Consider the following 72,089-nt stretch of genomic DNA (forward strand, 5'->3'; position numbering starts at 1 on the left):
CACAAGGACATTTGCTCATCTGTGTTTGTAGCAGCATTATTCATAATAGCCAGAACCCAGAAATATCCTAAATGCCCCTCAACTGAAGAATGGATAAGAGAAATGTGGCACATTTACACAATGGAGTACTACTCATTGGTAAAAATCAATGACATCTTGAAATGTGCATGCAAATGAATATAATTAGAAAAAACCATCCTGAGTGTGGTAACCCAGATCCAGAAAGACAAACATAGTATGTACTCACTTATATGTGGATATTAGATGTAAAGCAAAGGATAACCAGCTTATAGTTCATGACCCCAGAGAAGCTAGATAACAAGAGGAATCCTAAGAGACATACATGGATCTCTATTTGAAGGGAAAATATACAAGATCTCCTGAGAATATTGGGAGCATGGGGGTGGGAGATGGGAGGACAGAAGGGGAGTAGAATGGGAGAATGATGTGGGATTCCCCTCTGTACGTGTGAATATGTTTTATTACCATTGGTTAATAAGCTGCTTTTGGCCAGTGGCTTAACAGAGTAATGCTAGGTGGGAAAACTAAATTGAATACTGGGAGAAAGAAGGCAGAACCAGGAAAAGCCATGTAGCTACTGCCAGAGACAGATGTGCTGGAACCTTGCTGGTAGGCCACGAGCCTCGTGGCAAAATATAAAATAATAAAAATGGGTTAATTTAAGATATAAGAGTAAGCCAGAAATACACTTAAGCTATTGGCCAAACAGTATTGCAAATAATATAGTTTCTGTGTGATTATTTCATGGTCTGGGCAGCCGAGAACGAACAAGCAGCCTTCCCCAACAGGAGAAGGGGAGGGGAGAGGAAAACACGAGAGAATGGGATGGCTGAGATGGAGGAAGGACAGAGAGGGAGAACAAGGAAAGAGATATCTTGATTGAAGGAGCCATTATGTGGCTAGTGAGAAACCTGGCATTAGGAAATTCCTAGGAATTCACAAGGATGACCCCAGCTAAGACCCTAAGCAAAAGAGGAGAGGATGTCTGTAAACTGGCCTTCCCTCTGTAAACAGATTGATGACTATCTTAAATGTCATCATAGAACCTTCATCCAGCTACTGATGGCAGCACATGCAGAGATCCATAGCTTGTACTATGCTGAGCTCCCAGAGTCCAGTCGAAGAGAGGGAGGAGTGATATAAGAGTAAGCCAAAAATGAGCAAAGGGGTCAAGACCATGATGGGGATACCCACAGAAACAGCTGACCTGAGCTAACGGAAGCTCAATGCTCTGGACTGACAATGGGGGAAAGTATAGGAGCAAAGTAGGCCTTCTGTGACAGTCGTGTGGCTGGGGTAGTCTGTGGAGCCCCTGGCAGTGGGACCAGGATTGATTCCTAGTGCGATGAACTGGCTTTTTGGAGCCCATTCTCTTTGGAGGGAGATCTCGCTCAGCCTATGTATGTCGGTAAAGGCCTTGGTCCTGCCTCAAAGTGATGTGCCAGGCTTTGTTGACTCCCCATGGGAAGGCTTACCCTCTCTGAGAAGTAGATGGGGAGTCAGGTGGGGGAAGTTGGGGAGAGTAGAAGGAGGAAAGGGAGTGGGAACTAGGATTGATATGTAAAATGGGACAAGATTGTTTTAAAAAAATAAATAAAAAAGTAAAAAAATAAATCACCCAATTAAATAGGGATATTAGACAGTTTTTCAATAGATGAGACACAAATGACTGAGAAACCCTGAAAGAAATGTTCAACATCCTAAGTCATAGGGAAGTGGAAATCAAAACTACTTTGAGATTTTACCTTACACCAGTCAGAATATCTAAGATCAATAAAACAAATAATAGCTCATGCTGGTGAGGATGTGGGGTAAGAGGAACACTCATCCATTGCTGGTGGTAGTGCAAACTTGTACAGCCATTATGGAAATCAGTGTAGAAATTTCTCAGGAAGCTGGGAATAGATCTAGCTCAAGATTCAGCTCTTCCACTCTTGGAGTCTATGCAAAAGATTCTACATCCTACCACAGAGACACTTGTTCCTCCATGTTCATTGCTGCTCTATTCACAATACTCAGAAATTAGAAGCAGCCTAGATATCCATCAACAGAGGATAAAAATATGAGACATTTACATAATGGAATATTATTCAGCTATTAGAACAAAATAATCAATATTGTGAAATTCACAGGTAAATGGAGTAGGGAAAAAAATCATCCTGAGATAAACAGACTAAAAAAGACAAATATGCTTTCTTTTATATGTAGATGTTAGCTTTTAAGCCTTTCATGGGCATGCTATAATCCATATAATCACAGAGGTTAGGTATAGAGTAAGGGACTAGGAGGGAGGAGAGGATTTCCCAATGAAGGGAAATAGAATTTATAGTTCTGGGGAGATGGGGGAATTGGAATGAGAGGATTAAATGGGGAGGGAGACGGGTGAAGGGAGGTTAGGGAGGAAATATGGGGAGGGACAACTAATACCAAGGACTTTGGGGGGTCATATGGAAACATACTACAGTAAAAGCTTCTTAAAATATATGCACATATGAAAGAAATCTAAATGGAGTCTGATATAATGGAAAGATGCCCCAACTAGACATCTTTTGCCAACAAGTAAAACCTCATGCCAAGAAATCTCGTACATCTAATTGAGTTATTGGCCAAGGGGGCCCATGGAAACCCCTAAACAACTTGGGCTACTGCCAAGGCTATTGGTTGCTCTCCACAAACTGATGGAAAGGCCCCGTTGCTGAAGACAACACTTATATCTCAAGCTGGTGCCTTCACTTCTACTGACTAGTGTTCATGGTACTGGAAAGTGCTCTGCACCCTACCAGAGGAGAAAGGGAAACACCAACCAGCTACAAAGTCCTCATTCTACAATGGTGACCTGCCTGGTGCAATAGTGGTAGACGATGTGGGAGTAACCAACCACTATCTGGCTGGATCTAAGACCCACTCATGAGGTGGAACCCATGCTTGACACTGTCCAGGTGGCCAAGACACTGAGACCAGATAGACCATGGTCCTAGGGGAAAACCAAATACTATATTGCTCTGCTAAAGGATCATAGCAATAAAATGACTAACAATATCCTGCTATATCCATAGATCAGTATCTCATTCATCCATCATCAGAGAAGCTTCCTCCTGCAGTATGTGGGAGTTAATAGAGACCCAAACTGGACAATGTGCAGAGAGAGAGAGAGAGAGAGAGAGAGAGAGAGAGGGAGGGAGGGAGGGAGGGAGGGAGGGAGGGAGGGAGGGAGGGAGGAAGGGAGGGAGAAGAGACTTTGGAACACTCAGTCCTACACAGGATGTCTCCATCCAACTCCTTCCCTCAGGGCCCAGGAAGCTATGAGGAAAAGGAGGCAGAGATTTTAAGCGTCAGATGAGACAAATGACACCAAGGAATGATGTCTTAGACACAACAGCACTGATGCACATATGAGCTCGCAGAGACTGGCAGCATGCAGAGGACCTGCACAGGTCTAAGACACATGGAGTCCTAGTGTTGAGAGGGGGAGGTGGGCATAAGCTCCCATCTCTAACAACAACAGCAAAACTATTTCAATTTGACAGCCACAAAGGAAATTAGTTTTCTCCAATGGAGTCTCACTGCATTGATAAACCACACGTAAAGGTAGGCCCTATGCCCAGTAGACGGCCAACACAAATTGAACTCCTTGTTATTTTTATACATTTTCTTTTGTCTCATATTTCTTTGTTTGGACTTTTTTTTTTTTATCTTATTGATGCTTTGCTTATATACTGTGGTTTCTGAATTTGTGTTTTTATGGGCTTTGTGTATGTGTCTTCATTTCTTGTGCTTTTTCTGTTTTTATTTGCCTGTTTGTTTTCTGTAGAAAGAAAGATGTGGAGCTGGATGGGTGGGAAGGTGGGGAATATCTGGGAGACGGAGGGGAAACTTATAATCAGAATATATTGCATGAAAAATATTTTCAATCAAAAGAAAAAAAATCTATAAAACTTTCAGTGTTAAAGGGTTTACTAAGGTTACATTTTTTTAGTGTATGGCTATCAAAGAAATAATCTTTGGTGCATTGTGTAATGCATATGTTAGGTCTCTGTATATGTTAAGTTTATTTGGCATTTCTTCACAGCAGAGGTTGCACTACATGCTTTCATGCACTGGGTCTGATACACTTCCCCGCTATTCTAGGCAGCAGTGAAACAGGTTTTCAAGTAACCCACACCCGCTTTAAACTCATTATGTAGTTGGGTGACCTTAAACTTCTGATTCTCCTGCCTTCTCTTCCTAAGTGCTGAGATTACTGGGGTGCACTATGCCTGGTTTTATGGCACACCGGTAATCCAACCTAGGCCTTCGAGCATGACAGTCACCGTAGCAACTGAGACACATCCATAGTCAAAGCAGTGCCTTTTAGTTTCCAATTTATAGATGGACCAAACAGAAGTCAATTATATTTGTTCAAGTGGCAAAGCACAGTGGGTCTTAAACCCAGGAAGTCTGAGTTCCAGAAGTAGCAGGGCTCAGTGCACATGGGCTTTTTCTTCATTTGAGTAGATACAGATTGTTGGCTTAATGAAGATTACTCAAAGCTGAGGACTGCAACTGAAATGCATATAAAAATAACATTTATTGGGCTGGAGAGATGGTTCAGTGGTTAAGAGCACCGGAGTTTGAGTCCCAGCACCAACATGGCAGCTCACTGTCTGTAACTCTAGTCTTAGCAGACCCAGCATCCTTTTCTGGACTCTACTGGCACCAGGCACACATGTGGTACACAAACATATATGCAGGCAAAATGCTTATAAACATAAAATAAAGTAAATATATGTTAAAAAAATAAACATTTATTAACTTAGGCTGTATAACACTGATTTAGTGAAATAAAGTAAAAAAAAAATCACAAAAACAGGTAAAATATCTGTGCTGCCTTTCGGCTTGAAATGTACATTCTAGGTGAAGTCAGAGACTTTCTTAAGCTTAACAGAGAAGCAAATGGTCCCAATCCACCCCACAGGAGGAGACAGACCTGAGTCTATGGAGGTGGCATGGTGATCTAGTTCCACATGAGGTGCCTAGTGCTAGCGTCCTCCATATTGAGACAATCCTCAGCATTCCTGGTATACAAGTTTAGACAAGACTGCCTTCATCTTCCACACTGCACAGGACGGCAGTGGAATGGAAATCACTCTGCTGTTGTTGTTTGAGCTTTGGCAGCATTTTCCAATATCTTCCTTTTCCATTCTTCATAATCCTGTGTCAGACTTTCATCTTTCGGCAGTTTATGTGGGGTTTCTATTACTTCTTCTAGTTCTGTAAGACAAAGTTATCAAAAGTAATTTCAAACTTATATTTACAAATGGCATAAAAGTAAAAATTATAAGTATTACTTCAATTAGGGTAAAAGAATGGGACCCTAAGGTGAAATCTAACATGGCAGCGTTCACTTTTCTTTCTTTTACATGCTAAGTGTTCTAAGACACTGAACAACAGTTTGTATACAAGTAATCCCATCATGAACAGTATGAAGTAGGTGCTAACATTAATCAGGTTTTACAGATTAGGAAACTGAAGTTTGTTGGAATTGTGTTACCTTTTCAAATGCACACAGCCAGGGGGTATTGTTAAGCAATTAAAAAGGAGGCCATTAACATCAGATTGTCTTTGTAGCTAGAGTTCCTGTGTAAGTAACTAGAACTTAACTTGAAAATACATTTTTAGGGAAAAAAAAAAGTAGCCAATCACCAAAGTTACTTTTCTTATTATCCAAATCGGGAACACACTTAAATAAAGGAAATGTGTAGTCTGACTCAATCGGATCTGTTCTGTTCTCCTTTTAGGTCCAGTCTATTAAGACTTACTGTTCAACTATGAGGTGGAGTTCTCTGAACCAGTTTTGGGTTTGGTGCTGCCCAATTTACAGTCTCTGTTTAAACTTTATTTTATTTGCCAAAAGATTCTTTCGGACACAAAGCAGGGTATAAACTCAGGCAGCTTAGCTACCCACACTCATACATGTGTTGTCTTAAACTCACGGTGTAGCCCTGAGTGGTCTAGAACTAGCTCTGTAGACCAGGCTGGCCTTGAACTCAGAGATCTGCCTGCCTCTGCCTGTGAGTGCTGGGATTAAAGGAGTAAGGAGTGTTGGGATTAAAGGTGTGTATCATCATGCTTGTACGACAGGTACTTTAAACATTAGGCAAATATTTATTTTTTGGCCACGTTAGATATATTTTTACCTACACTTCTTTTACTTCCATTTTATTTTTGCTTAAAAGGCTGTAAATGGTATTAATGTATCACCCATGCTGGCATGGAATTCACTATATAGATCAACTGGCCTTGAATTTATAGCAATCCTCTTGTGTCTATCTTCAGAGTGCTAGGATTATAGGTGTGTACTACCACACCTGGCTTGAAAAACAGATCTTATCAAGAGATAGTGTTTTCTCTAGTGCTGCCTCTTATCACGTAAACTAGGAATGTCACAGGATTGCTCACTGCAGAAATCACACAGCACCAATTTCAGTACCAGGACAACTAGTGTGCCCTACCTTTTGCTGGTGGTTCAATCAATATCTTCTTTTTTTTCAGTGCTGGACTTGCTAAATCTCCAGAGTCTCCTTTCAGAAAAGGAAAAAGTAGTTTCAAGGTTAATTTTTTTATTCAACTTTATTACTTGGCTATATAGGTCCTTAGTTAAACCAGAGAAATTCAAAACCAATAGGAGCGAGAAAAATGAAGGAAAGGCAGATAACCTTGCTCCTCTTTTTTTCTGGGTGTTTCTCTTGTTAGACGTGAGAATCACTTCCATCCTATTATGGAACTCAGAGGCTGGTGTTTAACACTGAAGTTTCTTTGTTTTGTGACAGGGTTTCACTATGCAGTGCTGGCTGACCTGGAACTCACTATGTAGACCAGGCTGGCCTCAAACACAGACATCTGCCTGAGCCTGCACCCTGAGTGCTGGGACGGTTGCTTGGACACTGATGTCTCTATTTTCCAGGCATGGATTTTTAGAATCATAATTTTTAAGATACTAAACCATTGTATTTGAAGAACTGACATGTCAATTTCCTCACTAAAGAATTCATAAACCAGCATTTTCAACTTCAGAATACTCACTGTTAATCTGCTGCCCTGTCTTCTCTAACTGCTTACACAGACGATCAAATATTGCTTTTTTCACATCAACTTCAGAATACTCACTGTTAATCTGCTGCCCAATCTTCTCTAACTGCTTACACAGACGATCAAATATTGCTTTTTTCACACCGGATGTACTTATCATTTTCGTTTTATCCACTTTTAGCTTCAGGATTCTAAAAAATAATTTTATAAATTTGTTTTTTTCAATATCACCAATTTCCTTGTTAAGTCAGATTACAAATTTATTACCCATTGTCTACATTTTACTAAGATTCTCCAGCTGTCTAGATTTTCCTCTATCCCAAATATCATTAGCTAGAAGCTTATACCTTTGCTCTCTTATTGAACCAAGAACTAAAATGCATCTGTTCTGCAATAAATGGGGCAAATAAAGACATCTCTTGTAGAGCTTCATGCCTCTTAGATGTTACCAATTTGCAGAATGGACTTATAATGTCTTTAAGTGTTCAACTTGCTTTGAGAATGTTTCTATTTATTTATACAGGAATGTCATATCACTTTGTCCCACTGCCAAAACCCAAAACCCTACTCATATTCCTCTAGAGCAAGCAATTAAAAACAGAACAAAACAACTGAGGCTGGAGAGATGACTCAGTAGCTAAGAGCACTAGAAGGCCTGGGTTCAATTCCAGCACCCACATGGTAGCTCACAGTCACCTGTAACTCCAGGGGATCCAATGCCCTCTTTTGGGTTCCACAAGCAGCACATATACACACACCTCAAGACAACTGACCATTTCTTGCTCAATTTAATGTAATTCTAAAAGTGAAGTTCTTTCAGTTTTTTTTTTGGTAACATCAACTACATTCCTTTCTTGTACAATCAAATATCCTCATTGAATTGAAAGGATATTGGCTGTGAATGATCACTCCTAGGTATACTGCTAATCAAGCCAAACACATCAAAAGTAATTACTAGATAGTGAGAAATACATTCTTTAATAGACTTCTACATGATTTTTATGTAGAAAGTTCTCTCAAAAGGTGAAATAACATAAAAGTTATAAAAAACTATTAGTATTTCATGGTAATAATTCAGTATGTATACTGATAACTAAATATTTTGATGATTCAAACATAAGAATTTATTTCAGAAATGTTTTATATGCAGATGAACAGTTATAGGCAATACTTTTTAAACAATATGCCTGGGAAATCAAACACGACCACTGTACTGACAAATTTTATCACTTATGAAAAGTAGGGTTTGAAATGAGAATACCCTGTTTATTTATATACATGGTTGCCACTTGGAAAGTAAACTTCGTGAAACACTAGTTCTAAGTTGGCAACTACATTACCAAGTAACCAAAAATCTGTACACCGGGCCACAAACCACAGCATCACAGGTTTATAGCAGACAATGTGCTGAGCTGAGGTCAGTGGAATTATAAACAATCTTCCGGAATGAAAAACTCACATCCTGGCAACATCTCCCAATGGTAAAAGAACACTCAGACTGGAGCGAGGTGCTGAGGCACACACACTTGAGATCTCAGCATTTTGGGAGTCGGAGGCAGGAGGATTACCATAAGCTTAAGGCCAGCCTAGGATTCACAGTGACTTTCAGGCCAGCATGGACTACACAGCAAAACTCTGTCTCAAACGCCCACAGCAGCCCCTCCCCGCCCACAGCCCACTTACTTGCATGCTGAAAGTAGCGCAGCAGTGGTGAAGAGCGGCCTGGACAAGTCGAGATCTGCTCGCTGTGTTTCCGCAAGACTGGACTCATAGCTGGGAGAAGCAATGTTTGTGAATTATTTGTCAGGGAGTATTATTTCAAAGGGGCTCGAAATGCAATGAGGCAATTTAGAAACAAAACTCAGGCGTAGTTCCACCTGGCTTCCGACTTGAATTGTGCTGGCCTATTGCTGCCGTTTGCTGTTGGCTGTGCTGTAACGACTGACTCAGACACTTTTTAAAAAATATTTATTTAGGGGCCGGAGAGATGGTTCAGTGGTTAAGAGCACTTGCTGCTCTTGCTGAGCACCTGGGTTCAATTCTCAGCATTCACATGGTGGCTCCCACTCATCCACAACTCCAGTCTACGGGACCCAATGCCCTCTGCTGACTTGAGGGCACCAGGCACACATGTAGTACACAGACATACATGCAGGTGAACACTTACTCACACAAAATAAATAAATTTTAAAAATTACACACACCTTTGCAGTATCTTTGAAGCCATGTTCACTGCTTCTGTACAGCCAAACTGTACAGCTAGGTCTCTTATTCCAATATTTGAATTTAATCCCAGCAAACACTCAAAAGATTTAAGATAGCTCTGATACATCTTCTTGTTCAAGCCAGACAGCTTAATTAAATAAGCCTTTGAGAGGAAAAACATACAAATTTTAAGTTCAATATATTATTATCCTTAGATATTTGTTAAGTGGTATTATGTACTAATGTTATTTAACTCAAAAATCCACAAGCATGTCAAGGAGACTATTTCAAAGAACTCATACTACAGAAGGGTATAATCATGCATGCGTACAAATGATTTAAAAATGATTAAATACTGTCTAAGCTGTGCAAAATATCAGAGGGAGACACATATGTGTGACTTTGGTGGAAATGTGCAATTACTGGGGAAATAAGGGAGTATGGGAGTAGAGTGAGGAAGGTGTGTGTCTGGAAGAAAGGGGGGAAGAGCAGGAGACCCCACCACAGTAGGGCACCAACTCCATTTGGGAGAGTCAGGGGAGCAAGCAGAATCACATTAAGACAAAAAAGGAACTTGTCAGAAAAGAATCCGGGGGTGGGGGCGGGAGGAGTGTGCGTTTACAAAACTACAAGTCACTATTACAGCTTGGAGTCAGGGTAAAAGAGATCGAAGCGTTGGATAGCGACAGAAAGTGAACAGAGCTTTAACGAACACATCAATTACGACACAAGTACTGTTAGACACATTACACAAAGAGATTTTTTTTTTTTAATCAAGCCACAACAATTATCCAGCGAAAGACTTTTTTTTTTCAATCCTCACTTTATGGACAAAACCGGCAGCTCAGAGCTAGTAAATAGTACTAACATTGGTTCCAACACATGACTCTTCCTGACTCTAAAACCCTAAAACATTAAGGAGTTTGAGAAGGCCTGGTTCAACTTTCAACAGCTGAGATGCAGAATAGCAGGGAAGAAGAAACTGTGGGCATGTCTAGGGGGATTATGTAACTCGATTAATTGAGGTGGGAAGATGTGCTCACTGTGGGTGGTATAATTTCCTGCCACAGGATCCTGAACTGTGTAAAAAGGAGAAAGTGAACCAGGTACAACGATTCACTGATTTCTGCTTCCTGGCTGTAGCTGTCATGTAGATTTGTCAAGTCCTTCGATTTCTGTGCCAGGATAGACTGTACCCTTAGTTAAGAGCTAGAAACCCTCTCCCGTGAGCTGCTTTTATTGGGGTAATTTATCACAGCACCATAAAAAGCCACCCCCAAGAAGATGAAAATGGAACAAAGAAGCCTGAGAGCACATCAGATGGTTCGTTCACGTGTCATATGGAGGCACGTACTCTATCCAAGGGGCACTCCATGCACGCAGCGGCAAGGTCGAGGCATATGACAGCACTGCTGGTTTCCGAGCTGTGTGCAGACAGACCGGTGCACTTCACCTTGGACAGCCGCAAGTACTCTTCTGCTTTCCTGGGTAGAAATGCAATACGTTCACGAAGATTGTTTCAGAACTCGGTCCAACACTAAGGCAAAGAACTAAATTCAGCACGGAGGACTCATACCCCATCTAACTTCTGCGCATGTTCATTTGGGGCCTAGAATACACATCCTTTGGAGAGGGGAAGTTCTATAGATAGAACCAAAATGACTCCAGACTTAGCTGTGTCCGAGCGCTTTTAAAGAGTGAATTCAAGTCTCCCCAAACAACCCCTCTCCTTCTAACATGACTTGAAGAAGTACACAGAGGAGAACGCAGGCAGGTTAGAGCAAATCAAATTCTTTCTCTTCCTTGAAGTGGTTCTCAGTTTTGGAGGGTTGTGGAAACAGTTCTGAGTCCCATTCCATTTCTGACCAGTAGCCCCGGGATGAGGCGTACAACGTTTTATTTCTAAGATGACATTGCTGCTGCGGCGGGTTTGGGGCCACATTTCACAGTCCTCTATTTAAATGATTACAGAGTCCCATCTTCACATCTATCTCAGTGTTCCTTTCTTCCCCTTCCCTCACCTCACTGGGTGCTGAGATTCGTGGTCTGGTTCTGCTCTATCCGTCTGCCTGCAATAGCTTCACTTTCAACGACAAATCATACACCGGTCTTCCCAGTCACAGGGCTTCTGAAGACCGAGGCGATCTGGGCCACTCGTGACACATTTTTCCACGCGTGGCACTATCTAACAAACCAGCCTCAAAGCCACTGGAACCTTTCCTGAATTCGCACGCCCTACTTGTTATTCCAGCTTTTCACTCAGCACTGTATTCTACCTGACTCTTGCCATTTACAGTCATATCCCCAGGGTCTGCGAGTGACTGGCTCACGGCCGTAAACAGGTTCTCGAGCGCGAGAAATGACCAGAGGTTCACCCTGACTGGTTCCTTTTCCGACCGCAGCGCATCCCACAGAGTAGACGGCTACGAACGCGCTCTCAAGTCACCCCACAAGCCTGAAAGTTTTTCTCGCGGTGGGGCCGCCCGAGTCTCGCTCAGACCCGTGTGCGGTCATTCCCGCACCGCCAGTGCCTCCAGCGTCGCCATGGGGGGAGGATCCAGGGCCGCGGGGCAGGGACGTATCCCAGCACGCACGGCCGCACTCACCTCAGGACACCCGGCTCGGCAAGACCGAGGCGAGGGGCAAGGCGCCGCACCAGCTCCGACTCCATCGCTGGAAGAAATGCGCGCCGAAAAGCAGACTGTCAGAGCGCTAAGACCCGCCCCCGGCGCGTCCGGATTGGTCGCGACAAGAAAACGAGAGCGTCCCACAAACCAATCCTGGTCTTCCTTCTGCGCAAGTGCACACGAAGGTGCGCTGGTCTCGGCGAGGTGAACGAGCCCAGCGCTCTATGGCTGCTCCTTCTGCCGCGATCCCCCAAACACAGCTTCGCTTCCCGCTGACCGGAGCCCTTGGCGTCGCAGGGCCGGTCTCGCCCCGCCCCGTCCACTACACACTACCGTCTGCCTCCCCCCGCAAACCCACGCGAGACTTGAAGTAGACCAATCGAAAAGCCGCTACCGGCCGAGGGCGGGGCTAGAGAGGGCGGGGCTCGGGAGGCCGCGTCACCTGACGGCGGGCGGCTCCGGCGGAGTAGGGTGCGCTGCTTGCGGGTCCACGGAGTCGCCATGGTGAGTGCGGGGAAGCCGTGGGCCCGTGGGTTGCCCCGGTCGCCGTCTTCGCTTGCTCCCTGCGGACGGGGAGCCTCGCGGGCAGTGTCGGGGCCGGACGTTCCGATCGAGGCCGTCCTCGCTGGACCGGGCCTGCGGGATGGGGCGCGGGCTGCGGAAGGCCGCGAGTAGGCTGCGGTGGGTTGCAGTGGGCGGTGGCGCTGGGTTTGGTCTTTGCCCCGAGACCGGGAGGCCTCTCTAAGGGGTGACTGGGGCTGGAGGTTCTGGGTGTCGCCGGAGGCCTGCAGCTTGTATGGAATGGCCGCCTTCCGCGAGTCGGAATCCCAGGTCTGCGGTCCCGAAGGTGGAATTGAGGCTGAGAGGAGCCTCGGAGCTTTGGGCTGGCGCGGTAGCTGGGACGCGCCCTGATGGTGCCTCTCCACCTTTGTGCTCAGCTGTGGTCGCGGGCCCCATGGCTTTTTCTCTGCTGGAAAGATCTTCCAGTGGGGCCGCAGTGGTCCCCTGGCCTTCGCTGGCCGCATAGCCCCCTGATCTTGCAGTGCTGTCAGCGAATTCTAGGGACGTGCTCACGTGAGTTTCCCGGAGGGCTGGCCCATGCTTGCTTTCCCCGAACCCAGCCTTCAGAAAGGAGACCACTTTTCCTTTCTCCTTCGTTCACCGAGGACTCTAGCGCGCTTGCTGGAAGAAGTGGTTCTCCTTTGCGTTTCTCTGTGATGGTAGCCCGTCGTGGCTCGGCACTTCTAGCTTCATGAACATGAACTTCCTCAAAATTCGAACCCTGTCTGTATTCCACAGGGCAAGTTGTCACTTGCGTCCTACTAGCGTTTGATGTGCGCTGCACTGAACAGATGATGTTTTGGGATGATGGTGTGCTTATGTACATTTTAATTCTTTCAATATCTGCTTCTTTGTATTCAGAATTCTATATTTCACTTTAAGTGTATTAATAGGAAAAACCCGTAGTAAATATTTTTGTTGTTGATTTTGTTGAAGTGGGGCTTGGAGATTTTCTTGCTATGCTCCGACCAGCCTGGTGTTCATGGTCCTCTGTTCCAGCTTGCTGAGTTCTGAACATTTGCTCCCACAATTTGCTAAATCTTTGATGTGTACTACTTTAATATAATATTTTGTCTTACAAGATGGTGTTTTTTTTTTCTTCAGAACTTTTGCGGTCTGGATTTTGTACGTGACCGATGTGAAGTTTAACTTTAGAATTTGTTTTTTTTCAACACTTTCTAGTTGGCGTAGAGTGTTACACAAAGCATTTGCGGATACCCTTCAGACTCCATTCATGTGCTGGGTGAGCCAGGCTGGAGCAGTTTTTCCTGTAAATTTTATTGAGAAACAAAACCTAGGTGTCAGTTCTGTCATAGGCAGTCTTTAGGGTCTGAGCAGGAACCCAGGCTTTGGGTCTCACTTTTGCATCTGGAAACAAGTGTTGGTCTCATTGGCGCTTTCCACCTAGAGATCCTGAGTCCTGTTCAGCTCACAGATCATCTGGTGGAGGAGGCACGCTTTTGAAACACACTGTAGTACAGTGCTTTGGGGTTTTGTTGGGATAGAGTTGTGTCAGGAGCTTGGGGAAGACTTTGGGAGGTAATGTGAACAGATTCTGAGGAGAATGGGCAGGGATTCTCAGCATGGAGAGAAAAGAATATTGCTGTTTAGTGTTCCTGATGTGCTCCCTCCTAAGACTTTTGGGGTGTTGCTAAGTTTGTGTATGTATGGAATTTAAAAGTGTAGGGCTTTTGTTGTTTGCTTTTTTCTTTTTGCAGTTCTAGGAATTGAACCCAAGGCCTTCAGCCTACTAGACATAAACTCCAACACAAACTCCCTAGCCCAAATTGTTTTAAAGTTTCTGTTCACTCATCATCCTTTGAGGTATTTGTGCCTTAACCAAACCAGTTTCAACTACCATTCTCATCAACATGATCAAATTTGGTGTCTGTAAGGGATTAGTTTTCATCTAACCGTTGCTTTATGTTGTGTTGTCGTATTACATCTGCAGCCTATCGGGGAAAACTGACCAACAAATAGTCCCTACAGCCTGTAGAGGTAATTGCTTTCATTTAAAAGGAACATGCTAATAACTAACGCTTACGAAGTCTTTATTACTAAGTTACACATTCGGAACTTTGTGCGCTGTTTTATTTCCCAAGTCTATACCAAAAAATGTGTGACCTCTTATAGTCCATTTTATAGCTGCATAATAAAGGTTATTTACACACAAAGCTGGAAACAGTCCATATTTCTATAGGTGAGTGAACCAGTACATGTATATATGTAAACATAAACATATGCACATACATGCACACACACATACAGTCTTTAAAAGGAGGGAAATTCTGACAAATACTTTTATACAGATGAACCTTGAACATAACTCTAAATGAAATAAGCCAGACACAAAGGAAAAATGCTGCATAATTCCATGTATATAAATATAGTAGTAAAATTGCTTGTCTGAGGGACATTGCGGTGTTTGGAAGTATTGCTAGCTTCAGTAGGTGCAGTCTCCATTTGGAAAGGTGAGGATGTTTGGAGATGGAAAACGATGCTCACTGTACAGTGCACTCTGTGTGGAAGGCGATGCTCACTGCACTCTGTGTGGTAGATCTTGCTGCTATAAAACTGTTCTAGCACTGGAGGGTAGCTTAGCAGTTACAAGCATTTACTCCTGCAGGAGACCCAAGTTCAGTATCTTTGTTGGGTGTCTCACAGCTACCCAACACTCTAGCGCTCTGTGATCCTCCACACTGTTGGTTTCTGTGGGCATTCACTTCCACATGCTCCCACACAGATATATATCTATAGCTATATTCATCTATATATACAATTAAAAATGTTAAATCTTAAAAGTCCTGTATCACTGCTTCTAAGTTGACTTTGAGCTTTTGTAAACTCTTTTGCGTTTAGATACAAAGCACACACACTTCTGTGTGTATACATACATAATACACACACACCCACACACCCATATGAAGATTGATTTCCAAAGTACTTAGAGTACTAGCCAATGTGTAGTGAATTTCTTTCTCGTTTTTTGGTTTTTCGAGTTCTCTGTGGCTTTGGAGCCCGTTGTGTAGTAAATTTCATTGCGTTTGAGTGTGAGTGTCTGCCTAGCATATGTGAAGCCCTCAGGTTCTAGCCACAGCATTATGCAAATCAGGACAGAGTAGACAGGAAGATGAGACGTTCAGGGCCATCCTCAGCTACAAAGTGAATTCAAGGCTACATCACACTCTGACAGAAGAAAAATCATTTTTCATTCATTTGGAAACTTTTTAAGCTTTGTTTTGTTTTTGGTCTTTCTTTGTATTTAGCAGGCTTTACTCTGCAGCTGGGACTGGCTTTGAACTTGTAATCTTCAAACCTCCAGGATGCTGAGATTATAGGCATGAGCTACCATGTCTAGTTTAAGTTCGATTCCTTAAATTCTACTGTCCTTTTTACTTCTGAAAAAACATTTTTTGCTAATATTTCTCCTATATAGATTAATGTTTCTTTAAAGTTAAGACACTTGCTTTCTTTGAAATTCATTTATAATTAAAATAAATATTTGAATTAAAAAAATTAATGATGTGTATGTATGTTCGCATGTGCATGTGTATGCAGGTGCCTGTGGAAGCCAGAGTTATTGGATTCCGTGTAGTCGAAGTTACAGCTGGTTGTGACTCTCCTACTGTGTAGGAACTAAGAATTGAACTCAGATTTTCTGCAGGAGCACTGGTCACTCTTAACCACTGGGCGATCCCTTCAGCCCCTTAGTTATTATTTTGGAAAAGAAATAGCTGTGAGAAAACTCATTTTACTAGTTTTATTGGCAAAAACAGTACAGGGAGGTGCATGACATTGCTTATTACTCAGTTTTTTTTTTATTATCCAAAATTAAACCAAGACACAGTATTCAATCCAAAATTAAACTTTTAGGTTTTATAAACAAAGCTTTTAAGTTTTATAAACCGTTGTATTTCAGAAGTGGATTTTTTTGCTGTTTAATCTTAATAAAGTATTTTGATTGTCTTAGATTTGAAACATGAAATTGTACTTTCATGTTCCTGTGTAAATCTTTCTACTTTTTCTAATTCATTATGTAGAGAGGTACTTTTCCTATAGTCAGTCTTTAAAATTTTTAAACGAAATTTATATAAAATAAAAAAGTCTGATTTTTCTGATACTTTCCCTTTTGTTCTAAAATATTTTTACTACCTCAATAGAAAGTTCTGTAGGTGATTTGCTCACTTTTCCTTCTCTAAATTAGTAGATCTGTTTAAGATATTTCACTTAAATGAAGTCTCATAGCGTGCATTTGTGTCGGACTTCTTTCATTTGCTGTAATGTTTCCTATGTTTATTTATATGATATAATATGCATGTTTCAATACTAGAGACTTTTTATGGCTTAATGATAGCCTATTGTGTATTTTTACTGCCTATCTATTAATCTGGTTTAAATCAGATATATGATCTGAAAGGTCTAGAATCAGTTAATCTGTGCAGTCAGTGAACATTTATGAAGCATACATTGTGTACATTGGATCTCAAACATATGATTATATATAATTACATTGTTAGGTATTCTGTGGTGATAATGTAAACATGGCGTTATTTAATATGAAATATTAGTTAATTCTGCTTGACAGGGAGAATGAGTTCATTTTTTAAGCAGTTTTGCTGATGGCATGGAAGAGTAGATTTGTTTTTTTGCTGTTTATCTGTGATTTTGAAATAGGTATTTGAGGAGACTGTCTTTACTATTTTCTATTGTAAGTCATTAGCAATTCCAGCTATTTTATTTCCAAGTTGTTTGTTTTTTGTTATAGGGAAGAGGCTGCTGTGTTCTTATAAACTTTTTTTCTTTGTGTAAAAGTAGATTAAAATATAGATGAAAGTAGTGGAGAGGGAAAGAGAAGGTCTTAAAAATTTGAAGTATGCTAGGCTTCATAAAAGAAATAGCTTGTCTGTACAGCTATGCTTCAATTGGGTTTAGAGCATATTAACAGAACATAGCCATAAACTACCGCCACAATTTTTTTGATGCCAGATACTTTTTGTCTGTCTGTCTGTCTGTCTGTCTGTCTGTCTGTCTGTCTGTCTGTCTGTCTGTCATTTTGAGACAAGGTCTCACTGTGTAGGTCTTGCTGTCCTGGTACTCACTATATAGATTAGGTTGGCCTCAAGCTCACAGAGATGTGCCTGCTTCTGCCTTCCAAGTGCTGGGATTAAAGTCATGCATCATCACACCAGGCTGAGGCCAGAATTTTTGAGTCAGTTCAGTTGAAAATTAGTTTGAGCTGTGGAGTTGAAACGAACCTTATGTAAAAGTTTTGGAAAAGGACTATGACTAGAATTACAGAAATAACTTTTTTTTTTTTTTTTTTTTGGCTAGGACAAAGTGCTTATGAGCCACTAATGAAAGTGTTTTTAAAATCTTCATTTCAGCCTACAACACAGCAGTCACCCCAGGATGAGCAGGAAAAACTCTTGGATGAAGCCATCCAGGCTGTGAAGGTTCAGTCATTCCAGATGAAAAGATGCCTGGTAAGAATGAAGATGTGAGAGAGACAGCAGTACACCTTAGACCCGAGGAAGACGTGATATGTAATGAGTCTTCTGTAGATACTTCATGAATAACTATATTTAAATGCCTCAGCTTGAATTATTCAATTATATGTTTTCACCTGAGTATCCTGAGAACTTTTGAATATGTACTTTTATTATAGGATCTAGCTTAAAACCCATACTTAAAGATACATGTGGGGTTGATCTCTGGAGGCAGAAGAGGATCAAGAACTTGAAGCCACTTCTGTTTATATTTGAGACCCTTAAAACATGAAAACAGAAATTACACATATCCCTGTTTATATGTTTTTATAGTCTAAAGATAGGAACACTCTGCTTAGGTCCTTTATATTCTGTGTTAATGTTTTAAAGAATTGAACCATATGGACAGGTACTTTAAGTTATACAAGACAGCTCACAGATGTCAATTGTAACTGTGAGTGAAGTGGGGTGGCATATGATGGTTTTAAAGCTTCAAAGATGACAAAGAAAGACTTACAGAAACTGCCAAGAGCCTAATGTTCTGTGACAAAGCCATTGTTAGGGAACTTACCTTGGGAGGAAACTTAGCATGCCCACTCTGTTGACTATAGGTCAGGTGTGAACTATTAGAACTAGTTCCCTAGTCTCTGGAGGGTGAGAAGTTTGAAGTTACTCTATACAGTCTTAGTTATGGAAGCCTTGCAAGCTTTGGGGCCCTGGTGAGGAATTAACCCCTGCCCCCAAGAAAGGAGAGACTTGTGAAGTTGATTTTTATGTGTCTAAAATAAGTGCTGTAGACTCTTAAAACTCAGTAACAGATCTTTAATTAAATAGATCCAAGATAAATGTTTAGTTAAACTAAGCATTCTCGTTATTTCTCTTGCTATTTTGTAGGACAAAAACAAGCTGATGGATGCTCTGAAACATGCCTCTAATATGCTTGGAGAACTCCGGACTTCTATGTTATCACCAAAGAGTTACTATGAACTTTGTATCTTTTGAATGTTTTGAAGTATAAATATTTGAGCCATATTTATTTCTTGATAAGGCCAATCTTGTTGTTGTTGCTGGATTTTTTTTTTTTTTTTTAAAGCAGAACCAATACAGACTTATTAAGGAAAAGTGAAAGAAGAACCCTTGAGAGTGTGAAGGCCTCCAAGGAGGAATCCCCTATAGTTTAATTTTTTTTTAAGATTTGATTTCCTTTATATGTGTGAATGTTTTGTCTGTCTGTCTGTAATGTATGTATGAGCGTGTGCCACAGTCATAGTAGTGCCTGCAAAGGCCAGAAGAGGGCATCAGATTCCCTGGAACTGGAGTCACAGATGTTTGTAAACCACTGTGTGGGTACTGGAACTCAAACCCAGGTCCTCTGGAAGAGCAACCAGTGCTGCTGCTCCCGCGTCTTCTCCTTCTCTTCTTTTTAAAAATGGTTTCTTTATTTCCTAGCCCAGGCTAATCTTAAACTCAGTCCTCCTACCTCAATCTCCTAAGTTATAGGTATGAACTATCATATCTAGCTTTTATTTTTTTCTTGTTAAAAATTTCTAGAGTTAATTGTTCTTTTATTTTTCAGACAAAATAGTCCTTCTGCAGGCAGATAATATAAGTGAGAAAGGAAAAGCTGCTTTCAGAGTAACCTTTTTTTGTAAACATTAATCTCTTCCCACCCCACCTTTTTTTTCTTTCTTTCTTTCTTTGTTTTTTTTCTATTGTTGGCTATTGACCCTAATTTTAGGCAAGCAGTTTTCCAATTAAATTAAATCTGTACTCATATGCTTAACTTTCTTTAACTAGATTGCTCTTATATCTCAATTTTTGAAAAAAATATTGAGGCTAATAAGTGGCAATTGTTTTTTTTTTTTGATTTTGTTGTTATTTTAGAGGCGGGATCTTGCTGTGTAGCTTTGCTTGGCCTCTTAGCTCACAGTGATTCTCTTGCATCTGCCTGCTGTGTGCTGGGATTACAGGTGCATGCCACAATGCCTGGCAGCCTCTCCTCCTGCCCCCTTTTTAAGATGAAGAGACTGGTCTTGGATTCTTGGGTTTAGCTGATCCTTTCTCTTAAGCCTCCCAAGTAGCTGAGAGTTTTTTTGAGACAGTGTATTATGGTGTAGGCCAGACTGGCTTTGAACTCACTGTCCTCCTGACTAAGTGCTGGATTCAGATGTGTGCTACTACACCAGCTTGAAATTTTTTTCAAATTTATTTTTATGTGTATGACTATGCCAGTATGTATGTATGTGCATCACATGCATGCTGGTCCTCAGGGTTGTCAGAAGAGGGCATTAGATTCCCTGGAAATGGAGTTAGAGATGGTTGTGAGCCATCATGTATGTACTGGGAGTTGAACCCAGATCCTCGGCAAGAGTAGCCGGTTAGCTGAACCATCTCTACAGACCAGCAGATCTTTATTTTTAAAGTAATAAAAGCCAAATGAAATTTTATCTTCCCTTTAAACATTCATTATTATTGGAAGCCTAAGTGTAAAATACCTTCCCAGTGGGTTTTCTTTTGAATGCATGATCCTGCAGCTGCAGTCTCATGAGTGGCTGGGATCATAGGCATGTACCTCTATGCCAGGAGTCTGAAAGTGTGTGCATTTATTTGATTTTGTTTTGATGGTGATGGAGACTGAACACAAGGCCTTTCTCATGAGAGGTAAGTGCTGGCACTGCTGAGCTACATCATTAGCCCTGCCCAGTAGTTTTAATTATTCCAACAAGTGGTTGTAGAGTTGTTTTCTTTATTGATTTACCTTTATTCTTAATCCTTAATCACAATTAAAAGATATGGCTATTTCTGATGAACTGCACTACTTGGAGGTTTATCTGACTGATGAGTTTGCTAAAGGAAGAAAAGTGGCAGACCTCTATGAACTTGTACAGTATGCTGGAAACATTATTCCAAGGCTGTAAGTAATGAAGGTCTTTTATATCTATACTTTTGAGGCTTTGTGTTGGGTGGTGTAGTAGCCAGTGAAGTCTCATCTGATGAATAGTTATTGTTGAAAACTCACCTTTGCATTTCTTGCCTTAAGTAGTATCTTTTTTTCTTTTTAGAAATCTCTCTCTTATTTTCTGACAGCATCTCATTGCCCTGAATTCATGAACCTTCTGGCTCTGTTTATCAAATGCTGGGAATACAGGTTTGAGACACCATGACTAGCTTATACTGGCTTTATTAAAAAGACAGACACAGAGGCATATACCTGTAAATCCAGCACTTGGAGGCAGAGGCATTGCTATAAGTTGAAGGGCAGCCTGGTTTACATAACAAGTCAACTAGGGCCTACATAGTGAAAGAGAGCAGATGTGTGTATGGGAGAATCAGAAAAGAAAAAAAAATCAGTAGTGGTTCCCACAAACAACCATGGTTACCATAGTCTAAGAATATTAAATAGGAAAATCCTAGAAGTAATTAGGTTTAAAATTGTGCACCATTCTAAGCAGCTTGCTATAACTTTTTATTGTTTCCCTGGGACTGTGAACTAGCACTATAGCCAGTGCTACCTCGGTTTCACTCACCTTACTTTATTCTCATTGAGTAGTCTTGTATCATCTCACATCATTGTAAGATAGAGGAGAAACATTCACTTGTTATCTTTTATTACAGTGTACTGCTATAGCTGTCGTGTTAGTTACTGTGGTTTTTCACCTCGACTAATAAAGTAAATGTGTGTGAATGGGGAAATGATGATACATACTAGCTTCAGTTTCTGTTATCCTCTAGGCATCTCTGATCACACTCTTCATGGGCAGGGGTCTGACACGGGGATCAGTCAGTGATACTATTTTTTTTTTTAATATTTTTTAGTGTTGTATTTAAAGTCAGATGATTTTCTCTCTGTAAACAATATTTATTTAATATGTGTGTAGTGTGTTTGGACACAATCAGGTTTTCACATATTCTGCCTCTAATCAAATGTATTTTCTTACTTATTTCCTAGTTATCTTCTGATCACAGTTGGAGTTGTATATGTCAAGTCATTTCCTCAGTCCAGGAAAGATATTTTGAAAGACTTGGTAGAAATGTGTCGTGGTGTGCAGCATCCACTGAGGGGTTTGTTTCTCCGAAATTATCTTCTTCAGTGTACTAGGAACATTTTACCTGATGAAGGGGAGCCAACAGAGTAAGTAATCTTGCTTTAGTTGTACTGTTGTTTTTTTTTCCCATAATAAAATGTCCAAAAATTATAGAAAAGTAACAGAAATAAGAATGTAAATTGTCAGTAATTTTCCCATTCAAATTCATGTAGCATTTTGTGTCTAGATTTTCATTGAGATATAGAACTAATTCAGTATGCATGGTTTGAGGCAAAATGTATTCATATTCAAATATGTATTTGGAAAAATTCTTTGGATTGGAATTTGCTTTTTAAAATTTAATATTTAGTTTGTTTTGAGACAGGATTTTGCTATGTAGCCTTGAGTGGCTGGTACTCACTGTGTTGGCCAGGCTGGCCTCTCAAGTGGTGTGGTTACAGGCCTCTAACTTAGTTTATAACATTTTTCCATTACATTATATTTCTCATAATTATGACTTTTAATGGTGTTAATTAGTGAAAAATCATAATAATGTGTGGAAACCTCTGTTTCTTTTGTGGCCTGTATTCTATTATTAAAATCCATTACACTTTGGTTTTTTTTTTTTTTTTTTTTTTTTTTTTGGTTTTTCGAGACAGGGTTTCTCTATGGTTTTGGAGCCTGTCCTGGAACTAGCTCTGTAGACCAGGCTGGTCTCGAACTCACAGAGATCCGCCTGCCTCTGCCTCCCGAGTGCTGGGATTAAAGGCGTGCTCCACCATCGCCCGGCCCATGACACACTTTTTTGTCACAGCAATGGCAGATAGTAAGCTAGGTGTAGTGAACTTTTTATGTGATGGGTCCCTAGATTAAAGGACCGATAATTTCCTTTTATTTAAACTTTATCTATTTTTTAAATTTCTAAGACAAATAAATCAGTAGATTTTAGTATGTGCATCAGTCCCTTTAAAACATCGTGTATGTGATGATGTATGGGAATGTGTCCATGGTCTGTGTATGGAAGTCAGAGGGTAACTTTATGGAGTTGGTTCTTTCCTTCTACCTTTAATGTGGGTTCTGGGAACCAAATTCAGACTAGCAGGCTTGTGTGACAGATGCCTCTGTCCTCTGAGCCACCTCACACCCTCTTCATTCTTTTTTATTTTGAAACAGATTCTCACTGTATAATTCATGCTTGCCTTGAATATGTAATCCTCTGTCTTTGCCTCCCAAAAACCCATATTACAGACTTACGCCATTATGTCAAGGATCATTTACTTTAAATAATAATGACAATTATACAGCAATGTGTGACAGCGAAGTAAAACCATACAGAAAGGGTTTAGTGGTACATAGAGAGGATGCTGCTATTTTTTCTTTATTATAATTTGACTCTAAATTTTAAATATTAGGCACTCAGTAAAATATTTGAAAATGAAGTTCCCTGTCTTGGAAGATGTAGAAAAATAAGATTATGGTATCTTTCTTCACAAAGCTTATATTTCATTTGAATCCAAAATATTCAATAATAAAAATGGCAGTTATTAATATACCTGAAATGTCAAATTTTGGGGTCTCTATGTTTTATTTATTTATTTTTTATGTTTTTAACCAATTTGTTGAACATTAGTTCTCTCTGCATATGAAAAGATTCAGCTTTAGTTGAATCCCCTCCCTCCCTCCCTCCCTCCCTCCCTCCCTCCCTCCCTCCCTCCCTCCCTCCCTCCCTCCCTCCTTCCTTCCTTCCTTCCCTCCCCCCAACAGTTTTTCTTTGTGGCCTTGGTTGTCCTAGAACTCTGTAGACCAGGCTGGCCTCAAACTCTCAGAGATCCACATGCCTCTGCTTCTGCCTCCCAAGTGCTGGGATTAAAGGCGTGCGCCACCACCTCCTGGCTGTAATTGAATTCTTAATGGTGGGAGCTGGGAAGCAGTCGTGTTTAGGAGTGTAGTGCCCTGCGTTCTGACCCCTCTTCAGTGTCACAACTCATGTTTGAGTTCTTTCTAAGAAGTGCAGTAGCTAATGAGTGATATAAGCTGCCAGCACCAAGTTAAGCCTTGTTTGTGCTACGTCACAGGTTTGCGTGTCACTGCGGGGGCCATGCTAACCTCTACTCTTCCACTTTTAGCACATGTGCTGCCAGACTGAGCACGCCGTTTTGTATTTTAGTGAGTGAGTTGCTGAAGACCAAGTCCAACAAGCTCAGAATACGTGGCTGTGGAAAGTTGCCCTCTTAAAATGTGTTGCGTGTTCCCCCTAGTATTATTTACTTTTTATGCTAGAATCTGTTCTTGAAACTTAACACTAAGCCAGTGTTATTTAAGTTGAAAGTGGCTTTTTGAAGCATAAGTAGAAAAGAATGGAAGAATAGTAAATTGATACGGTTACATATAAAGATTTTTTAAATTTTTTCCTTGGCAGTGAAGAGACAACTGGTGATATCAGTGACTCCATGGATTTTGTACTGCTCAACTTTGCAGAAATGAACAAACTCTGGGTGCGGATGCAGCATCAAGGACATAGCCGAGATAGAGAAAAAAGAGAACGAGAGCGACAAGAACTGAGAATTTTAGTGGGAACAAATTTGGTGCGGCTTAGTCAGCTGGAAGGTGTAAATGTGGAACGCTACAAACAGGTTCTTACTTCTTTTGTTGCCACCTTTTTTACATTGTGCAATATAAACAGAAATCTTACCTTAAATATATATTTAAATGTTAAATTGAAAAAATATTTTTTAACTGTTTTTCACTTAAAAAGACCTAGTTAAAAGTACTGGCATATTTATGGGCTAGAAACTCAGTATTGTGAAGGTAGCAGTTTTTTTTTAAATCCAACTATAGATTTAGTGCAATCTCAGTCATATCTACCTCTCTGATCACTTATTTTAAAAGTCAGCAAACTGGTCGTAAAATACACGAGAAAGAGCAGAGAACTTGTAGAAAGAGTGGGACATTTAGGTCCTACGAAGAGTGTAGGACCTGAATGCGCTTTCACTGAAGCGTGGAGGTGGTTTGTGGTATTGACACACACCAGTGGAGAGGTGCATGAAGGGAAGGCGACAGAAAGGACAGGCACAAGGCATTGAAGAGGAATTAAAGTGGGGATCAGCAAACTTTTTAAACAATTGTGTATAGTTCCCCCCCGCATACGTGTCTATGTGCCTGCCATATGTGTTCCTGTGCCCAAGGAGGCCAAAAGAGGATGTCATATTCCCTAGGACTGGAGTTACAGATGGTAGTGAGCCACCATGTGGGTGCTGGGAATTGAACCCAGGTTCTCTAGAAGAGCAGCCAATGGCTTTAACAGTTCCCAGAGAACTTTTCCTATAAAAGACTAGATGGTAAGTATTTTTGAGCTTTGAAAGTTATTAAGTTATAACTAGTAAACTAGATGGCAATAGGCCAAAAGCAGCCAAAACATTAAGAAGATGAGTAGGGCAGAGCTTGTTCCCATTGAAATTTTAGAGATAGCTCAGTGGTATGGCTATTACCACATACTTAAGGGTCTGGGTTTGGACCCATACTCTCCCAAATACAATAAAAATTCCCCTAAATGTAGGCAGGGAGTTAGATTTGCCAATCTGTGGATTAGATAGTTCATTATAGATCTCACATATTTACCTCTTTTCCCTCTCCCTGTCTCCTGACAATCTTAAATAGTTCACGCTATCTTCTAGCTCACTATGTAGTCAAGGATGGTTTTGAACTTCTGTTCTTCCTAATTGTACTTGAGTTTTGGGATTACCATCCCATCTGGTCTCTATGGTACTATTATCAAATCCAGGGATCTATGCATGCTAGAGATTCACTCTGCCAGCTGAGTAACATATTTAGCCCTGCACTCCAGTTAATTTTTATGAAGGTTAAGCAGCAACCTATTTATTCGTTCGTTCATTCGTTCGTTCATTCATTCAGGCAGGGTTGGTCTCTCTGTGTCCTGGCTATCCTGGAGCTTACTGTGTAGACCAGGATGACTTCAAACTAACAGAGATCTGCCTCCCGAGAGTTGGGATTAAAGTCATACGCTGCGATGCCTGCCCAAGCAAACTGCCTTAGTAAATGACTCTGGAACAATTGGATATCCACTTTATGTATAAACAAAGGAACTTTTAAGACTTGGGCCATTGCTCACACTGTGTAGAAACTCTAGAAAAGTTGATCAGAGACTTATTTACATACAATCTTGAAGACTTGTTAGGACACACACAAAAAACACAGACTATTAAAAAACTTACTTTTTTATATAACCAACTTCTTATATTTAAAAGTAAGCTAATTTTTAAAGTTGAGCATGAAGTGTGGATGAGAGCAATATAAAATATAATTTTTAACTTCAGCATGTTACTAGAAGAGTAGTTTGGGCCGGGCGGTGGTGGCGCACGCCTTTAATCCCAGCACTCGGGAGGCAGAGGCAGGCGGATCTCTGTGAGTTCGAGACCAGCCTGGTCTACAAGAGCTAGTTCCAGGACAGGCTCCACAACCACAGAGAAACCCTGTCTCGAAAAACCAAAAAAAAAAAAAAAAAAAAAAGAGTAGTTTGGGATTTTCAAATTGTTTTTTAGTTTACGGTGTTTTTTTGGTATTTTTTTGGTTTTTTTTTTTTTTAGTTTGGGATTTTCAAAATGATTTTTAACTTACATGGATTTTTTAGTTTGTTTTTTCTTTGCTATTTTCAGATTGTTTTAACAGGCATTTTGGAGCAAGTTGTGAATTGTAGAGATGCTTTGGCTCAAGAATATCTCATGGAATGTATTATTCAGGTAAGTAAGAACATTTCTTAAAAGGATTTTTATTAATTTTTCATTGGGGGAGAAAAAAAATCCTAGGCCCACGTAGAGGCCACATGTAGTGCTAGCTGCTTACAGAGATAGAGCCTTGCATTCAAGGTCAGCTTGACGATGTGCCCAGACCGTGTCTCAGAAAACTAGAAGAAGAACTTTTCCTGAATAAAAAATTTCCTTCAGAAATTTCCATTTTTAAACTTGATCTTTGTACTAACAATTTGTTTTGTTTCTCAGAAATGTAGGAAAATAATCTTGAGTTTTCTAGGTCTCATTGGATTTAATTTTAGTTGTATACTGATAGTAGAATATTTGTGGTTTTGATTTTAATTATCTAAAATTTTTCCATAAATAATGACTTTATATTCCATTCATAAGATCAGAATATTTTGTGAAGTATTTTTTTCCTGTTTTGATTGGTCATTATCTGATTTTTAGGTTTTTCCGGATGAGTTTCATCTCCAAACTTTGAATCCTTTTCTTAGAGCGTGTGCTGAGTTACATCAAAATGTCAATGTGAAGAACATAATCATTGCTTTGATAGACAGGTAAGACTGTTAGCACTGAAGGTAAAAGAGTTTACAACATTTTCATGAATTATTTGTTTTTGCTATGCCTTTTATTATTGATTTTAATGTGATTTTGCTACAAATTATTTAGCTTTTAATATCTAAGGTGGCTTAGGTATGAAGATTTGAAGGTGTATGGAGATGCTAATTTTTTAAGTTTTTGTTGTAGTCCAGTCTGCCTCAAACTTACTATGTACTTGAGGATGACCTTGAATTTCTGATTCTGTTGTCTTAATTCAAGTGCTGGGATTAGACATGAGCCATCACACCTAGTTTACACTGAGTATCGTTAATCCTTTTAACTGATAGGGAGACATTATTGTACAGACCTTTCCTTGAATCTTATGACTCCAAAGTCTATTGAAGAACAAAATTTCTCACAATTATATAAATTATCTTTCAGTGGTATCTTACTTGATTTAGTTTTTAAAGTAGCAACATGTAAATGATTAAGAATGCTTAAGTAATCAGTCTGCTATCACAGTTTTAGTAAATCCCCTTTAAATATTTTAGCTATTGGTCTTAATTGATTTTATTATATATATAAATCTAAGACCAATATATATAAATTGGTATACACACACACACACATATATAAATATAAATTGGTGACAGATCAGCAGTTAAGAACACATATTACTCTCAAAGATGACCTGAGTTTAGTTCCCAGCACCCACACTGGGTGGCTCAGAATTGCCTGTGACTCCAGTTCTAGGGCACCTGATTTCCTTTTGGATTCCATAGACACTGGTATTTATAAGTACACGTTCACCCACAGATACACCTGTACCCAGATTTTAAAATAAAATCTGTTTTTAAAGTGTGTGTGTATATAACTTGGCTTTTGATAATGTCGGCAATGAATGCTTGTTGGCCCTGCCACATGATAAATTACACATAATTGACTCTGCTTGTGGACATATGAAACCAGAAATAGCACCAAAGATTTATTTCAGCAAATATTTTCATTTTTTGTTGTTTTAAAACTGTCTAATTGCAGTAGAAGACTTAATATAGCAGAGGTCACCAGATTATGCTGAACAGCATATGTTGCATGCTTGCTGGGGCCACCCTTTTTTGGGGGGGAGAGGGGGGTGTTCAAGACAGGGTTTCTCTGTAGCATTGGAGCTTTCCTGGAACTCGCTCTGTAGACCAAGCTGGCCTTGAACTCACAGAGATCCGCCTGTCTTTGCCTCTCAAGTGCTAGTATTAAAGACGTGTACCGCCACTACCACCCAACACTAGGCCCACTCTTAAAGCTGGTTAACCATATTTACCTGTGTAGGAGTAATGTCATTTAGCAATCCTAATCAGTTTCTTTCTGCATAACAAAACGTAGATGCAATTCTAACCTGACAGATAATGTAATAGATAAAATTTTGAATAGCTTATGATGTAAGTAATGAAAGTTAACTTTATTATATCTAGTAGTTCCATGTAGGTGCTGGGAACTGAACTTTTATTCTCTACAAGAATAGTTAAGCTGGGCAGTGGTGCACACCTTTACTCCCAGCACCCAGGAGGCAGAAGCAGGCAGATCTCACTGAGTTCAAGGCCAACCTGGTCTACAAAGCTTGTTCCAGGACTGTTACACAGAGAAACCCTGTCTTGAAAAACCAAAACCAAACCAAACCAAACCCAAAAAACAAAACAAAACAAAAAACCAGAAACCCAAGAATAGTTAACACTGAGCCATCTCTATACCTCCTAAAGATCCTTTATTTAATCTGTGTTGTGGTAGCACATGCTTGTAACCCTAGCACTCAGGAAGCAGAGGCAGGAGTACCCATGAATTGTAGGCCAGGCTGTACTACATAAAGTAGATAAGTAAATAAACATAAGACTGCGAATAGAATAAGGCATCATTAACAAAACTTCAGTTAAGAAGGAATTGAAAAAGATGATTCATACATTGTAGCTCTTATTTTATTTATTTATTTTTTTTTGGTTTTTCGAGACAGGGTTTCTCTGTGGCTTTGGAGCCTGTCCTAGAACTAGCTCTTGTAGACCAGGCTGGTCTTGAACTCACAGAGATTCACCTGCCTCTGCCTCCCAAGTGCTGGGATTAAAGGTGTGCGCCACCACTGCCCGGCTGTAGCTCTTGTTTTAAAAACCATTCTTATAAATGTTTTAAGAGAAATAGACTCAGAAAATAAAAGCAATAAAGAAAAAAATAATCCTACTGCTCTGATCCCTGTATCTTTTAAAATAAATGTTGGGTTTTTTGTTTGTTTTCTTTTTGTTCTTTTAGATTAGCTTTATTTGCTCATCGTGAAGATGGTCCTGGAATTCCAGCTGAGATTAAACTTTTTGACATATTTTCACAACAGGTGGCTACAGTAATACAGGTTTGTGTAACATTTAAATTCTCAATTTTGAAACTTCTCTATTGGTATATCCATTTGTAATCATTTAAAATAAATTGTATGATTTCTAAACATTGCAGTCCAGACAAGACATGCCATCAGAGGATGTTGTATCTTTACAAGTCTCTCTCATTAACCTTGCTATGAAATGTTACCCTGATCGTGTGGATTATGTTGATAAAGTTCTAGAAACAACAGTGGAGATATTCAATAAGCTTAACCTTGAACAGTAAGTCAAAGTTAAACTACATTTAATTTGTTGCGGGGGACGGGTATAAAGTACACACCGTGGATGGAGGTCAGAGAAGAACTTGCTGCAGTTGTTTCTCTCTTCTTCCAGGTGGGATCTACAGGTAGAACTTGGGTTGCTAGGCTTGGGGCAAGTGCCTTTACCTGCTGAGCCATTTTGTCTACTCCAACATTACAACTCTGAAAAAATTCTTGGCATTATTTTTGATTTGGATTTGTTTTTCTTTCTCAGTTGTTCTTTGAAATATTAGCATTTGTCTTGTTTGATGTTTGTGCAGAGATTGTCTTGTGTGGTGCTAAACAGGGTAGGAAGTTTTGCTAGCTGCTTACGTGGTTGTGTACTGTAGTGAAGTAGTGGCCCGTGGCCCCTATGGTCTGTAGGCAGTCTTCCGAGTTCAGTGTCTCCAATTCAGATCCTCCTATATATGAATGAACTAGTTTTTATCTTGTTTTGTCTTTACTGTTTTATTCTATGTGTATAAATGTTTTGCCTAAGAGAGTGTATATACCATGTGTGTATCTGGTACCTGCAGAGGCCAGAAGGAGGGGATTGGATACCCGTGAAACTGAAGTTCAGACAGTTGTGAGCTGTCATGTGGATATTGGGAACTGAACCAGGGTCTTCTTTAAGAACAATCAGTGTTCTTACCTATTGAGCTATCTCTTCAGCCTCAGGAATGAGCTAGTTTTTAAACTAGTAGGGAAAAGAGCATCAAACAGTATTTTTCCCCATCCCAAAAGAAAAAAGTGAAAAACAAGGGCATGTGTAAATTTAGGCTAAAAAATTAGTGACGTAAGAATTTATTTGGAGTGTAACAAATTGATTTAAATATTTCTCTCTCTTTTTTTTTTTTTTCCGAGACAGGGTTTCTCCGTAGCTTTTTTGGTTCCCGTCCTGGAACTAGCTCTTGTAGACCAGGCTGGCCTCGAACTCACAGAGATCCATCTGCCTCCGCCTCCCGAGTGCTGGGTCTCTTATTTGAGCTTTGGTTTTGAGATTATTAGAGAAAGAATAATGTTTACTACTGTATACTTCCTCAGTCATACTGACCTAGACCTGTGGTGCCCTACAGGGGCCACTTTGGGCAATTTTGATGCTGTTACCTTTTCCCCAGCAGTTGTCTCCTGAGACCCTTGTTAGAGTTCCTTCTTTCCTCTGAGTTAGTTGTAACTTTGAGGTACTGTTTGTCCCACTCATTGGTTCAACATTAGGAAAATTTCTTTTCACTTTACCCCCCTTTATTATATTTTGTCTTTTAGTTATTCCCATATTCTTGTGAACAGAGAAACAGTACAGATCTTTAACAATAAGTATGAGAGAAAGTGAAATTATGTGTTTATTCCTACTACCCACAGAAAATGAGCTTTAAAGTCAAAATTAATAAAATAACTGGAAATAAAATAACTAAAGGTCTTATAAATGTTAAAACGTGTTCCGGCCTCCAGTGCTCCTCTGTAAGATCCTACCTTAAATTCAACTTGTTCTCCCATAGTCACCACATATACATCTTTCTTCCGGATGGTTTTTGTGTGCATTTTTCTCTCTCTTTGCTCATGAATTTATAATACTTGTTGGTTATCTGAAGAATCCACAGTATCACTTAAAACAATTTTCTGAGCCAGGTGGTGGTGGCACATGCCTTTAATTCCAGTACTTGGGAGGCAGAGGCAGGTGGATCTCACTGAGTTCGAGGCCAGCCTGGTCTACAAAGTGAGTTCTAGGACAGCCAGGATTGTTACACAGAGGGACCCTGTCTTGGGGAAAAAAAAGAAAATTTTTTGAGAAACACCAAATTGTAGACAGTTAACCTTAACTGTCCTTATACCTACTCTTGTTCATGAATTGGAAACTGTTATCAATAGAACTCTAGTAGATAAAGAAGTATAAATGTTTAAATAGGCATCTTTATCCTCTTTTTGATTTGTTTGGTGTTTTTTGTTTTGTTTTGTTTTAAGATGGAATCTTACTGTATAGTCCAGGCTAGCTTAGAACTTCCATTATTCTTCTGAATACTAGAGTTCACAGGAGTGGGCCACAAATCCTGCCTGTATTTATCTTGAGAAGAGGTCATTTTGAAATAGAAGAGATTGAATGTATTGCTCATCTTCTCAATTCACTTGGCCTATTTTCTTTTAATGTGTAAATGAAGTTTTTGTTTCTTTCGTTTTTTTGAGGCAGGATTTCTCTGTGTAACAGACCTGACTGTCCTGAAACTCACATTGTATTACAGACTGACCTCAAACTCAAATCTGCTTGCCTCTGTCTCTGGAGTGCTGGGATTAAAGGTGTGCACCTCCACCGCCTGACTAAATGAAGACATTTTTCAAAAAATATTTGAAACAAGTGCTATGTGTCTGTATACAAAATCAGTATTACTCATGGAAGGGTTGCTGTTTTCTCTTTGTAGTATTGCTACCAGTAGTGCAGTTTCAAAGGAGCTTACCAGACTTTTGAAGATACCTGTTGATACTTACAACAATATCTTAACAGTCTTAAAACTAAAACATTTCCACCCACTCTTTGAGTACTTCGACTATGAGTCCAGAAAGAGCATGAGCTGTTATGTGCTCAGTAATGTTCTGGATTATAACACAGAAATCGTCTCTCAGGACCAGGTAAGAATACAGACTTGATGTTTTAGGGAAATGGGGGATGTGGTTGTTAAGGTTTTAGATATTGAGCCTTAGAAACTAAATGGGGGAGGCAATGCAATAATAAAAACCATAAGAAGTTAAATGATTGGAGATGTACTTGGAATTATTAAACTCTCTGATTTCTTCAAAAGGAGAATAAACACAGTTGATTAGCATTTAGCATATCTCTTTTTGGAATTTTGTCCATAAATGTATACATTGATTTTTCTTTTCAATGCCTCTGGAACAACCCCTATACTTCCTCCCAATTTTATGTCCTTACTAAGTTCAACTCTTGCTGTCTCTGTGTACATGGGTGTTGGGTTATCTGCTGGAATATGAGCAACCTACCAGTGACCGTACCGCAGAGAAAGTGACTCTCCTCCTTCCTATGCATGATGAATGCTGACTAGCTTGATCCTGTGCAGGCAATCACAGCTACTGTGAGAAGATGCTGTTTTGAACAGTCTTTCCTTGACCTCTGGTTCTTACAGGCTTTTTGTACCTTCTTCAATGTTTTCTGAGCCCTGTGACGGAGGAGCTGTGATATAGATGTCTTGTTTAGTGTTTAACACTCTATAGTCATTTAGCTTCTTCCCTATATTAACTGTTAACCACGGCAAAAAGAAATGTACTTAATGAGGGAGTAAATGCTATATAATAATTGATGTATGCATAAGCATTTGGAAGGCAGTTTGATATACATCCACTTAGCAAAATAATAATAGGTCTTCCTAGGGCCTCTTCTTAATGCTTTGGTTCTTTGCCAGGTTTACAGTACCAGGCATGGATTCTACTCTGGAACAAACCTTAAGTCCAAATAGAAAGCTCTTGGTTATTTGGTAACATTGCTAATCTTGTCAAACTAGTTGTTACTGTAGCTTAAAGGGTCACAGCTGAATTTTTTTGTCAGTACTATTTCATAGTATGCAGTTAGAAACTGTTACATTCTTTGTTGATGGCTTCACACTAACATTTTCTATTTCCCTTGCTGCAGGTAGATGCCATAATGAATTTGGTGTCCACGTTGATTCAGGATCAGCCAGATCAACCAGTGGAAGATCCTGATCCAGAAGATTTTGCTGATGAGCAGAGTCTTGTTGGCCGATTCATTCATCTTCTACGGTCTGATGATCCTGATCAGCAGTACTTGGTATGAGTTATCTCTTACTATAACCTTTCGTCACCCAGAGTGAGCCAAGAAGTCTTTAAAATGCTTTAGTACTCCTCTTTGGTCTCAGTTCAAGGTGTTAAACTTGTTACTGGATTAAAGTTCATGGCCTCCATGGAGTTAAAAAGAAAATTACTTACTTAGTTTTAGTTACATCTCAATGTAGCCAAGTTGACCTCCAAATAAGGCAGGATGCTTCTGCCTTAGCATCCTGAGTGTAGGGATTTTAGTTACCCCATGCCTAAGTGGGATTTTATTTTTATATAAATGAGTAAACTAAACTGTTGGAGCCTGTGAAGAACAAGCCAGGTATTCCGGCTTCTTTTGAAAACCTGAGAATTGCAGAAAAGTTTTCTGTCTTTTCTGGATATTCTGTAATTATTCTGTGTTCTGTTTCTTTTCAACAGTGTGTTGCTTTTAGAATGTCTAGTTGCTTATCATAATAAACTTCATGAAACTCATAAAATCTGATATGAAGATTTATTTGACAGATGAAAAAGTATGAATCGCTTTAAAATTTAATATGCTTTTTCCGTAATATTATTTCTTAATAATCAGATGAAGCTTTTTCTTTTGTCATAGTCCTCAGTTAATCTTTATGAAACGAAGATTTAAATGTGGCCTAAGTAGATGTGCTGTCATCTGCTAGTGAATGATTATGAAGTGAGAGGGTGATTTCTGTTAGTAGTCTTTAATTTGGCCTAGGGAGAGCTGTTCTAAGCACCATGTTACACTCTGAGCACTGTGTGTTCAGTACAGTGTGTGAATACTGAGGTATTTTAAGTGTTTCCCCTTCCCATGTGTGTGTGTGTGTGTGTGTGTGTGAGAGAGAGAGAGAGAGAGAGAGATTGCTTTCATTTTCTGTTGCTACCTCATGTGATAGGATTTATAGCTGATTGTTTTATGCTTGTGTGCTTCCATATCAAAGAAAGACCCAAGTATATTGTGTTTTACATATTTAGATGTTTATCTCATGGATTCTTTGGTTGTCTTCTTTAGTGTGTGCATTTATGTGTTTGAGAATATTGGTATTGTACTTAATAAAAAATGGGCTCAGAGAGGTTGACCTATATGTAAAGATAAATAAGAATTAAGTTTATCGTGATAACTAAAAAGTCAGAATGTAAACAACTCCAACAGGTAGAGCAGGCTTTATTTAATGCCAGAAAGGTGGTTTTTCTAATTTTGACCATTTAATGGGGCATAGGGCATAGTCACTCAGTGATCAGAGTTCAAGAGAAGGCAGATTACATGCCTTAAGCTGGGAATTTTGAAACTAAGGATAGGGAAGACAGAATGGGCAAGTTAGGTGTTTTCCTTAGATAACCTGTTGTTTGAGGCTGTAGGTTTCTGCAACTACAGGGTGTCAAGGCAGCTGCTTTGCTTCTGCAGTCTCCAGATAGCTGACTTCCTGGAGCTATGAGCCAGTTTAGGGTCTTGTCTTTTGGGAGTGATTCTACTGCTGGTAATGCACATACAAACGCACAGACACACCCTACACACCCCTCAGCTGTTTTATTTCTATAGTGGCCAGTATTTTCTGGGCACATAACCTTGTGCAGGTATTGATGATACAATTGAAACTATGTGTCATTTAATCTTTCAACAGTTACAGGACTATACTACCTCATTTTTCAAGTGGAAATTGGGCTAAGAGGAGGAAAACTGCTGTGTGACACTTCCGCCCCGAGAGACACAACACAGACATCTGTTCAGTCCTGTAGGGAGCAGATGGCAGACCCAAATAATGATTCCACCAGTGTCCAATTTGGCCAACCAGTTAGTTTATTGGGATTACTTACAGGCGTATGGGCAGTGGGAAGGTGGGGTCACTCACAGCAGCAGGGCTGTCTCAATGGCAGTGGCGTAACTGAAAGTCCCGCTCCAGTGCTGATGACAGCTCATCAAAGCTACAGTCTTTGAGCACTGTGTATAGAGGCGGCTTGCACGTTGGCGAAGCTCCTCCACCAGCACGATTTGCTGCTTCCACAACCTTGGGGAGGGGCCCTTGTTAGTCTTACAAGTCCAGCTATCTGGGACTTGTACGATTGTTTACTTCCTGAATCTTAGGACCTTCCCTCCAGAATGGAATGTTTCAACAGATTGTTACACAGCAGCAGTACAGAGTAGAGAGTACTAGAATCTACTTTCCATGTAAGTTTGGTTTGCTTCATTAGCCTGCATTCTTTATTAACAAAGGTTAGGTTGTACACGTGTATGAGAATAACATAACATTTGCTCTTGGCTAGTTACCTAAGCTAGTTATACAGCTTGTGTAAGCTTCCAGCTTACACATATATCAAATGGGTTAGTGTTTTTAGGGTGGTTAATGTAGAAGAGTGTGCCTCTAAAAAGACTGGTATGTCACAAAATGGTTACAGTAAGGATTAGAGAGCTCCTATATAATTTTGTAAACAACTGATCCTAGTGTGGAAAAAATACTTTTAATTTTTTTTCTTTGTCAGATTTTGAATACAGCAAGAAAACATTTTGGAGCTGGTGGAAATCAACGGATTCGCTTCACACTGCCACCTTTGGTATTTGCAGCTTACCAGCTGGCTTTTCGATACAAAGAGAATTCTCAAGTGGTGGGTTTACTTTGAAATATGTCGCCACATTTTTTCCCATATTCCTTACTGTCTCTTCTAAGTTGTAGAAAAACTCAAACACATACACAAATGCGTGATAATGGTATCAGGTCCCATTTCAGGAACTCCTGATTCCTTCATTACTCACTCTTGCTGTGAGCTCCTGACACTGGTGAACCAGACACTGGCTGAGGAATCACATAACAACACTAGGAATTATGTGACTCAATCAGTTCAAACTGATGCTAAAACTTCTTAGGTTCTAAATCAGGTTCACTTTGCCTAGTGATAGGTCCAGTGTCACTTCTCAAAAAACTTGCAATCAATAATGTTACAAGTTTTATGTAATTTTCCCTGTGATTTTTTTTTTTTCTTCCTAAAGCAGAATTAGGGCTTGTCTTCAGTGGTATAGTTTTAAAGAAAATACCTCAGTCTCATATACATGAAAGTTGAACATCCAGGTTTATGTTAAGGAATAAAACTCAGTAAACTTAATTTTCTAATACTTTCTAAAACATTTTTTCCCCTTAATATTCTTATCAGCTTGCATACCAGTAGAATTTTTGTTACAATAGCTTCTATTCTATTTTCCAGCACTTATGACTAGGTGTTTGTTACTATAACAATAAAAGTGGCCATATTAAGAAGCTGTAATGATCAAAATGGCATAGTACTAATAGAAATCCATCCAAACAGACCAATAGAGCTGAAGAGTGATCCAGAAAGCCAATCATGGTGTGATCAGCTTATTTTTGTTTTTGACTTTTTCAAGACAGGGTTTCTCTCTGTAGCACAGACTGGCCTCAAACTCAAAGATCTGCCTGCTTCTGCCTCTGGAGAGCTGGAATTAAGAGCATGAGCCACCATGGCCTTCTCTTAATCATTATTATTATTATGCCAGAAAGACAAGGGGGGGAAAGCACAGGCTTTAATAAATGGGGATGGGAAAACTGGATGTCTACTTTTTAATGGAATGAAATTAGATCTTTGTCTCCCCCTGCCCCCGAAGTCAAAATGGCTTAAGAAATGGTCTTGTCATTGATTTTTTTTTTTTAAGGGGAGAGTACTAGAAAGCATGGGCAACAAAAGTAAAATTGGACAAATGGGTTGTATAAAACTAAAACATTTTATAAGCCATACATTTGAAAAGGAGGGCTAGTTCTAAAATAAGGAATTCTGAGGAGAAATGGCTCAGTGGTTAAGAGTGCTTGTCACTCTTGCAGAAGACCTGGGTTTGATCCTTAGAACCCACATGGTAGCTCACTACTATCTTTAACTCCAGTTATGAGTTTTCTAGTTCCTCTTCTGACCTCTATGGACACCAAGCATGCACATAGCGTACCTAACATACATGAAAGCAGAGCACTCATTCATACACATAAAATAAAAATAAATCTTAACAGCATATAAAACAAAATAAGGAACTCAGTTCAACAGTAAGAAAATAAATAATTTGATCTAAAAATGGGTGAAGGATGCCAACCAGGGCTGTAGAATGGAACCCTGTCTCTAAAACAACAAATAAACAACAATGGACCTGAGTACACATTTTTCCAAGGAGTAGTTACAGATGGCAGATGGGTCCCTGAATAGATGCTGAATATTATTAATTTGAGGGAATTGCAGATAGGAAGTACAGTGATGTATGGCTCATCTTTAGTGGACTACTATCAAAGAGGCAGGAGAATGGCTGGGAATGTAACCCATTGTTAGGTTACCTGCTCTGCCTGTACAAGACTTTAGGATTAGTCTTCGGCATCACAAACAAACAAATAAATGGAACGTGGCATGGTGAAAAGGGAACACTGTTTGTGAGAATGTAAGTTAGTACAGCCACTATAGAAAGCAATATGGAGACTCCCCAAACACTAACAGTAGGGCTGAACATGAACCAGGCCTGCAGTTTGCTTCCCAGCAGCTCTTCCCTTCAAATAGAACTGTCACACAATTCCAGAGTACCAGAATGGCCAAACACATCAGTGATGAATAATGTGAGTGTGCATACATATGAGTGCATAGATACACTGGAACATTATTCATCCCTAAAATGAAAGAAACCCGGCCTTTAGTGACAGCATAGGTGGTCCTGGAAGACAGTATACTGAGTGTAATAAACCAGTTACCTCACATGTCTAATGGAAAACTGTCAGGAGTAGACAGTGGCTGGCAAATTCTACAGTGTTATCAGATGAAGAATTTGGGGGACCAACAAAAAAGAAAAAGGGAAAACAAGGATTTGAGACCCCTTTCCCGAAATAGCAACTAGCATTTATATTGCAACAAGAACTATGTACTTGAATTCCTGCATTTAATCTTTTTTAACAAGTCTTACTGTCATCTTTTAGAAGTAAAGAGAAATTAATGATTTTACAGAAGTTTGGATGGTGTAACGCTGGTATTTACAACTTTATAGAAATTAGATTAGCAGAGGGAAAAGAAAAACAATTTTCAGCAATGGCAATGTTATATTGAGAGTGTAATCTAATGTGGTAGAAATGTGAGCTACTGTATTTTTAGTAAACTGCCAGTGTAACTATAGTGTTAAAAATATAGTGTTAAAATCTTCTAAGATTTTACACTCAGGAAATAATCAGGGAGTTTTTAAAACTCAGTTACATTTGCCATGGTATACATGTGGAGAGTGAAGGACGGGTTTATGGAGTTGGTTCTCTCCCTCCACCTTTCATAGGTTCCAGAGTTGAGCTCAGGTTGTCTGGCTTCTGTGGCAAGTGTTTGTACCTTTCTTCATAGCACTGGACACATAATTAGGGTCTTAAAACCTTTGTGTATACTGACCATTCAGAACATTTTTAAAGGGGAACAGTATAACTACTTAGACTATAAGTGAGTTGATGGAATAGTTTCTTCTTAAAATAATATTAAATAACTTAGTATTATGAGGAAACTTGTTTTGACAGGAAGTTGCATACAAATCATTGTAGTATGAACCCAGTTTTAACTATTTTTCAGTGATATGCTTTAAAACAAATAAACTATAAAACTACACAGTTCTCTCTCTTATATTTACATAGGAAAAATGGACAGGGAGACATTAACAACTGTATTACCAGGAATGATTCTATTTTCCAAATTCTTGTGTGTATTTTCCTCAACTTAAGGATGTGTTTCTTTTCTGATCAAAAAAACAAATATTAGATCTCCATAAATTTCAGAAGCAGCAGCTTTAGATGTGTTTAGTTTTTAAGGAGATGTCGTGTCTGGTTTACTTGTGTATTTCATAAATGAGAGAGAAGAAAAAGGACTTAAAGACTGAACTTCAGTGCTTTTGCTTAGGGGCTCCTTTAGAATTTTTCAATAAAATGAACAAATTGATCTTGAACTCAGTATCATGTTTTTGCTATTTTAGGATGACAAGTGGGAAAAGAAATGCCAGAAGATTTTTTCATTTGCTCACCAGACTATTAGTGCTTTGATCAAAGCTGAGCTGGCTGAATTACCGCTGAGACTCTTTCTTCAAGGAGCGCTAGCTGCTGGAGAAATTGGCTTTGAAAATCATGAAACAGTAGCATATGAATTTATGTCCCAGGTGAGCTCTGCCTTCCTTCATGAGTTGTCTGATCCAGTTTGTTGGGTTCAATCACTGCTCCATTATTTTTGCACTTGGTGTTCCTGGTTTATTTTATTTTATGTTATTTTTTTTTTTTTTTTTTGGACAGGGTCTCATTCTTTAGACCAGCCTGATCTGGAACTCAGAGGGACCCACCTGCCTCTGCCTCCTGAATGCTGGGGTTAAAAGCATGCTCCACTATGCCTGGCACTCTTATCTTTTAATATGTAATTTCCATGTGGAAACTTTGTCGTATGGTAGTCACATTGTGTAGAGCAGCAAAGCGTTGAGTTGCTGGGGAGAGAGTAAACCCAAGATTGACTGACAGGTAGTGGCAGAAGTGTTTCATGAACAAAAGTTTTTATGGTTAGTTCAGTTGACAGCCTTCTGCACTGGCTCAGCTTATGCCTCTTCACTGGAAGGTACAGCATGCACCGGTGTGAACATCCTAGACCATCTCAGTGGGTTTGTTCTGAAGAACTTTGGAAAATGCTCCTGTTGATGGGTGGTTCCTGAACATTCTTTGTTCTATGCTCTGCCAGGCATTTTCTCTATATGAGGATGAGATCAGTGATTCTAAAGCACAGCTGGCTGCTATCACCTTGATCATTGGTACTTTTGAGAGGATGAAATGCTTCAGTGAGGAGAATCATGAGCCCTTGAGAACTCAGTGCGCTCTTGCTGCATCAAAACTTCTGAAGAAACCAGATCAAGGCCGAGCTGTGAGCACATGCGCACATCTCTTTTGGTCTGGTCGAAACACAGACAAAAATGGGGAGGAGGTAAGGTTCCTCTTGTCTGTTACAGGAGATAGAATCGGTAATGGGGATTGGCCACTTGGTTTTGTGCTTTGGAAATAAAACATTGGGTGCTTGGAATTCTGACAAAGACAATTGCTTTGCTTTATTAGAGGAAATGAATGGGTAGTGAAAGAGTCTCCTATAATGATATGGTTACAGCAACTTGTTTACCACTGGTTATTATTTTCTTTTGGTTTATTTGTTTTGAGATGGGGATATTGGTTTGGAGCTTTGTTCTGGAATTCACTTTGTAGACAGGCTAGCCTTGAATTCACAGAGACCCATCTACCTGCCTCTGCCTCCCTAATGCTGGGGTTAAAAGTTAGGTGTATGCCATCATACCTGCCACCAGTTTTGTTTTTAAATACAGTTGTCTGGTTTGTTTTAGGGTTTCATTTTGTTGTGTCCAATTATAGCATAAAACCTTATAGCATTGTGTATCTTTGATGGTGGGAAAACAGGACAGTTCTCATTTATTAATCCATTCCATATTTTATGCCCTGTATTCTAGCTTCATGGAGGCAAAAGGGTCATGGAGTGCCTAAAGAAGGCTCTAAAAATAGCAAATCAGTGCATGGACCCCTCGCTACAAGTTCAGCTCTTTATAGAGATTCTGAATCGGTACATCTATTTCTATGAGAAAGAAAATGATGCGGTAAGTGAAATAGCTCTTTCTATAGATTTGATACTTTGTTTCATTTGTGAAAATTTGACTTTGCTTAGTCTACTTGCGACTTTCTTCCATTCTCCAGAACCTGAACAGACTGTGCAAGTAAAAAAACACCAAGTACACATGACCAATGTGTGGTCTTCATTTGTTATCGTACGGCAGTTCAGAGTCATGCCTGAAGGCATCATCCATTTGTAGCATTATCGTATTCATTAAGAGTGTTAGGTTAAATACAATTTTGTCTTTTTTTTTTTTTTGCTGGTTTATGTTACTTTGTATTTTGAGTTTTTAAAATTCTTTTTCTGTCCTTAATGAATAGCTAATAGTTGTTGCTTAAACTTGGAATCTTATACTCATACCTTTTCCATAATCGCTCAGGTATTTGATGAAAATAATACAAGTTCCTCACAACTGTGCCACTGAATTGTCTTTTTGTGAGACATGCCTGCTACAAAATTATTCTTTTTCTAGGTAACAATTCAGGTCTTGAATCAACTTATTCAAAAGATTCGAGAAGATCTCCCAAATCTTGAGTCCAGTGAGGAAACAGAGCAAATTAACAAGCATTTTCATAACACATTGGAACATTTGCGCTCAAGGCGGGAATCACCAGAGTCTGAGGGGCCAATCTATGAAGGTCTCATCCTTTAAAAGAAGACAGCTCAGCAATTCCTTTCTACCCACCAGAAAGGGCTTTACTAGGTCTCCCTTCCATAGATTGTGCCTTTCAGAAATGCTGAGGTAGGTTTCCCATTCCTTACCTGTGATGTGTTTACCCAGCACCTCCAGACACCTTCAGGACCTTAACTCACTTCATAACTGTTTAACTCTGTCTGATCACCCCAAGTAGCATGACTGATCTGCTCTTTAAACCTCTTGTGATCTGTGAAAATTGAAAGCAAAACCCACTTAACCTGGCTACTAATGGAGCTCTCTTTCCTTATTTTATTTTGTTGCATTGTTGATTGTATATTTTCTTTATTAATGGGAGTACTAATCCAAACATACTTGTTTATTTGTTCTCTGGTCCTATCTGAGATTACTTTAAAGGATAGGAGTACTGTGTGTGAAATTCAGCTTGGGCTTTCCCTGAATGCAAGATAAAGCCTATGTGTAATATATTCCCTACAACTAGAATATATTAATGCATGTTGAAGAATTTTAAAGCACCATGGTCAAAAGCAGAAGCTATATTTTGCATATTTGGACTCAGCTATCCATTAAGAACTATGTCATCGTCCTGATACATTGAAGTAATTTGATTCTATGAAATAGAAATTTTGTGACTTAATGTAATTTATGTATAACCTCCACTATTGTAAATTTATGTGAAATGCATCATAATTACAACTTTTTCATCAGTGAAATAATAAAGTTGCTGTTAACAATTTTGGATCTTTCTTGGTTTTTGTACAAATGATAAAGGGAACTCTAGTAGATTACCTGTGGGGTGCCATGTAGTCTCATACGCTTATGGAATTCTCTTATTTAACTCTCGTTTTTAAGCAGTTAGTGAAAACAAGGTACCATCTGTTACTTCTCAGACATTTACAGCTAATTACCTTCTTTTTTAGGACATGATGAGTTACCATAATAGCCCTAAAGGCTCTTTTCTTGTGTAGTTAACCATTGTGTAAAAGACACTCCAGAAACTGCCCAAAGACACCCATGTCATCATTGTTCAATGTAGGGGATGAATATGTGTTGCTTACATAGGGACTCCTGCGTCACAGACTGCAGTGCCTCGTCTCCACCAGAGTGGTAAAGCCTTACCTGGTGAGGCTCACAAGGATGAGCAAAGCTTCCCCTAGAATCTGAGTGTTATGAACAATTGCTGCCTGCAGTGTTCTCCTCCTTGGAGTTTGTCTCTCACCTACAGGGACTGCCTCCCTCGCATGGTGCTATATCTAGAAATCACTGAGGTCTGGGGTTGCTTGGGCAGGTAGCTTACCCCACCTGCTCCCAGCTTTCCTGTACCTGTTTCTGTCTGATCTCTTCATTTCCTTGTCACCCTTGTCAGGGCCTCAGCTGTGGGTCGTGGTAGTCTGGATTAAGAATTTGGGAAGAGCTCAACTTGGGTTCTAGGCCAGCATGTTTTATCACACTTTTGGCTGCTGTCACCCGAAGGTTTGGCTGTGACTGACATCCCCGTGCACTCATATGATTGCAAGCTGGAGGTTTAGTTTCTGTCCCATGGCCCTTTCCACAGTGTGACTTATGGGTCTTTTAACATGATAGCCCCAGAAAGAACAAGGGGGAGACCACAATATCTTTTTATGACCTGATCATGGAAATCTAGCCCATGCTAAAAAGAGAATTATACTCCAACTTTTGTTGTCTTTAAATAGGTTTTCCTTCTGTAGCACAAGCTGGCTTCAAACTTGTAATCTGCATCTTCTTCCTCAGTATTAGGATTACAGGCCTCTTCCACCGTGTGCCCCTCTTATAGTTAAGAATATTTTTAAGTTATGCTTTGGGGATTTCATACAAGTTTACAATATATCTTAGGCACACACACACACACACACACACACACTCTCTTTTTTGGTCCCCAAATAACCCACTGAGTGCTGAGTGCTGCCTGCATGCTCATGGGTGTGGAACCATCTACTTGAACAAGGGTGACTTACTAGGACCTACACCCTAGAAGAAAAGTCCCTCTTCCCCAGCAGCCATCACTGCCAACAGCTCCTCAGTTAGGGAAGGGGTCTTATGAGCTCTGCCAACCATGCTGGAATGTGACTGGCTTGATCATCATATGCAGTGACAGTAGATGTGAGTTCCTGAGTGCAATCCATGCCCTGTTGAGAAGACACTACTTCACACCCTCCAACTCCTAATTCTTCCTGCCCCCCTTTTTCTGCAATGTTCCCTGAACCTTGGGGTGAGGGGGTTGAGGTGGGAAGTTGATAGGCATGTGTCAGCACTATGAGCACTTACATTTGCATTGGCTTTTTCCCACCATAAAAAGAAGCTTCTGTGACCAAAGTTGAAAGCAGCACTAATCTGGGTATAAACAAATACTTGGAAGACAGTTGCTGTCACAGCCATGAGCTTCACAAGGCTCATAGTACCAGGCCTCAAATCTGATCCAAAAACAGTTGGTTAACACCCTAACAGCCATGCCATTATTGCTCTAGTAGGCACACCTTGCCTGGCAGGTTGGTATTGTAGCATGCAGGGTCCCTTGCTGTGTAAGTCCTTTTTTTTTTTTTTTTTTTTTTTTTTTTTTTTTAACACCCCCTGCCCTGCCTCAGGGGCAAGCACTTTCTAGCATTATAGAAGCTAGCCATTAGGGAGGAAGTTTCCAGGCCAGTTCAGCTTGATTTCTCTGTCTTGGAAACAATGTATGTTCTTCAGTAAAGTCTTATTATCCTTATCATCCAGCTGTGGTGAGCAAGAGCAGTGGCAATAGCCTGTGCTGTTTTGAGTGCCTTGGACCACCCTGACAAATAACTTGTAGGGAAGCATCTCATTTTCATTTAATAATCATGTCTTCTCAGAACAGCGTCCACACATACTGCTTCAAATTCCTACTTCCATTCTTCCTTAAGCCATTAGCCACCATTATACCTCCTTCTACTTTAATATCACATGAACATGTATTCTAGCCCCTAGTTAAAGCTTAACTCTGCCCTTTCGTGGATCCTTTCTGTCTTCCTGACCTGTGCACACATTCAAAGTTAAACACACAAATCTAGAAATTTGCTTGACCCCACGGATGAGAGAGGACTTGAGGGCCTTTGTTCCTGGGAGCTTGGGTTATCTCAGTATAATTTTTTTTGCATTTATATCTATTTGCCTGCAAATTTTAAGTTTCTTTTTACTTTCTGACTCAATAAAAGTAAATATGAAGCACATTTTTATTATCTACTCATTCAGTTAGTTATATTGAGGCTGATTGTAATTCCTGGCTATTGTGAATAGAGCACCATGTCCATAGATGTTCAGATGTCTCTAGGACAATGGTTCTCAGCCTTCCTAATGTTGCAAACCTTTAATACAGTTCCTCATGTTGTGGTGATTCTCCAACCATAAAATTATTTTTGTTATTACTTCATAACTGTAATTTTGCTACTCCATAAATGTAATTTTACATTACGTGAATCATAATGTAAATACCTCGTATGCAGGGTAGTCTTAGGGGACCCCTGTCAAAGGGTCTTTTGACCCCCAAAAGTGTGATGACCCATTGGTGAAAGCCACTTCTCTAGTAGGATATAAAGTCCTTTGGATACATGTCCAGGAGTGGTACAACTGGATCATGTGACACATCTATTTCTAGGGTTTTTTTTTTGACCTTCTATGCTGATTTCTATAGTGGCTGCACCAATTTATACCCCTACCAGCTGTGAATTTGCATTTGATTTCTTGATGCCTGTTCTGACTAGGGCGAGGTGGAATTTTGAAATAGTTTTTTTGGGGGGAGGTTAAAGTCATGTGCCACCACCACCCGGCTCAAAATAGTTTCATCAGCATTTCCCTGATGGCTAATGATAATGCTTACTGGCCATTTGTACTTCTTTTGAGAAACTTCTTTTCAGTTCCATAGGCCTTAAAAATTATTCATTTTTGTGTATAGGTGTGTATTGTGTATGTGCCTTTCCTACATGTATGTCTAAGTAGCAGGTGTGTGCTTGGTGCCTTCAAAAGTCAGAAGAGGGTGTTAGATCCCCTAAAACCTGTTATAGGTGGTTGTGAGCCATTGTGTGGGTGCTGGGAGTTGAACCTGTGTCCTCTATAAGAACAACAAGTGGCCGGGCGGTGGTGGCGCACGCCTTTAATCCCAGCACTTGGGAGGCAGAGGCAGGCGGATCTCTGTGAGTTCGAGACCAGCCTGGTCTACAAGAGCTAGTTCCAGGATAGGCTCCAAAACCACAGAGAAACCCTGTCTCGAAAAACCAAAAAAAAAAAAAAAAAAAAAAAAAAAAAAAAAAAAAAAGAACAACAAGTGCATCTAACTGACTCCTATCTCCCACCCTAACCATAGTCCCTATCTGTCTGTCTGTCTACCTACCTATCATTCATTCATTCATTCATTCATTGATCTGTCTCTGTGAGTTCTTTGGTGTTTAGTTTCTTGAAATTTTTTGTGTATTCTGGCTACTAATTCTCTTATCAGATGTATAGCTGGGAAATATTTTCTTCCATGCTCTAGGCTACTTCTTCACTTTCTTGATAATTTCTTTTGCTGTGTAGAAGCCTTTTAATTTCTGAAGGTTCTATTTGTAAATTCTTGGCTCTATCTATCTATCATTTCATGTGCAATTAGATTCTTATTCAGAAAGTCCTTACCTACAGCTTTATCTTAAAAAAATACTTTGTGTGTGTATACCACGATGAGTGTGTGTGTGTGTGTGTGTGTGTGTGTATCATGATGAGTGTCTAGAGGCTAGAGGCTAACTTACAAAAGTCATATCTTTAGGGAGTTAGCTCTCCTTCTACCCTTCCACCTTGTGGGTCCTGGGGAACCAACTCAGGCCATCAGTCACCTGCTGAACTTACCCTCTGAGCCATCTTGCTGACCTCTATGGATGTGTCTTGAATACTCCCTGCTTTCTCTTCTCGCAGTTCTATACTTTCGGGTCTTGTGCTGAGGTCCTGGAACCATTTGAAGCCGAGTTTTGTATCTGGTGTGTGGTAAGAATCTGGTTTTGTGTGTGGTGAGCAGTAAGGATCTAGTTTTGTATCAATAGTTTTCCCAGCCCCTTTTGTTTACGATGCTATCCTCCAGTGTGTATTCAACATCTTTGTAATAAACCAGGTGGATACAGCTGTATTTCCTTGTCTGTTGCTTTAGTCTGTGTCCGTGCCAGTTCCATGCTGTGTCTATTAGTGACTCTGTAGTCTGTGAAGGACAGCTGTGATGGTGCCTCTTGCAGCTCACTATTGCTTTGGCTCTGTGGGGACTTTTGCACTTCCATATGAACTTTTGCTATTTCTATGAGGAACTGAGTGAGCATTTTGATTGGGAGGGCACTAAATTTGTTGATGGCTTCCATAGCAAGGCCATTTTCACCATGTCAATCCTGCCAGTCCATGAGTAGTCTTTGTGGAGATCTTTCACAGCCTTAGTTAGCTTTATTCCAAGGGTGGTTGCTGGTTTCTTTTCCCCCTCTTGTGAATGTATTTGTTGCCCTGATTTTCTTTCACTGTCTCTGTCTTTGGCATGCAGGAAGGCTACTGATCTTTGTGTTAATTTTGTAGCCCGCCACTTTGCTGAAAATGTCCCCAGTTCTAGGATATTCCTCATGTCTCCGTCTCTCCCTGTGGGCTCTCAGACCAGATGAGGGATGGTAGAGCCTTGTCCATACCTCAGACATCTCTCAGAGAACATGGCAGAAGTGGTGCCATTCCCTACCCAAATCAGACCTAGACCCATTGAACTCCATAGAGACAAAGACCATGTCATTTTAGAGTCAGTTGCGCTTCTATTTTCCTGCTGGAGAACTGAGTTGTCATGTGACTGGCAGTCTGCTAACCTGTCAAGTCCCTGCCTCACCTCAGTGCTTTCTCCCATGTGCTTTGGTATTTGCTTTGGTGCATCATTAACATTTACCTGTCCTCAATCAGGTCTGCATATGCAAATTAGGTGCATTTTCTCCCTTATTCCTTTGTCCTCCCTCTCCCCGACTTGAACTATCTAAGCTAGCCCTGTTGCCTCAAAAACACCTCCCCCATTGTTCATACCACCCTGAGACCCTGCTCCCCAGCTCCTCCGCATCCCGAGACCTTCAGTGCACAGCAGATGATGGTAACTGGACACAGAGACCCATTTCCCCTGACTTCTACCTAGAGATAAGATGTAAAGTTCTTAACTACTGCTCCAACACCATGCCTGTCTGCTTCTCACCATGATGATCATAGACTAACAGTCTAAAATTGTAAGCAAGTTCCCAATTAAATGTTTTGTGTTATGGGACTTGCCTTGGTCACAGTATCTTTTCACAGCAATAGAACAGTAACTAAGACAGTGTTGGATATTCAATTTGGGGGCTACTCTGGGGGTAGGGGGTCTACTTAGTTCTTTGTCTAGTGATGGCCCATGAGATTTCTTTTTTTTCTTTTTTTCTTTTTCGAGACAGGGTTTCTCTGTGGCTTTGGAGCCTGTCCTGGAACTAGCTCTTGTAGACCAGGCTGGTCTCGAACTCACAGAGATCCGCCTGCCTCTGCCTCCCAAGTGCTGGGATTAAAGGCGTGCGCCACCACCGCCCAGCGAGATTTCTTTCTTTTACATTAGCATGCCTATTGATGTTCTTGTTCAGGTCTTGTTCAGTAGCCATATTGTTGGGGTATCACAAGTGAAGCTTCCCTGTCATTTCTAGGGGCTACGATTGGACGGCAGACTTCCTGGTCCTCTGGCTCTTGCAGTCTTTCTGCCCACCTCTTCCTAGTCCTGAGCCTTAGATGTAGGAATTGTGTTATAGGTGTATTCGTGATCAGCTGTTCTCTTTATTTTGGCCAGCTATGGTTTTCTGTAACTGTCTCTGTTCCAAAGGGAAGCGTCTTTGGCGAAGGTTGAGAGCTACACTTATCTGCAGGTAAAAGGATAACAACTCAGAATGCAGGTCTAGTAAAGTGGCAGTCATAGCTTCTCTAAGATCCATGACCTTGTTCTCTGTCTTAGTCAGGGTTTCTACTGCTGTGACAAAATACCATGACCAAAAATCAAGCTGGGAAGGAAAGGTTTTATTGGGCTTACACTTCAGCATTGCTGTTCATCGTTGAGGAAGTCAAGACAAGGACCCTGGAGGCAGGAACTGATGCAGATGTCATGGATGGAGGATGCTGTTTACTGGCTTGTTTCCTCTGACTTGCTCAGCCCCTTTTTTTTTTTTTTTTTTTTTTTTTTTTTTGTATAGAACCAAGAACCAGCAGTCCAAGAATGGCACCACTCACCATGGGCTAGGCCCTCCCCCATTGATCACTAAATGAGAAAATGCCTTACAGCTAGGTTTCAAGGAGGCATTTCCTCAGCTCAGTTTCCTTTGATGACTCTAGCTTGCGTCAACCTGACACACAAAACCAACCAGTACACTATCCCTTAATAACTGGCTAGGTTTCCCTCGTGCTGAACAGACCTTATGTTCAATTAGATAGCTATTGGTTACAGCTCAGATGAATGCCACTATTCATCTTCAGGGATATCTTACCAGGCTGTTCCTTACTGTTGTTTATATGTATCACTGCTGGATAGGATTACAGATTGCTTTCCTCCTATGGCAATTTGCATATACTTTCTGGTTTTTTGGAAGCAAGACTGAAGGAAGAAAGCTTTCAGGTTAGATCCCATTTAAGACATCCGAGTCCTTTGTCTTAAATATCTGGTAACTTCAGCAATAGGATTTTACCTTCAGCCTCTGAGGGGCAACCAAGGGAAACAGCAATAGCATGTTATTTTAGGTAGCTGCTGCTGTGGCTCCTCTCCTCCCTACCCCCCGTTTTTTCTCTCTCTCTGTCTCTGCCTCTCTCTCTGCTCTTCTCTCCTTTCCCCTCTATAACCCACTAAATAAATATTCAACCTCACTCTGCATGGTGTGCCTATCCATCTATCTCTTGCCTGTCATGTGGCTCCCTGCCTGGGACCAGCCACCTTCAGAGACCTGCGTCGTTGTCGTCTTGTGGTGTGCCCATCCATCTGTCTCTCCTCGTGGGACTGGCTCCCCCATCGAGGTCTCTTACCCACCACGCAGCTCCCTGCCTGGGACTCGCTGCTCCTTGTGGCCCACTTCAGCCATTTGGAGAACTGAACTACCCTTGTCTGGGATTGGCTGCTTTAGGGACCTGCTGCCCACTGCCTGCCACCACTTTGGGTACCTGTGGCATGGTCTCATGGCTTGCTCCCTGTTGCCACTTCAGGGACCTGTGACATTTTCTTTGGACCCACTGCCTGCTGCAGCCACTTGGGGAACTGCAGCATTTTACTTTTACCATAACACATATGGTAGATTTTTTTTTCCAGCTCTTTGAGGATTTTGGTTTGAGGAACATGAGCTCCTGAGTGGCTGCAGTTTGCATTTCTAGTGATGGTGAATTAAGGTTCCTTTTCTCCACGCCCTACCTAGCAGCTATTTTTTTTATCTTTGTCATTCTGCCTGTGTCTCAAAGTTGTTTTAATTTTCATTTCCCTAACTGCTATGAATGATGAATACTTTTTGATGTCTTTCATAACCATTTTTATTTCTTCTTTTGAGAACTTTCTGTTCAGATCACCAGCTCATTTTTTTTAAAAAAGATACATTTCTTGATTCTGTATTTTTAGTTTTTTGTATATGCAGAATATTAATCCTCTGTCAAATGTATAGCTGATAAAGATTCTCTTCCGTTCTTTGGTTTCTTCTTCATCAAAAGCTTTTTAGTTTTATGAGGTTCTGCTTGTCAGTTGTTGGCCTCAATTACTGGGCAAATAGAGTCCTATTCAGACACTCCTTTCCTGAGCCTTTATCCTATGTTTTCTTCTAGCTGTTGTAGCTGATTTCAGGTTTCAAAATGAGGTCTTCAACCCACTTGAATCTAACTTTTGTGCAAGGTGATAGATACAGGACTAATTTCCTTCTTGGACACATAGGATACCCAGTTTCCTCAGAACTATTTTTGTTTTTTTTTCTTTGAATAAGATTTTCTTTCCACTAGTGTCCCTCTCTCCTCCCACCCCCTTCCCTCTCCGATCTACTCCCGTCCCCATTCACTCCTTCTCCATCTCCATTCACAAAGGGACAGGCCTCCCGTGGGTTTGCACAAAGCATGGCGCATTAATTGGAAGCAGGACTGAGCTCCTCCCCTTATGTTGAGGCGGACCCAGGTAATCCATCATGGGGAACAAGTTACCAAAAGTCAACTAAGTGCCAGGGAGAGGTCCTCCCCTCACTGTTAGAAGCCTTGCTAAGTGATCAGGCTACACAATTGTCACATACATGCAGAGGGTCTATTAATTCCCATTCACTCTCCCTGACTGTTGGTTCAGAATCCATGAGCTCCTGTGAGCTCAGGTCAGCTGTCCCTGTGGTTCCCCCATCATGACTGTCCTGGCTGGTACAATCCCTCCTCCTTTTCTTCTGCAAGATTCTCAGGGCTCAGTGCAGTGCTTCTCTGTGGATCTCTGCCTCTGCTTCCATCAGTTACTGGATAGAGTATCTCTGATGACAATTAGGGAAGTCACCATTCTGCTTACAGTAGATGACCAGTTCAGGCATCTTCTTCACCACTGCTAGGGAATCTTAGTTGAGGTCATCTTGTGGGTTTCCCTGGCACCAGGTTTCTCCCTAACCCTCAATTATCCCCTCCCATTAAGACATCTCTTATGTTACTCCCCCCTCCATCTTGCTGGCAGCCCACCTTCCACACCCAGCCCACCCAACCCACTCCCTCTAGTTCCCATCCCTTCATCCTCCCCAGCCCCTGCCTCCAGTTTACTCAGGAGATCTTTACTACTTTCCCTTTCCAGCGAACTCCATGCATCCCTTTTTGGGCCCTCCTTGTTATCTAGCCTTTCTAGGCTGTGGATTGTAGGTTGATTATCCTTTACTTTACTCCTAATAACCACCTATGAGTGAGTAAACTACCTTATTTGCCTTTCTTGGTCTGGGTTACTTCACTCAGAATGATTTTTTTCTAGTTCTATCCATTTGCCTGCAAATTTCATGAGGTCATCATTTTTAACTCCATTGTGTAAATGTACCACATTTTCCTTATCCATTTTTAGGTTGAGGGACATCTAGGTTATTTTCAGGTTCTGGCTATTATGAATAATGCTGCTATGACCATAGTTGAGCAAGAGTCCTTGTGGTATGATTTGCATCCTTTGGGTATATGCCTAAATTTGGCATAGCTGGGTCTTGAGGCAGATTGATTCTCAATTTTCTAAGAAACTGCCGTACCGATTTCCAAGTGACTGTACACTCCCATCAGCACTGGAAGAGTGTTTCCCTTACTCCACATCCTCTCGAGCATAAGCTGTCATCACTGTTTTTAATCTTAGCCATTCTGACAAGTGTAAGATGGTATCTCAGACTCATCTTGATTTGCATTTCCCTGATGACTAAGGATGCTGAGCAGTTCCTTATATGTCTTTTAGCCATTTGAGATTCTTCTGTTGAGAACTCTTTTATATATATATATATATATATATATATATATATATATATATATATATATATATATTTGGTTTGCTAGTATTTTATTGAATATTTTTCCACTTACATTCATCTGGGATATTGGTTTGTAGTTTCTATTTTTTGTTGTCTCTCTGCCTGGGTTCAGTGTTAGAGTAATAGTGGCTTCATAGAAAGAGTTTGGAAAAGCTCCATTTTCTTTCTTTTTATTTTTTGAATAATTGAAGAATATTGGCTTTAGATCTTCTTTGAAAGTATGATAGAATTCTTTGGTGAAGCCATCTGGGCCTGGATGGATTATGGATTTTTACTTGGAAGACTTTTTATTGTTGTTTCAATTTCCTCCTTTGGAATGGGTCTGTTTAGGTTGCTGCTCTCTTCTTGGATTAACTTCAGTAGTTTGTATGATTAAAAAAATTCATACATATTTTTGGATTTTCCAATCTAATGGAGTATATGTCTTTAAAGTATAGGAATAGTTTTATTTTATAATATTCTGAATATCTTTGGGTTCTGTTGTAATGTTTCCTTGTTCATTTCTGATTCTATTAATTTGGGTTATGCCTGTCATTTGTGTGTGTGTGTGTGATTTGTTTATTTACTTAAAGAACAACTCATAGATTTGTTGATTCTTAGTATTTTTTTTTGTTTCTGCTTTATTAATTTCTGCTCTTGTTATTTTTGTCTAAGTTGTTCTATTATCAATGAAGCCCCAGGAGTCAGATATTGGGGTGAAAACCTGATAGATCAAAGAATCTGTGGAAAAGTGACCAGCTGACCTTCCCCTTTTTACTAGAGACCCAAAAAGCATGCCTCTCCACACATCAGAGGCCAAAAAGGACCAAGAATCTCTAAGTCCCTCACTATTTCTTCCTGTGCCTCACTATCCATCTCTCTGGGTTCTCACACTTTCTATGACTAGTACTTGCCAACTAGTCACTGGCTCTGCTCCCTCATCCAAGATTAATTTTATTAACACTGTCTCAGAGGATCACAGTACAATCAAATATCCCACAGCATTTCCCCCTTTTGTCTAAATAAAAAGAAAAGTTTTTTTTTAAAAAAACTTTTTAACATAGCAAAACTATATACAATAAGAACAATTATCAGGTATTGTCTAAATAAAAAGGAAAGATTTTAACTCTAATACAATGAAACTATATACAGTAGGTACAATTATCAGGTATTGGCTAAATAAAAAGGAAAAGTTTAACTCTAATACAGTGAAACTATATACAATAAGAACAATTATCAGGTATTGACTAAATAAAAAGGAAAGGTTTTAACTCTGGAACTATATACAATGAGAACAATTATCAGTTAAGCATTACATTCACAATGTCCAGTTCATTTGTATTTGGCAAATTTGGAGAGTATACTCTTTTTATCTATCCTATCTTGGTGAATCCAAAGTTTTATCCCTAAACCACTTTCTACCATAACTTGTATTGCTAATCTAAAAATATCTTTTTGACCTAAAACATTTTCTTAGATAAACAACTTAAGCTTTAATGTCTCTCAACTTTATAAACTTAACATCTATTTTATAAGTTTATTTTCTGAATTTAGTAGCAAAGAAGATGGTAAAACTATCTAATAATATTTAAAACCCATCAGAGACCTGAGAAGGATAAAATATTACCTTAGTAAACAGGATGTACAGAGCAAACAACTTCAAAACTACAGAAATGACAGAGAGAGCTGGCTGCCTGGACAGTCATACAAAAATTCTCTGTAATTTTGGGACCTAGAATATCTGACAGACTTCTCAGTGAAGTAGGAAATTTGAAGGACTATCCTACCCTGTCTTGGCAGAGTTTGGCAGTCAACCTTCTTTGTGTCCTGCTTGTCCAATTTGGACAGCATACTGTCAACAGTCAAGACAAGGGTTCTTTCTTGCCAAGAGGCTAGCTTTGCCACATTAAAAGCAAACTACGTATGGAGGTTCTTTGATACCCATCATCGTTTTTTTTTTGGAAGTAAATTGTTGCTGCCAGCAACAGACATATATCACAGTCATGAAAAGCCTTATACTATTAAAACATCTTGAATTCCATATTCTGCAGATCTCTGAGTGTTTAAAAGATCATCTATCTATCTAGAATACATAAGGCTAAATAAAACTTATTTCTGTCTACATCTAAATTTACTACAAATTTGATTGTTATCTTAATTATCCTAAATAGTTTGTAATAGTAGCTTTCAAGGACTGGAACTCTGCATTATAATTTAAAATGAGTTGCATAGGTATAATATCTTGCAGCATGTTCTAACAAAAATAACCTTAAATTTATATTGATATACATAAATGCATACCAATGTAAAAATATTTGAGACTAGGATTTGCTTTTTAGTCTAAAAGTACATTCAATAATTTACTTTTATTCTATCATTCCTATATCCCTCCTTTTTTCTTTTCAGAAAGAGATCCCCAAATCTAACCTCCTTTGCTTAATTTCTTCACTGACCATGACCAATAACAACTTGCAACTAAACCCCCTAAATGATGACAAACATCCATAACCCACTAAATGACCAAAAACTACCCATCTCTTGGGAATATAGGTGTCATGTTCTTAAAGTTACTTTCTGTTGTGTGGGACCCTGAGAAAATTGGGATAATGATTACGGCTTGGAAAAGCTAAGTATATCATTTGTTGCCCAGTCTGTGTGATGAGAAAGTATAGGGCTTATCGGAAGTCTTGGATGGAGTAGGCTATGGGGCTGAATCATGTTAGCTTTAAAGTTGTCCTGAGCAGTTTGTAGTCCAAAGCTGATCTTTGGGTAGTGTTTGTCAGCTTACTGGCATTACTACCATCCAGGTGGATTTTTCATTGCAGAGTCCCATCATCTTGAAGACCTCAAGTGTCACTGCCAGGAGTGGTCATAGTTTACTGCAGAAAACGTAAACATTTTAAATGTCATATGCAGAAGATCTCTGAAGGTTAAAGGATCACAATCTATTAAATATATCCAGGGCACAGAAACTTAGTTCCTAGTTACCTACTCCAGACTCCAACCTAAAAACGTACAGAAAGGTAGGTGAAGATTATTTCTAGAATTAATTGGTACTCTATATGACCACTAATATCATGACAGGTACTGCAATGGGGTTGTCCTCTGGTCTACACACACACACACACACACACACACACAAACACACATACAAAAATTCCTACTTTCAAGATGATGATGATAGGTTACATAGAAGTGTATTCAGGGCTCTCTTCATGTCCCTGTTCCTCAGGCTGTAGATGAAGGGGTTCATCATGGGAGTGACCACAGTATACAGAATGGAGGCAACCACCCCTGCCCAAGAAGCCTGTGTCCCTGTAGAACTGAGGTACACGCCTAGGCAGGTTCCATAGAACAGAGAGACAACTGAGAGGTGAGAACTGCAGGTGGAAAATGCTTTATATTTCCCTCCTGCTGTTGAAATCTGAAGGACAGATGTCACAATCTGAGAATAAGAGAAAAGTATCCCAGCAAGGGGAAAAAAGCCCATGATGCTGGTTACGATATACAACACGACATTGTTGATGAAGGTGTCGGAGCAGGCTAGCTTGAGGAGTTCAGGAAGCTCACAAAAATAGTGTGGAATTTCCACTACGGCACAGAATGACAGTCTCAGAGCAGTTAAACTCTCAGGCAGGGCTCCGAGAATGCTTATGAGCCATGCCAGGAGAAGTAGGAGGAAACAGAGCTTAGGGCTCATAAGGACGGTGTAGTGCAGAGGGTGGCAGATGGCCACAAAGCGGTCATATGCCATCACAGTCAGAAGCAAATTGTCCAGAAGTCCGAAGACCGTGAAAAAGTACATCTGTGCGATGCAGCCCACGTAGGTGATGCGCTTCCTCTGTGTCTGGATGTTCAGCAGCATCTTCGGGACAGTGGTAGAGGTGAAGCAGATGTCAGAGAAGGATAGGTTAGAAAGGAATAAATACATGGGCGTGTGCAGTTTAGGGTCAGAGACAATGGCCAGGATGATGAGCAGATTCCCGAAGATCGTCACCAAGTACAAAGACAGAAACAGTCCAAAGAGAGCAGACTGAATCTCTGGGTTCTCTGAAAGTCCCAACAGATAAAACTCTGGACTCCCTGTGTGATTTTCTGGTTCCATGTAAACGGGGTATCTGGAAAAGATAAGACACAGGAAGCTTGAACTACAGGGAACAAACATAGTAGATGTGTGTTTGCTTTAACTTGAACCCCATGCATTGGTGACATTGGTGCATTTGCACAATGCTTGCTTCTCCTTAGAGGCTTAGGCTTCTAAGTTCAGCCATATTCTCCTGTGGGTCACCTCATGTGGGACTCCTAGTTATATATAACACTTGATTTAGTATTCAGAGCTGACTTCAAATACTCTGCTACCTTAATTCCCAAGGTCTCCTTTCAATTACTTTTCATTTCTCATCTTTTAAAAATATACTCTTTGAAGATTTCCTATACATACACAATGTACTGTGGCCACTTCCACTCCTCATTTCTGCCTCCTCCTGCCACATTCACCCAACACACCCCACTTCCAACCTCATACCCTCTTTTTACAAAGCACAATGTGTTTTTTTCTTACTTGTTTTCTCTTAAAATAGGTAACTATTTGTTTTTAAATTAAAATTGAACCATATCATTTCCCTCAACTCCCTTCCTCCAACTCTTCCCAGGCCCCACTCAGATTCCTGGCTTCCTTCTTTAATTGTTATTGCTATGTCTATGTGCGTATATATGCATGGACATACAGGTATAAACCACTAAGACCAGTTAGTGTTGCCCATATGTGCATGGCTGTGGGTCATCCACTGAGGGTGGGTGGCACCGACCACTGGACACGCTCCTGGTGAAAAGCACTTCTTCCCCCCCCAGCAGCCATCGGTTGCCAATAGCCCTTCATGAGGACTCAAGAGTTCCTCAGATTTTTGTGCTGGAATTTTGATCCACCTGAATTTATGCAGATCGCATGCAGATATCGACAGCTGCTGTAGGCTCACAAGTTACTTCATATTTAGAAGGCAAGAGCTGGCAACACTCCTCCCCATCTCTCCTTCATTGTTTCTGCCTTCTTTTCCACAGTGTCCCCTGAGCCTCGCCTTTCCACACACCCCTGAGTGTGCAGGCTCCTGAGTGTGCAGGGCTGATAAAGATGTCTCATTTAGTACTGAGCGCTCACAGTCCCCGCTTCCCAGCGTGTTGACCAGTTATGAGGTTATCCAGTCATGTGACCTGTCATGAGTCACGCTGACTGGTGCCCTCTGCAGAAAGGTACTCTTTATTTTATTTTATTTTTGTTTTTCGAGACAGGGTTTCTCTGTAGCTTTGGTGCCTGTCCTGGAACTAGCTCTTGTAGACCAGGCTGGCCTCGAACTCCCAGAGATCCGCCTGCCTCTGCCTCCCGAGTGCTGGGTTTAAAGGCGTGCGCCACCACCACCCGGCGAAAGGTACTCTTCTAACCAAGACTGAGAGCAGGCTAGGTCTGTGGATGTAAACTTAATTATTTAGAAGGCAGATTGATGCCAGAACCATTTAGCAAAACAACAGTAGTAGGTTCTACCATAAGGCCTAGGACTTTCCATTCATGAACTCTTGACCATGTCTACAGTACCAGGCATGAAACTCCCATGTCACTATTGCAGGGGCATCTTACCTGGAAGGTCAGTACTGTAGAATGCAGGGTCCAGTGATGGGCAAGACCCTGGATAACTTTTCTTTCCCAGCCAATTGCATAGCACCTTCCAGCATTATGGAATCTAGCCAGAAGGAAAGTTGTTTCCTGGAAGGGTTGAGATTGAGATCTTTATATTCTGCAGCCAAAGAGCATGGTATCATTACTTTTAAATACCATAATAATAAAATTAATTAAAAGAAAAAGTTTAAAGTTATACTTAAATACATTTTAATTGGTTATGAGAAGGTCATTTAAAAAACGAAGAGAGGTGGCTCTGAAGTTAAGACCACCTGTTGCTCTTTGAGGGAACCTATGCTTGATTCCCAACAATCACATGGCAGCTTTCAACCATCAGTTACTCCAGTTCCAGGGCATCTGATGCCTTCTTCTGGCCTCAGTGGGCACCAGCCACACACAGCACACAAATATACATGTAGGAAAACACTTATACATGTGTGTTTTTAAAAAAAATGGAACAAGTATAAAGGATGAACTCACTCCACCAGATAAATCCCACTCTCATGGAGGCGGAGATGCTAGTGTAGCGATGTTGTCTAACCTTAGTTTTTTGTTTATAAGAGTTATTCAGAGTCCAGTGAGTTAGATCAACAGGTGAAAGTATTTTCCCTGGGATTGCCTGAGTTCAGTCTCTGGGATCCACATGGTAAAGGGATGGAATGGACACCGGAAAGTGGTCCATAGCTTTCCCATAGTTAGTCCCTCTCCCAAGAAATAAAAAAATTAACCCCGATGCTAAAGGAAAACAACCTTCCTCATACAACCAGAGTAAGAAAGCCCATTTGCTTTATTTAGTAGCAAACATAGAAATCTATCCCAGACAAGTTAGGCTAGAAAATATATTCTTTGAATATTAACTAGGATGAGCGAGTTACAGGCAACTCAAAGAAGCAATACACTCTCCATAGTGGTAATCGATTTATTACCATGTAATGAGTCAATAGAAGGCATTCTGAACATCACAAACTCATCTTTATAGGTGCCAAAAACTCCTTGGACATAGCTCTGGGAAAATTCTAAAATGCAAGGATCTTGCATTTCTATAATACAAATCAGCATCTTTATCAGCTACTATCCATCCAGACATGAAATTACAGTAATAACTTCCATTAAGCTCATATTGAAGACAAATATTCATACCTGCTACTGTCACTACCAAATACTGTTAAACTTCAAACCAACGTAATTAAAGAAAAAGTGATAATGCTTCCTATTATGGGTAAAAGCCATTTAATCATTTTCTGGAGAGAAAATGACAGTATAAATTGATTGAAAAGCGATTACAGTCAAAATATGTATTGTGTATGGTTAAATATTTAAGCATAAAACATACCTCTTTATTTACTGTCGGCAGCAATGAACAGGTGTAGAAAATGGTCACATACCTGCACAATTTTCTGGAGCTGGTGAGGTCATGAGTCTTGGAGTAAAATGTCCTAACCCCACTTTGCTAAACTAGTATGACTTGTAACTTCATTCTGAATACTTGCCCTTGTAGCTCTCACCCTCATCAGAGATCATACCTCATCATCCCCTCTCTTTGTAGAAGAGATGGTGGAAAGACTGTATGAACCAGAGGACAGGGAAGTCTGCTGTGAGACTGTGTCTCCTTGAAATAATGAGGACCTCACACCTATGATACCTTAACAATATGGCTGCGGAAGCAGAATCTGAACAATAACCACATCAGTAGACAAGCTAGCATGGTAGGGGCGCATGTCGGGAGGCTTCACCCCTAGACAAAGGACTGCCAAGAGAGGGAGAATTAGTCTCAGGGACGAGCCCCTGCTGGTTATCCAGTATTAAGTAGTCAGACTTGACAGCACAGGCATACTAGAGACTAAGTGGACTCAGCACATTTTATTTATATTTTTATGCATACATGTCACAGCAATTGAAAAAGACATAAATTTGAAAGTGAGTGAGGGATACATGGAAAGAGTTGGAGGAAGGAAAAGGAAGAGGAGAAATGGTGTAATTATATGTTCACTAAATATGGATATTAAAATGAATCTAGATTAAACATGCAAGTAGAGGGGCCAGGAAAAGTATAGCCAATAAGGTAACAGGGGGTGAATATGATGATTAAAGTACACTGGCTACATGTATGAAAATGTCATACTGTAGCCGATTATTTGGAAATTATATACATGAGTAAGCATCATTATAAAAGCAAAAAATACATTTCAGAGTGGAAATGTGACTGCACAGCCTCAGAATGCCTGATCTAACTGTGCAGAAGTGCACTGAGGTTTATAGACCAGACCTGGTTAATTTTGGTGTGTGATGGTTTTATTTACAAATTTTTTTATAATAAAGTTTTTTTTTCTTTTTGTTTTTTCTTTTCTTTTCTTTTTCAAGATAGGGTTTCTCTTTGTAACTTTGGCTGTCCTGGAACTCACTCTGTAAATAATAAGGCAGTGCTAGAACTCATAGAGATCTGCCGCCTCTCTCTCATGAGTACTGAGATTAAAGGCACGTGCTACCGCCGTCCAGCAATAAAGCTTATTTTTAAAGGCAAGAAATTGTAACACGCTCAGGGAAGATTTTGGACGTTGAAAAAGATCGGCCTACAGATGAACACGTCAGACTTAGGGTGCTTACAATCATAGGAACTGTATTCATCTTTTCTGATGAGTGGCTTCATCACCTCCAGTCCATATCCCCAGAAACACATGGAAGCGGGGAGCGGTCAACTGTTTCTCAAAAGTAACCCAAGGAGGCTGTAAATGATGAAGAGATGTGTGAGCAATGAGATGTAAGGTGGATAAGAGCTAGTAGGTGATGAGAAGGCATAAACATTGAATAAAACACAGAGGAAACTCAAATTTAAACACAAAGGAAACTGAACAGAGTCCTAGCGAGGAAATGCTTTCAGCTGATGGGAAAAGAAAGCCTGTAGATATGATGTCACGAAGACCAAGAAGCAAGAGGGATGCTGAGGGTGAACAAGCTGTAGTTGAACCCGAGGTTTCCTTTCGGTTAGTCACTCACCCCCTTTAAATTCTTTTTGAAGCAGTGATGTTTTCTCACTTCCTAACCTGAGGCTTCAGCAGGAAGAGTTACTTCTCTGTCCTCTTATTTACTGTGCTCAATTAGGTGCTATCATTTTCAGATGTGCTGTGTGCATCTTACCTTTCAGAGAAGTGGGTGTTGGAGCTGATATGTCTGCTAGGTCAGGGAGGTGGTGTAAAGTGATTCCGGAACCACAGTAATGTTCTCTGCAGCAGAAGGAATTCTTCCCGTATGTGCTTGGATTCATGAACTAATGGCAATGCCAGGATCTGGGCTGTTTATTTAGTTTCTGAAACTTAATTCTCAAAGCCTCTCATTAAATAAAAGTTTATAAATTCATAATCTCTGGGTAATATACCTGCTAGGAATCTGGGGACCAAAGCGTTAATGACAAGGTCCCAATCAATTTTGTTCCCCTGTGGTTATTGAGTTGAGAAACTGTGCCACCTTCCCCCAAGGGTCATTAAAAAACTACTCATAAGGAAATAAAGAAGCATGTTCTATAATGAAATGGACAGTTAATAAACAGTATTTAACATTTGCAAGTATATGAGCATTTCATATTGAAGAGGACACAGTCAATACTAATGGACAGAGTGCAGTAAATAATAATAAGGCATTCACTGTACTGTTTCCAGGACTAGGTGGATCAAGCAGGAAATCATACAGAAGCTTTGGACTTAATCATTCTGAGCAAGTGGCATTAAAAGACTGTATCACTGAATCTAATAGTGACACCGATTACATTCTAATTACTGGAAATCTCTTCAGGAAACATCATGGGTCAGGAAACCAGTCTGAAACAGTTTAAGACTTAAAATAAAGTGTCTTTTCTAATCACAATTCCTGAAACTAGTAATTAGTAGTAAGTTGGATTTCAAAAAATTGACAAGTACTTTGTAGTTTAAAATTGTATTTACAAATAAACAATGGCCTGATAAAGAAATGGATTGAAAAATCTAAAATTACCCTGGGAGAAACAAAATGGGAAATACAACACATGAAAACTTACAGCATGAAGTAAAATCAGTCCTAAGAAGAGTATTCCTATTAATAAATACCATCATGATGAAGTAGAGATGGCACAAGGAAACAACCTCATACCCCAATGAAATACAAAAAGAACAAACATCCCAGATGATTTCAGAATAAAGAAAAATTCAAATTATAAAAATATGAATAGTGTGCCTGCTACCTCACAAGACTTCATGACACCACCCTCTTTCCTTTGATGGATGCAATGCCACCGGATGAAGGAAGATGCAGAAGTATCTGTAAGCACAGCCAGCACCCAGGAGGCCAGGAGAATGTTGGAGGCATACATTGCCACAGGACTGACTCGAGCAGTCTTCGTCCAGGTGCCTTTGAGAAAGTTGGTATGAGGTGTGACCACAGAAAGAGGAACCAGATCTTCTTCCAGACTGTAAACCTGAACAAACTGTGGACATGGTCAGTGAGCAGACATCTCTCATTGTTGCTATGGTGAGATCCTGATACTGCAAAGTTCTGGGGAAGAGAGAGTTCCTAAGCACTTGTCACCATGAAGGCCAAATTCTTCAGCAGAAGGGCTGAAGAGAAGATTAAGTTGGATGTGCCTCGCTTGAAGCCACATAGGCAGGTTAAAACACTGACTAAAATAAGGTCTAGTAGAAGCAGTACAAAACCTTATCAATCTGAGCTGTTTGAAAGTGTAAACAGAATTGATAAAACTTTGCTAGACATACTATGAGAAGAGTAAAATAGAGTGAATCATAAATAAAATAAGCACAACACCAGAAACCTCTGAAATACAAAGAATCATATGAAACTACTGCTATTGATTGTTATTGGCAAGTACATTCAATTCTCTAGAAAAATTGGAGAAATTTTTGTACATGTACAACATACAAAGAAAGATTTCAGTCAAAAATAGAAAGACTGGGTAGCCTAACAACGAGAGGAGAATCAAATCATAGTAGCCTTCCTTCACAGAAAAGCAAAAAGACATTACTGGTTAATGAAGCTGAATTTTACAAATATTTCAGAAAAATAATACTAATTTTTCATACTTTAACAAACATTGAAGATGAGAGAGTCTTTGCAAACTCATTACATGAGAGCAGACTAGCCCTTCTGCAAAATCCAGGAGGGGACACAGAAAGCTAAAGATTGATATACTTGACTAAAATAGAAGCTAAAATCTTTCACAAAACATGAGCAAACAAAATCCAAATGCACGGGAAAAGCTTGGACACCATGACTGTGAATAGAATTTCCTAAGAGAACAAAACGGTTTAATACAGCAATCAATAAAGAGAATAATTTACACCATTAGGATGAAGGATTAGCACTGTATGATGTGTCTATAGGCTGACAGTGACCATATAATAGTTATCAATCTTTCAGTAATAAAAAGATGCTGGAAATTTTGAGGAGTAGGGCTTCTCTAGCACAATCTTGACAGAATATGTTAGGCATTACATAGAAGGATATGAACATACCACAACTGAGTTCCAACTGAATTCTTCATAGAAACTGAAAAAAGTATCTTATATTTCATGTGTAAACACTGAAGAAACAGGACAGCCAAAGTAATTCTGAACATTAAGAATATATTATAAGGAAAAAAATCTATTTTCAAAAATGTAAGTTTAAAAAAAATAAAAGGAAAACTGGAGGTATCATCATCTCAGGTTTCAAATTACGTTGTCTGTAGTAAAGTCTTAGTAATAAAAGCTCAAGGTACTCACATAAAACCAGGCACACTGATCAATAGATTAGAATTGAGGACCCACATATAAGCCCACACTCCTGCAGCCATCTGATTTTTGACAAAGAGACCAACAGTATACACTGGAGAAAAGAGCACCTTCAACAAAATAGCGCTGAACAACTGGATAGCTACATGAGGAAGAATGGAACCAGATGATATCTCTCACTCTGCACAAAACTCAGAGATGGATCAAGGACCTCAGCATAAGAATTTGAGAGAAGGAAGGATATGATATGCTCGAACTCATTGTAACAAGAAAGGACTTTCTTCTTTTTAAAAAATGTATACAAAATTTTTTACTTTACAAAATGTATACAAAATTTTTTACTTTCATGTTTGTATGGACACCAGTGTGCATGCCTGGTACCTGTGGCTGGTGAAGACAGCTTCAGATTTCCTGGAAATGGAGGGTTGCAAGACACTCTGGGGGTTCTGGGAAGCAAATAATGTCTTCTGCAAGAGCAACAAGTGCTCTTACCCACTAAGCTGTTGCTCCAGCCCCAAGAAGGACTTTGTGAACAGGAACATGTTAACTCGGGTATTAAGTTAAACAACTATTAAATGGGACCTCATGAAACTAAGACATTTTTGTCCATCAAAGAACACCATCATTGGAGTGAAGATATAGCCTGCAGAACTGGGAATAAAACCTATACAGTTATACATCTGACAGAGGGTTTGAATCTGGAATGTACAAAGAACTTAAACAAAATGTAGACATCAAGAAATCAAACAACCCAATTAGAAACTGGACAGGGATGCTGGCGGAGAGAGTCACTTTTCCTTGTAGGGGTGGCAACTGATGGTTTGGTCATGCCTCCGTGGATGACACTATACTATTGACAGAATGGCAACACTAATTAAACTCAGTGAGTTAAAATAAACAAACTAGGAGAAAAATTTGGAAGGTGGATTTGTTAGAGGATCCTGGGGGAAGTTGGAAGGGGATGTAGGTGATGAATATGATCAAGATACATTATATACATGTATTTAATTCTCAAAGAATAAATTAAAAATATTATAAAATGGGGCATGGACCTGAACAGAGAGTTCTCAAAAGATGAAATGCTAATGGATGCAAAACATTTTTTAAATGTTCAACTTCCTTAGCCACCAAGGAAATACAAATTAAAACTACTTTGAGATTTTGTCTTACCCCAGTGAGAATGACTAGGATTAAAGCAAAAACAAAAACAAAAATGCTGGCAAGGATGTTAGGAAAGGGGAACACTTAATTCTCAGCTCGTTGGAGTGAAAGCTGACCAGCTGCTATAGAAATCAGGGCAGAGGTGCCTCTAAAAGTTAGAAATAAATCTACCACACAATGTAACTGGAGGTTTCATTTCCACCCACCACTCCCCGAATAACCACGCCGAAGCTTAATAATAATTACAACCTGTTTGACTTATTTTCTCAGGATTATTATTAACTAGCTCTTACAACTTAACCCATTTCTATTATTCTATATTTTATCACAGGGTTCGTAGCTTGTTACCTCCCATTTTGCTTCTCTGGTGGCTGCTGATGTCTTCCAGATTCTGTCTTCTTTTTCCCTGTACCTTTGCTTGGATTTTCTGCCTGACTCTATTTTGCCTGGCTATTGTCCAAATCAGTTTTTTTTATTAAGCGATGGTAATAAAACATATTCACAGCATACAGAAAGGCATCCCACATCAATTCAGCTCTGCCACTTTTGGGCATATTCCCAAATAACTCTGTGTTCCACTAAAGAAATACCTGCCCAACCATGTTCAAGGCTGCTCTATTCACAAGAGCCAAGAAATGGAAATAGCCTAGAAATATCAACTGATGAATGAACAATGAAAAATCACACAATATTCAGCACAATATTTTACAGTCTGTTAAGAAAAAAAAATCTATCTCATAGAGTGTGCCTTAAATTCAGTCAGAAAGTGATTGGTTACTCAATAACATTGATGCTACTATTGCACCCGCGGTTGCTGCTTTGCCAGGCTAGTCATTAGTGTAGCTCATAGGACTCACAGCTGGGTTGGTTTGATGACTACTTTGCTCTTCCACGAATATAAACAACACCTTCCAGCACTCTGAAAGCTTCCAGGTCAGTATCAGCTCAGTTTCTTCCTGTGACTCTAATATCTGGTGTATTCGACAATGGGGTTGTACCATCAAGAGATGCACAGAAACCATGAGTATTGGCAACAGCCTGTAATGTGTGCGGTCTTTGGGAACGTCCTGATCAACAGCTATGAGAAGTACCACATTCCTGATACTGTGCTTTTCCTTTGTTAGTATATGGTGTCTAATAGAGGCATTGTTGTCCTATACAGAATAATTCTACTTGAGCTCTTTTAGTATATGTATAGAGAGAATTCCATTCTAAGCCTTTATATAGTGTATTCTAGCTCCCCTCTCTTGAAAGTCCCTCCTCATTACCATTTAGTAATTTCCTGGCCTCTATTGGCATTATAGATTTATCTAAAGATTTAAAGATAACAACCACAAATGAGAGAAAACAATGTTGATTTATTTATTTTTGGTTTGGGTTACCTCGCTAAAAACAGTTATCTCCAGCTCCATCTAATACCTGCAAACTTCATAATTTAATTTATTAAAGCTTAGAATTATCCCCCTGGGTAGCACATATTCATTATTTGTTCATCAGATGAAACCCATACTTAGCATCATTATCAGACCCAAGAGCCTATGGTTAGACAGGTCATAGACCCTAGGAGAGAACCTATTACTCTGTTAAATAGGCATAGTATCAAACTAACAACTAGGGACTTATCATTATACACACAGAGTAAGACATCTCTGAACTCTTATCAGAAAGCTCTATGTGCAGTAGACAACTACCAACACAGAGATTTAAGGTCTGTTCCAAAGGTAAAACCCATGGGGCACCATGCTATCAGTGCCAAGAACCTGGCTGTGGACGGGTGCCCAGGCCCAACTGATACATCTATGACACAGCTTCCACACCCAAGGCTCAGGAAACATCAAGAGTTCAAGGCTAGCCCGGTCTACAAGAGCTAGTTCCAGGACAGGTAGGGCTGTTACACAGAGAAACCCTGTCTCAAAAAAAAAAAAAAATCTTACACAAGAATGAGCCCCCTGACTGGTTATATAACACCAAGTGGTCAGATCTAGAAACTTACGCGTGTAGTCAGCACTAAATAGACTCAGCAGATTAGATTTATATTTTTATTTGAAAGTGGGCAGACATGGAGGTGGGCAGGCTTGGAAAGTGGGCAAATATGGGAGGAATACAAGGGAGAAAGAGAAAAATGGTGCCTTGAACTCATGGAGATCTGCCTGCCTCTGCTTCCTGAGTGCTGGGATTAAAGGTGACCACTACCACTGCCCCGTCTGGGGGCTCAATCTTAGGAAAGACTAATTTCCCTTCTCTCAGCAGTCATTAACTGCTTGTAGCTCTTCATCTAGAGGTGGCACCTCATGAGATTTCTCCCATCTGTGTTGGCATATCAAACGCTAGCATTGTTTAGGTCTTGTTTAGGCAGCCATAAAGTTGGCTCTGTCACAGGTAGGAGATTCCTGCTGTCTGGCTCTTCTGAGCTTTCTCTCACCTCTTCCTTGATGTTTCCTGAGTCTTGGGCGTAGGAGTTGTGCCATAGATGTATCAGTTGGGCCTGGGCACCCGTCCACGGCCAGTTCTCTGAATTTTAACTAGTGAATTTCTGTAAGAGTCTTCTGAAGCAAAAAGAAGCATCTTTGGTGAAAGCTGAGCGCTACACTTATCTGTAGGTATAAGGGTAAGTATCTAGGAAGCAATAAGGAATTATGCTGGTTTAATAAAATGGTGGTAGTGTGTTCTTTTCTAAAATCCACGACCTCAGTAGCCACATGTATTTGTTCATGTTGTCTTCAACAATAAGGACTTAACTTCAACTTTTTGGATTGTTTTCTTAAATCTTTTTTTTTTGCATTCTTTATATATTCTGGATAATAATTCTCTGTCATATATATAGGGGACAAAGATTATCTCCACTCTATGGGCTTCCTCTATACTTTATTTCTTTAGCTATATATAAACTTTTTAGTTTTATGAGATCTCACTTGTCAATTGGTGGCCTGAATTCCTGGGCAAACTGAGTTCTTTTCAGAACGTCCTTCCCTCCATCTATATCATGAAGGGTACCGCCTAGGTTTTCTCCTGGCAGGTCCAGTGTTTTAGGTTTCACACCAGATTTTTGATTAGTTTTTGTGCAAGGTGATAGATTCAGGCCTAATTTCATTCTTCTATTTGAGGACATCCAGTTTTCCCAGTACCCTATGCTAAAGGTGCTGTTTATTCACCAGCTTGTTTGTTGTCAAATATTAGATGGCTGAAGTTATGTGCACTCATATTTGGGTCTTCAATTTTGTTCCATTGGTCTATATGTCTGTTTTGATGCCAGTACCATATTCTGTTTTATTACTGTGGCTCTCTAATATATCTTAATTGTTATGGCTATCTGTGGTCTTTTGTGGTTCCATATAAATTTAGAATAATTTTTTTCTCCTCTGTGAAGAATAAGATAGAGATTTTGATTGGAATTACACTGAATCTGTAAGTAGCTTTTGGAAAAATGGTTATTTTCATAATATTAATTCTACCAATCCATATCATGGGATATCTTTTCATTTTCAAGTGTTTTTATCTGTTTCTTCTGAGATTTATATTTTTTATTATAGGAGTCTTTCACTTCTTTTGTTCAGTTTATTCATAGATGTTTACATTTCTTTCTTTTGCTCTACCCCCTTTTCTTTCTTTCCTTCACTTTCTTCTTCTTCTTCTTCTTCTTCTTCTTCTTCTTCTTCTTCTTCTTCTTCTTCTTCTTCTTCTTCTTCTTCTTCTTCTTTTTTTTTTTTGAGGATATTGTGAATGGGAATGTGTTTATAATCTTTTTTCTCTGAATGTTTGTTGATGCACAGAAAAGCTACTGATTTTGGTATGCTCATTCTGTATCTGATCATGTTGCTGAAATTGTTGGTCATTTCTAGAAGTTTTCTGGTAGAATTTTTAGAATCTCTTATGTATAACATGCCATCGGCAAGTAGGGATTATCTTAATTAAGTTTACTCCTTAATTAAGTTTACTCCTTAATTAAGTTTACCATGAACCTAAGCAACTGGGTAGGAGAGGTGGAGTTTACTTACAGTCCCACATCACTGTTCACAATCAAAGGAAATCACAGCAGGAACTTGGAGGCAGGAGCTGACACAGAGGCCGTGGAGGGGTGTTGCTTACCGGCTTGCTCAGCCTGCTTTCTTAGAGAACCCAGGACCACCAGCCCAGGGGTGGCTCCACCCACAACAGACTGGACTCTCCCATATCAATCATTAATTTATAAAATGCTCTATAGGCCTTGCCTAGAGCCTAATCTTGTGGAGGCATTTTCTTAATACATAGTCCCTCCTTCCAGCTTGTATCAAGTTGACATAAAACTATCCAACACAGGAATGGTTTGATTTCTTCTTTCCCTATTTGTATCTCTTCAATTTTCTTCTCTTTCCCTGTTGCTCCAGTTATTGCTTCAAGCAAAATAATGGAAGGGAGTGTGATAGTGGACATCTCTGTCTCATTGCATCAAGTTTTTCTCCACTGAGGATGCTGTTCTCTTGGGTCTCTCATATATACATTTTATTGTGCTGAGATTTTTTTAATTAATTAATTTATTTATTAAAGATTTCTGCCTCCTCCCCGCCACCACCTCCCATTTCCCTCTCCCTCCCCCATTCAAGTCCCCCTCCATCGTCAGCCGGAAGAGCAATCAGGGTTCCCTGCCCTATGGGAAGTCCCAGGACCACCCACCTCCATCCAGGTCTAGAAAGGTGAGCATCCAAACTGCCTAGGCTCCCACAAAGCCAGTACATGCAGTAGGATCAAAAACCCATTGCCATTGTTCTTGAGTTCTCAGTAGTCCTCATTGTCCGCTATGTTCAGCGAGTCCGGTTTTATCCCATGCTTTTTCAGACCCAGGCCAGCTGGCCTTGGTGAGTTCCCGATAGAACATCCCCATTGTCTCAGTGTGTGGGTGCACCCCTAGCGGTCCTGAGTTCCTTGCTCGTGCTCTCTCTCCTTCTGCTCCTGATTTGGACCTTGAGATTTCAGTCCAGTGCTCCAATGTGGGTCTCTGTCTCTGTCTCCTTTCATCGCCTGATGAAGTTTAATATTCAGGAGGATGCCTATATGTTTTTCTTTGGGTTTACCTTCTTATTTAGCTTCTCTAGGATCACGAATTATATGCTCAATGTAGTCCTATTCTCTCTGGGAAAACATAAATATATTTTATATTATATAATATATAAGGTATGATGGATTTTTGTCAACGGTTTTTCCTGCATCTTTTGAGATGATCCTGTCATTTTATGTTTGTTTTACTGAGTCACTATTTCTCTATTGTGCAATCCTGGCTGTCCTGAAACTCACTATGTAGATCAGGCTGGCCTCAAATTCGTAGAGCTCAACCTGTCTCTGCCTCCTGGGTGCTGGTGGTAAAAGCATATGTTACTATACCTGGCTAGATTTTTGTGTTTAAGTCCATTTATGAGATTTATTATAACTCAGGCAGTGGTGCCACATGCCTTTAATCCCAACACCTGTGAGTTTGAGAGCAGCCTTGTCTCTAGGTGGTCCCAGGACAGCCAAAGCTACCAGAAAAACCACATCTTCAGAAACAAAACAGAAAAGAGGGAGAGATTTATTACATTCATTGTAAATGTTGTAAATGTTGAATTGTCCCTGAATCTCTGAAATAAACCCAACTTGTAAATGGAAAATAATCTTTTTCATATATATCTGTATTAGTCTGTAGGTATTTTATTGAGCATTTTTTTGATCTATGCATCAGGGATATTGGCCTATAAGTTTTAAAATTTATTCATTGCTATGGATTTAACTGGTTTTGGTATTAGAGTAATAGTGACTTCAAAGAAAGAGTGTGGGAATGCTCTTTTTATTTTTTTATTTACACTTTAAGAAGTATTGGCTGTAGATCTGCTTTGAAAGTTGACTTTGGAATTCTGCTGTGAATCCACATGGGACTGGAATTTTTAATTAGAAGTCCTTTTGATACTGTTTAAATCTTCTTACGAGTCCTTTTAGATTGTTGATCATTTGTCTTGGTTTAATTTTGGTGACTTGGCTAAACCTAATATTTTGTACATTACTTTTAGATTTTCTAAAACTTTAATTTGGAATAGAGTATAGATATTTACAATATTCCCTTAAAATGTTCTGAAATTCCTTAGTGTATGTTGTAATGTTTCCCTGTCCAGTTTTGATATTTTTTTATTGATTTTTAATTGAGCTCTACATTTTTCTCTGCTCCCCTCCCTGCCTCTCCCCTCCCTTTCAACCCTCCTCCAGGCTCCCAATTTACTCAGGATCTTGCCTTTTTCTACTTCCAGTGTAGATTAGATCTATATATGTCTCCCTTAGGGTCCTCATTGTTGTCTAGGTTCTCTGGGATTGTGATTTACAGGCTGGTTTTCTTTGCTTTATGTTTGAAAACCACTTATGAGTTAGTACATGTCTGGGCTACCTCAGTCAAAATGATGTTTTCCAGTTCCATCCATTTTCTTTAAATATTCAAGATGTCAGTTTTTTTCTGCTGTGTAGTACTCCATTGTGTAAATATACCATATTTTCCTTATCCATTCTTCGCTCGAGGGGCATTTAGGTTGTTTCAAGGTTCTGGCTATGACAAACAAAGCTGCTATGAACATAGTTGAGCACACGTCCTTGTGGCACGATTGAGCATCCTTTCAATATATACCCAAAAGTGGTATTACTGGGTCTTGAGGAAGGTGGTTTCCTAATTTTCTAAAAAATCGCCACACTGACATCCAAAGGGGTTGTACCAGCTTGCATTCCCACCAGCAATGCAGAAGTGTTCCCTTTTCCCCACAACCTCTCCAGCATAAGTTGTCATTCATGTTTTTGATCTTGGCCATTCTTACAGGTATTAAGATGGAATTTCAGAGTTGTTATGATTTGCATTTCTCTGATGACTAAGGATGTTAAACATTTCCTTAAGTGTCTTTCAGCCATTTTAGATTCCTCTGTTGAGTGTTCTCTGTTTAGGTTTGTACTCCATTTTTTAAATTGGATTATATGTTCTTTTGATGACCAATTTCTTAAGTTCTTTGTATAAT

The 72,089-nt window shown here is 39.9% G+C and overlaps 3 protein-coding genes across 4 annotated transcripts; 1 reads left to right on the plus strand and 2 right to left on the minus strand.

Annotated features, from left to right (window-relative positions):
- Positions 1–4,750: 4,750 nt before the first annotated feature.
- On the minus strand, positions 4,751–12,210 carry Orc6 (origin recognition complex subunit 6). Its single transcript, XM_057754002.1, has 7 exons — positions 11,901–12,210; positions 10,649–10,778; positions 9,294–9,457; positions 8,773–8,862; positions 7,168–7,280; positions 6,513–6,581; positions 4,751–5,271 (listed from the first exon to the last, which is right to left on the minus strand). Exons 1-7 carry the CDS (start codon positions 11,963–11,965, stop codon positions 5,144–5,146), a joined length of 759 nt encoding a protein of 252 aa, XP_057609985.1. The 5' UTR covers positions 11,966–12,210; the 3' UTR covers positions 4,751–5,143.
- A 126-nt stretch (positions 12,211–12,336) lies between these two features.
- Vps35 (VPS35 retromer complex component) lies at positions 12,337–42,767 on the plus strand. Of its 2 annotated transcripts, none has more exons than XM_057754202.1 (17): positions 12,337–12,425; positions 17,867–17,965; positions 18,863–18,959; positions 20,759–20,882; positions 21,918–22,100; positions 24,413–24,626; positions 26,667–26,750; positions 27,210–27,319; positions 29,592–29,688; positions 29,787–29,935; positions 32,364–32,571; positions 33,587–33,742; positions 36,226–36,348; positions 39,716–39,895; positions 40,459–40,698; positions 41,228–41,371; positions 41,858–42,767. In XM_057754202.1, exons 1-17 carry the CDS (start codon positions 12,423–12,425, stop codon positions 42,035–42,037), a joined length of 2,391 nt encoding a protein of 796 aa, XP_057610185.1. In that variant the 5' UTR covers positions 12,337–12,422; the 3' UTR covers positions 42,038–42,767. The 2 variants fall into 2 exon arrangements, with proteins under 2 accessions (XP_057610185.1, XP_057610186.1); XM_057754203.1 differs by lacking the exon at positions 12,337–12,425 and adding an exon at positions 12,474–12,602.
- Positions 42,768–55,678: 12,911 nt separating this feature from the next.
- Positions 55,679–56,617, minus strand: LOC130863651 (olfactory receptor 7C1-like). The gene has a single exon (XM_057753828.1). The coding sequence runs from the start codon at positions 56,615–56,617 to the stop codon at positions 55,679–55,681; it is 939 nt and encodes a 312-aa protein (XP_057609811.1).
- Positions 56,618–72,089: the final 15,472 nt, after the last annotated feature.

This window comes from Chionomys nivalis, chromosome 21 (genome assembly GCF_950005125.1).
Source record: "Chionomys nivalis chromosome 21, mChiNiv1.1, whole genome shotgun sequence".
NCBI lineage: Eukaryota > Metazoa > Chordata > Mammalia > Rodentia > Cricetidae > Chionomys > Chionomys nivalis.

Bases quoted from the DNA above. Each gene is read 5' to 3' on its own strand.
- Orc6 (XM_057754002.1), bottom strand. From the start codon at position 11,965: ATGGAGTCGGAGCTGGTGCGGCGCCTTGCCCCTCGCCTCGGTCTTGCC. The intron at 8,863-9,293 runs GTGTGTGTAATT...TGCTTCTCCCAG, and splicing joins GCTTCAAAGATACTGCAAAG to CTATGAGTCCAGTCTTGCGG. The intron at 7,281-8,772 runs GTAAGTGGGCTG...ATTATTTTTTAG, and splicing joins GCGCTACTTTCAGCATGCAA to AATCCTGAAGCTAAAAGTGG.
- LOC130863651 (XM_057753828.1), bottom strand. From the start codon at position 56,617: ATGGAACCAGAAAATCACACAGGGAGTCCAGAGTTTTATCTGTTGGGA.
- Vps35 (XM_057754202.1), top strand. The intron at 24,627-26,666 runs GTTCTTACTTCT...TGCTATTTTCAG, and splicing joins ATGTGGAACGCTACAAACAG to ATTGTTTTAACAGGCATTTT. The intron at 39,896-40,458 runs GTGAGCTCTGCC...ATGCTCTGCCAG, and splicing joins CATATGAATTTATGTCCCAG to GCATTTTCTCTATATGAGGA.